The following is a 72,089-nucleotide window of genomic DNA, read 5'->3' on the forward strand; positions in this document are numbered from 1 at the left end:
ATTAATGGCAAGAAATAGCTTTTCTTATTTGGGTAAACCTTTCCTCATTCACCAGTTGTGCATGAACAGACATTGGTAACCTGTAAACTTTGTCAAATCGTTGTTTATCTTTCAAGACAGAAAAGGTTAATCATTTGTTCAAAGTCTCATTTTATATACTTTTTCACTACTTAATATGAACTGGAGCTATAATCACTAGAGACTGGATTTCCACTCCACCCTTAGAACCTCCAAATAGTGCACATTAAAATGTTTTGATCATGCATATTAATATCCACTTAAAATTCCATATCAATATATTATTTTAAAGGTTTGATTTCATTATTTTGCAAGGTGCCCAGTATGAGAGTATTGGTTTTCAATTTTACAAGGTGATTTTTTTCCTACTTTTGGAATATAAAAATGAATGGATTAAAGTGAGATTACTCAAGGAGTTTGAATTATGAGTCTGGAGTAGAGAGAAGATTCAGAATATGCAGGAAGCATATTACCAGAAGCATCACAGATATGAAGAGGAGAAATATGGGAAGAGTGATAGTATCCACAAATTAAAGTGTACTGAAAGAAGTGAGGTAGAAGAAAGAGGTGGAAGAAAAATCAGTATATAATGAGAGATAGATTGGTGAGGTAAGAACTATTTAAAGATGGCTAATTAGGGAATGAGAAGACAGGCTGACCAGACCTCAGAGTAACAGCTCCAACCCCTAGGCCTTGTACCCTGCGGTCTGCTCTATCTTCGTGGCCCAAATACTTTTACAGAGACTCTAGATACATAGATTCATATATACATATAAAAACAAACAATAACAGTAACAAAAAAATCAAACTTAACTCTCAGAGTTTGTAAACAGTTTTCTAAACCAACTCATTGAGTCAGAAGGGCATTTGTTTCATGTCTGTCACTCTTGGTCCACAGGAAATTCCCAGCTTTATTCTGATCTGGATTGCCAGAGTTTGCAATGTCTTTGTGCTTCCTATACCAGTACAGAAGAGAGGGACTATATCACCCAGGGCAGTATCCTTGGGGCAGAGAGCTTCAGACACGTGAAGCACGTTTCTTGCTCCTGAGCTCTGTAGCCAGGTAGAGTATGGAGTATCCCAGAAGCAGGGAAGGAGATTCTGGACTTTTGCCCTTGTAGGGTGATACAACAATATTTTAGTTGAAGGTATCCATTTGCTCACTTGAATGCACAGACAAATTATCACATATACACACAAAGTTCAGTTGATAAGTGGCTTTCTTTTCCCTTCATGCAGATAAAGCCCAATGAGACTATCTAGTGCTGGAAAAGGAAGAAATTTTATGTTCACTTGACAATCTATGAAAACCAATAAAACTTAAGCCAGGATTGTTACAGAGTAGGCAGTGATTCTGGGTTCCTTTCCTTTTTCCCCAAACTTTATCTGTTGATTCCAGTCCTTGCTCCAGGATTATACTTCTGCAGTCCAAATTTAGGACTAACCTCTATCTTTCTCAAATTCTGCCTGTAAATGTAAACCTAGACTCTGCTTTGTATATTTCTAATCCTTACATGGGTCCACATTAATTTTATGGTGGAAAAATGTGCCATTGTGTGGCTGTACCACATTTTGTGTATGCATTGATAGACATTTGGGTTCTTTCCACTTTTTTGGCCGTTGAGAAAAATGCTGCTATGAACATTTTTGTACACATTTTTTGTGAATATATACTTTAATCTCTCTTGGGTATATAACTTGGAGTGAAATTACAGAGTGATGGTAGTTCTATGTATAACTTTTTGAGAAATTTCCAGACTGTTTTCCACAGTGATTGTGCCATTTTTCATGCAACAAGCAATGTATAATTTTTTTTTAAATTTTATTGGGGTATAGTTGATTTATAATGTTGTGTTAGTTTCAGGTGTACAGCGAAGTGAATCTGTTATATGTATACATATATCCACTCTTTTTTAGATTCTTTTCCCATATAAGCCATTACAGAGTACTGAGTAGAGTTCCCTGTGCTATACAGTAGGTCGTTACTAGTTATCTATTTTATATATAAAAGTGTGTACATGTCAATGCCAATCTCCCAATTTATCCCTCCCCTCCTTACCCCCTGGTAACCATAAGTTTATTTTCTACATCTATAACTCTATTTCTTTTTTGTAGATAAGTTCATTTTTGCTCTTTTTTTAGATTCCACATATAAGCGATATCATATGATATTTGTCTTTGTCTCACTTAACTTCACTCAGTATGACAATGTCTAGGTCCATCCATGTTGCTGCAAATGGTATTATTTCGTTCTTTTTTATGGCTGAGTGATATTCCATTGTATATACGTACCATATCTTCTTTATCCATTCCTCTGTTGATGGACATTTAGATTGCTTCCATGTCCTGGCTATTGTAAATAGTGCTGCAATTAACATTGGGGTGCATTTATCTTTTCAAATTATGGCTTTCTCCAGATACATGCCCAGGAGGATCATACGGTAGGTCTATTTTAGTTTTTTAAGGAATCTCCATGTTGTTCTCCATAGTGGCTGTACCAGTTTACATTCCCACCAACGCTGTAGAAGGGTTCCCTTTTCCTCACACCCTCTCCAGAATTTGTTTGTAGAATTTTTGATGATGGCCATTCTGACCAATGTGAGGTGATACATCATTGTAGTTTTGACTTGCATAGCTCTATGAGATTTCTAATTTCTCCACATCCTTTCCAATACTTGTTATTTTCTTTTTTTTTTGCGGGGGTGTAGGGAGGGCATAGGACAGACATTCTAGAGGGTATGTGTGATATTACGTTGTGGTTTACATTTCCCAAATGACTAATTGTGTTGTACATTTTTTCATGTGCTTATTGACCATTTGCACATCTTCTTCAGACGAATGTCTATTCAAATCATTTGTTAATTTAAAAAATTGAATTGCTTTGCTTTTTATTGTTTAACATTAAGAATCTTTATATATTCTTCATACTAAACTCTGATAAATAATTTGTAAATATTTTTTCCCTTTCTATGAGTTGCCTCTTCACTTTTTTGATAGTCTCTTTTTCAAAAATCTATTTATTTTATTTATTTTTGGCTGCATTGGGTCTTTGTTGCTGTGCACAGTCTTTCTCTAGCTGCAGCCAGTTTGGGCTACTCTTTGTTGCGGTGCGCAGGCTTCTCATTGTGGTGGCTTATCTTGTTTCAGAGCACGGGATCTAGGCACGCAGCCTTCAGTAGTTGTAGCACGCGGGCTCAGTAGTTGTGGTGCACAGGCTTAATTGCTCCTCAGCATGTGGGATCCTCTTGGACCAGGGCTTGAACCCGTGTCCCTGGTGTTGGCAGGTGGATTCCTAACCACTGTTCCACCAGGGGAAACCCCTGATAGTATCTTTTCAGACACAAAACTTTAAATAAAGTCAAATTTATTTATTTTTCCTCTGTTTGGTTGTGCTCTTGGTATAATATCTAAGAAGCCAGTGCCTAAGTCAAGATTTACACGTATGCTTACATTTAGATCTTTAATCCATTTTCAGTTGCTGTTCTATATATGATGTGAGATAGAGGGCAACTTTATTCTTTTGCCTGTGGATGTTTATTGTTTCTTCACTATTTATTGAAAAGGCTATTCTTTTCCTATCAAATGGATGAAGTGATTTTTTGATGCTTGTCAAAAATCAGTTGACCATAAAATTATGAGCTTATCCTGGACTCTCAGTAAATTCCATTGACTTATTTGTTTATCCTTATGCCAGAACCACACTGTATTGATCACTGCAGCTTTGTAGTAAGTTTTGAAATGGAGAGATGAGAGTTTTCCAACTTTGTTCTTCATCAAACCATCTTGAGATGGTTTTGGCTTTTCTGGGTCCCTTGAACTTTCATCTGAACTTTATAATCAGATTGTCTATTTCTTCAAAAAATTTGTTTGGCATTTTGACAAAGATTGCATTGAATCTGTAGGTCACTTTGGATAGCATTATCATCTTAAAAATATTAAGTTTTCCAATCCATGCACACAGAATATCTTTCCATTTATCTATGTCTTTGTTAATTTCTTCCAACATATTTTGTAATTTTCAATTTGTAATCTTATACTTCCTTGATTATATTTATTCCTAAGTATTTTATTATTTTGATGCTGCTATAACTAAAACTTTTTCTTAATTTTATCTTTGGATTGTTCATTGCTAGTGCGTAGAAATACAACTGAATTTTGTGTGTTGATCTTAAACTTTGCTGAATTTCTTTATTATCTCTAATAGTATGTGTGAGTGGGGATGTGTGAGTGCATACTGTATGTATTGTCTGTATAAGAGGCTTTGAGTCTATAAATGATGTAGACTTCAGGAAGCTTTTTCATGTGCCAGGAGCTGCTCTGTAGTCCTTCCAGGTGCATCAGGCACAGGTAATATCTGTCACTGTAAAAGGATACTTCTGAATATATTCAGCTTAACAAGATGCATGTTCAATTTCAACTTAAGGAATTTAAAGAATTCTTATATTTAATAAATACATTATCTAGACTCCGCAGTTTTTATGAGGCCTCAATTGATGACCATAGATATTTTCCATATATTTTAAAATGTAACAATGTTTCAACATGTGGTTGTGAGATTGTAAAACTTTAATTCTTGTTCACCTTAATGGGATGCCTTCCTAGCCTCTAGAACTGTGAGAAATAAATTTACACTGTTTACAAACCACTGAGTCTATGGCGGTTTTTGTTATAGCAGTCTGAACAGACTAAGAGTGATTTTTTTTCTTTCTTTCTTTTTTTTTTTTTTTTTTTTTTTTTTTTTTTTTTTTGCTGTGTGGCTTGTAGGATCTTATTCTCACAACCAGAAGTCGAACCTGGGCACCATGCAGTGAGAGCACGGAGTCCTAACCACTGGACCACCAGGGAATTGCCCTAAGAGTGATATTTGGATCTTGAGTTTATAATGATCAAATTTAGAATATACTTTAGACTCTCATTTTCTCAAATCTTTTTTCTGTCCACACACCTCTCTCTTCAAGGTCTCTAATTACTTTTGTTTTAGGCCCTTTAAAGTTTTTCATCAAATCAGTGATACTCTTCATTTTTAAAATTTTTTTTTTGTGTACATTTCATTTTAGATAGTTTGAATTAATGTCTTCAAGTTCACTAACCATTTATTTATGCAATGACTAATCTACCATTAATCATATCCAGTGAAATTTTCATCTCACACATTGTACTTTTCATTTCTAGAAGTTCAATTTGGGTCTTTCTTTTAAATGTATATCTCTAGTGAATTGTTTGAACATATTTTAAACTATTTGGAATACAGTTATAACTTCTGTTTTAACATGTCTATAAATTTGAATACCTGTACCAGTTCCATGTCAATTTTAACGTATTGATTTTCTGTTCATTATATGTTGTATTTTCTTGCTTATTTCCTTGCCTGGTAATTTTTGATTGAATGTCAGACAGTGTGATTTTTTTATCCTGTTGAGCTTTTCTCTGGAAAGAATTTAAGATACTTGTAAACAATTTGGTCCATTAGAATCTTGCTTTTAAATTTGTTCATCAATATTGGATCAATATTTAGTCTAGTGCTAATTATTCCCCATTACTAGGGAAAGATTTTTGTGGGTACTCTACACAGTGTCCACTGCATTTACAAGGTTTTCTAGTCTGGGTGGTAGGATGACATTCCCTTCTCACCCTTGTTTAAGTATTAGTCACTGTTTCCTCTAATCATTTCATTTTAACCCAATAGATAGTTTTGATTGGGGGGAGAGGAAGGGCCTTTCCTTACCTTTGCTGGTGGACATACTTAGAATTCCCCAGAATACAAAGCAGTCATTCTCCTTATTAACATCTTAAGCAAAGCAATCACCTTTCTCTCTCATCATTCAGTAGGATAAATACCTCAATTTGCTCTCAGTTGATTCTGGTTTTCCCAGACCTCCATCATGTTCACATCACCACATTAGTTAGAATTGGATTGTGATTGATATTTATTTTTTTCTTTCTCAAATTATCCTTGCATTTAAGATATAGTTTAGCTTGTTATCAAATTACAGTTTAACTTTTCTACTTCAACATTTGAAAATAGAACTCTTTTGTCATTTTTATTCAGTGTTGAGAAATGTGAGGAAGTGTATCTAATTTTTATTCCTTGAGCAGTGCTACTAAAGTGTGATCCTCAGACCGGTGCATATTTATAAAACCTTTCTTACTAGTTCTTTATGAAACAAATACAGAAATATAGTATTACAAAACTTTAGAGCAAATTAACAGAAAACATTAGTTATATTTTATCTAATAATAAAATTACCACTTGTATGTCTGTTTTTAACTCACTTCATTATTTCCAGTAATTTATTCAGAAAAGTATGTCTGTGATATATAATGCAAGAAACATTTACAACAATAACCAAAAGAAAAAAAAAGATTCTTCTCTGTAGATTGTTTGAGAAACACTGCCTGATGTGGTTAGAAACTATGGTCATGCAGTTTCATGGAGCCTTAAGCCAAGAGGCCTCATAATCAGTGGTCCTAGGGCTTACAGAGAATGGGCTACTATCTTCATGGTTTATAGGTTCTTCTTCTAGGTCACTTAATATTGTACAGATGGGGAGAGCTCCATGGATTTAAGTTTGAAGTAAGGATAGAGTGACTCAGAGAAGTTGGCCTGGGTGAAAGAGAAGATGTGGGTTCTGTCAGTCATGTTATAGAAAGAAATGTCACTATCCTCATAATCCAAGAAAATCACAATCTTTCGTGGACACTTTTCTATCAGGAGAGGCTCTTCCAGGAAAATTTCTGGGGGAGAACAGGTGAGAGCCCTGTATTCACGTCCCTTCTTCTCTAAGACGCTGAACTTCTTCTTTTGTAGATGGCTGAGTAACCCACTCCTCTCTGTGGGCTTCTCATAAATGCCTAGAGTCCACTCATCAGTGTCCTCAATGTCCACCTCCCAGTAATGTCTCCCTGAAGTGAATTCTTTCTGACCAAGTTTGATAAGGTTGCCGTCTCCTTGCTTATTACATAATAATACCCGTGTTTCCTCTCTGATGTTCTCTTCTCTCTCTGGGTCAGAATTGTCCTGATGAAAGTTTTCATGATTTAGAGTCACAAGAGCTGGAAGAAAAAAAAAGGAAAGGAAAAGGCCAACATTGTATATTTCAGAAAACTGTTTCCCCTGTAACTGTTTTGTTACAAGGGAAACCTTAACAAAACAGAGCAAATGTGTAAGGAGTAGGGATAGAATGCATCCCCTCTGAACATGTGTGTTGGGGGAGGTGGTGCTGGGAGGCGGCTGATGTGCTCTCATCTTGAGTTCTAGGCTACTTATCTTATCCTATCTATGCAGTTATATAGGTCAGTGTCTTGGCAGAATGCCAGAGTGAGCAGGTGACTTGAAGTGTTTATTGGAGAATGGTGTTCTTTCCGTGTCCTCTGCAAATTAGACCTATGTTCCTCAATTAGTAACAGGATCCAAGTGAGCTGACCTCTCTACAAAGAACAACTGAATTGCTATTTTGAGCACTTCTTACTTAGTTTGGGGTCTCCTCAGCTGAGGGGCTATCTTAATTTCTGTTTTAGAACCAAGTGGACCCCATAGATGAGGAAGCTGTGCCAATATATTGAAAATGGAATCACGACCAGAGTAGATAAGCCTAGCAGCAATTTTCAGTTCAGGCTAATATTTAATGATTTTGATGTTTCTTCCCTCTCTTTACCAGAACAATAGTGCCCCTGTCTTTTCAGCGAGGAGATGATGTTAGGAAAGAAAAGTGGGGTCTCAGAGGGCAGGTTGGAAGGGAGCCAAAAAGATAAAGAACAACTTACCAGGTTGGAACTGTTCCTTCCTCCAGTCTGAAAAAGAGCAATACAAGTTGAAACTGGGACGGAAGCATACCCAGGGAATGAAAAGGAGGTAAGGTGCTTCCTTCCCTGACTCATCACCTTCTCTTGTCAACATTCTCACCTCCTCTAAACCCCTCAAGCTCTGGTAGTATCCAGAAACTACAGGACAAATAGTATGCTTTCTGCGCTCTGTCTCACACTAGAAACTATCACATATTTCAGCCCGAAGCTGGGGTGTATTCTCCAGTCTGAGCAAGGTTTGGAGACCCCTGGAGCACGGTCTAATGCTCTACATGTCCCTCTACTATGCTCTCAAGACCTTTATGTACCTCCTCACTATGAGAGCTATAAACTGTATTTTTAAATTTAATTTAATTTTATTCTATTCCATTTTATTTATAGTTTTTCTAGCCTGTGATCTCCTCAGAGTAGAGTTTAAGCTTATGACTAAGGCATTTAAATGGGCCATTATTACTTTGACCCAGATTGTAATCAGATTGCTTATATTTTTCTCCAGGGACAGATTCCTCATGAGAAATAGAATTGCTTCTGCCTGTGGCCACTTCTCTTATGACAGGACTTGTGATTTTATTTAAAGATTGGGTATTCTCATAAACTCTTGGGACAATAGGCAGATAAGGACATATCCATAATTCTTGATTGGAGCAGCACTGTGGTCTCTCACTAAACTGCGCTCCTGTCAGAAGTGTAGCACTCAGATGCATAGAATCTATGAATATATGAGTCAAGGAGGACATCTGAGATCATGTATTCCAGTCTTTTTGTCTTAGAGATAAGGACACAGAGCTCAAAAAAGAGAAAAGAACCTGATTTCTCAGCTGTAATTGGTAGAGTTGGAACTAAAAGTCAAAAGTCATTCTTAGTACTTTGTTCACTCCTTTGGAAACACGGGATTATTTTTCAGTATCTCATGAAAGAAAACTCAACAGAAACTGCTTAATCAACTTTAATCCATGGGAGGACCTCCTCTTATCAAAGCACTTATCAGGCTGTGTGTAGTTGCCTGGTTCCTGGCTTACTTCCCCCAATGGACTTTGTTTCACAGGGTTAGAGTATAATAGTTTGTACCACCAACATCTAGCACAATGTCTGGCATATAAAACTTGCACAGATACATATTCAAGAAATGACCTGGTGTGCTTTTGAGGTCCAACTCTATATTACACACACACACACACACACACACACACACACACACACACACACAAGTTATAAACCCACAGAATACATGGACAAATTTTAGAAGGTATAAATATAGCCAATTTCCCCACCACCAGATAAACATATTTTTGCAAATCATATTCAAATATTTTTAAAAGTTGTTTTTCAACTTTTTTACACATAAACCTTCTCCCTATATATTGAATTTTACTTTTTTATTTCAAATAGGTAAAATAAGTGAAATCATAGTTAATATATTTTTCCAAATATAAAATATAATACATTTCCTGCTCTTTTAAACTTTATTTGTAGAATAGAAGTGCTGATATAATATAGTCTTTATTGTTCCCAAATCTCTCTTTATTCATCAAAATCACTCTGAGTTCTGTCCCTTCCTTCTTCATAGTGGATGAGCTAACAATTCTTGCTGAGTCCTACCCTAGCCATGTGGTGGGACTGACCAGGCAGCCATTACTTCTCCTTCATCATTAGCTCTGGAAGACAACTGATTATTTGAGCCTCCAAATACAAAATACTACAGAGTGATACCAAATAAATTTTCACAACTTTCAAGTGTGTGTGTGTGTGTGTGTGTGTGTGTTTATGACTCTGCTTATTATGCTCAGAATACCAGAGGCACTTGGCAAGACTAGGTCCATAGAGTTACGTACCAGGATATAGCAAGGCCTTCTTCCAATCTAAAACAGAAAAAATAGAGGTAAGACAAGATGAGACATTAATCTGGGGACTTGAATTTTTCTTCCTTCCCCTTATTTCTCTTCCACTAATCATCATTCAATCCTTTAGTCTTTTCCTCTAAGGATAGGGAGCTGAGAACCTGTTGGTCATCAGGACATCAATTGACATGACAGAGTCTCTTACCTTCATTGTATAATGCCTTTCGACTTTCTGAAAGAAACAACATTCAATGAGAGACCCAGAACAGGTGTGAAAAGGGGAACAACTTCTACACAGGGCATGAGAAGAAACAAGACTCACCAAGTTCTGCCTTGAGGTTCACTGGAAGAGGAGGAGATATAAAATCCATGAAACTGGGTTTTAGCTGCTCCTAAGTTTGGTGAGTAGCTAAATGAATTCAATTTGACCTTCTCTTAAGGGTCCCATAGTTAAGTAGGTGAGAAAGATTAGCAAACATATTTGTCAAATGTAAAAGGACGGGCACTAAGAAACGTTAACATGGGAAGTATCATGGGGTCACACAGGAAGGAGAGCCCATGCTTCATAGGAGTTTAAGATTTCTTAGGTGTTTCTAAAGCCTATTCTTGAAGGACAAAAAGGAAGAGAAGTTAAGGGAAGACATTTCCACAAAGAGAAACAGGTTGAGGCACAGTGGTGTGAAAAGGCATGGTGTGGGTTGAGCCGCAATTTGGAGGCTTCGTGACCACTGCCCACAGACCTCCTAACTTCCCACATGATTTTCTCCTTTCCATAGGACTCCCAGCTCTGTAGAATTCTTGGTACCCTGCGTTTTCCTTGGGATCCTTCAGTAATCTTTTATTTCCCCATCCACCCTACACAACCTGTATCTGCAGCTTTTCCATGAACCTCTGATTTGACCTGCTGCCCTGATTTACTTTTGACGCTAAGTGCCACTTCTTTTTCTCTCTTCATCTCCTCTGTGTTATGAGATTCTTCCTGCCTTTTCTTTACTTCTCTCTCTTTGGCTTTATGTTCTCTCCAGCCAGTGTAGCTGATCCCGATGAGGAGAAGCACCAGCAAAGGGAGCGTCCCAGCCAGGGCTGTCTTCCACGGAGACGTCCTGGGGAAGAAGGGCTCTGACACAGGCATGTGGAGACACAGTGAGAGACTGACCTGGAGGAAGCCCTGCCCTCTCTTCAAGGCTCCCTTCAGCCTTCCTTCACTCCTACTTGCCCTTAATGCACCCAACTCTGCCTTGGAGTTTGTGCTGTACTGACCTGGGAGGAAGATGGCTGACACTTTCTCCTGGCCAGAGAAGGGGTTCTGGATGGAGCAGGTCACATTGTCCAGAGAGCTGTCCGTGACCACAAGCGATGCCTCCACATAGAACAGCCCATCTCCATCTTGGGTCTGAGACTCAGAGAGGGATGGTAGCTTCACTCCCACCATGTTGCTCCACTGCACCCTGGGTTTTGGGAACCAGCCACCTGAGGAGCACAGAACTCGGATCCCGCGATCCTCAGGCCCCATCATGTAAACGTGAGGGGCAGAGCCCAAGCCTGAGGAGAGAAGACATGTGCCTGAGGGCTGTGGTCCTCGGGATTCAGGAGTCCCTGAGGCTGAAGGCGTAACTGCCTTTCACTAGGCTGATGAGCAAACTGAAGCTCAGAATTCAAAACTGCTCATGGCCAAAGTTAGGCTTACCTGTGATTCAGTTTTTAAATCAACTTAATGCTTTTGCACTTTACTTGGACTGAGAGAGCTTTGAGATCATTCCAAGAAGAAAAAAGAACAGGGACAATGAAAGTTAGAAGAAAGGAGTTTAATTCTACAAGTTGTCTCTCTCTCCTGATTGGGTCAAAAATATTTGAAGGCCTCAGTACCTATCTGAATTAATACTAGTTAATTAATTTTTGTGATCTTTTGGATACTAATATATCTTCAGAAGGATTGCCTCCTTTATTGTTTAAAAGCAGAGTACATAGTCTTATCCTCACTGTACAGTTTAGGAAATTGACATTCTACAAGGCAAAATATTATATAAACATATGGAAGATCATAAGAAATGCCAAGTTAGGAATCCATATGTTCTCACCCTTCCCTTTGTTTTACACCATGACACATACATTCTGTGCTCAGTTAACTTACCTATCACACGCAACTCCACAATGGCTTCTTGGGAGATGTGACCATCCTTAAAATGACACCGATATTGGCCATCATCAGAGGCACGGATGTGTTGGATCAGCAGGGCCACCGCGCCTTTGCCAATGGAGTCCCCCACCAACTCTGTCCTGCCACGGTACTCCAGCATTTGCTCCCCTCCTTGTTCCTGTCCATTCTGGTACACAAGCACTGTGGAGGAGAGCTGGGCTCGGTACCACCGGATCTGCATGTGGGCTGCACTCTGCTCAGGAGACAGCTGGCAGGGCAGACTGGCATCTGCCCCTAGCAGGACCATGATGGGCTGAGCTGGTCCCTTCACGGAAAACCCAGACACTGCATGAAAATTAAAGACAAATTGGGGGAATGAATGGGGGTGGGGGGCAGGATGAGATGGTAGACCCCCCTGCATTCTTTATGTAGGGACCCAAATGTATTTCTCTCTTATTTGTGTTATTTTTTGACCTCAAATTAAAGAGACAATAACAGAAAATGCCATTATCGTGACTTCATAGCTGGTTCTCTTCAAACCTGGAGTCTGAAAACTTCATCTTGAGGGGACCTTTTATTTTATGAAGAAAGGACTTATGTCCCAGAAAGAATAGATGGGTTGTCCAAGATCATAAGCAGATAGAGCTTAGGGATCCTGAGTCCAAATTCTTTGTACTCAGACTTGGGTTTTCTTGACAGTGAAAACATTACAAAGTATGGGAGTTTTATGGTTTTTTGTTTTGTTTTTTGTGGTACGCAGGCCTCTCACAGTTGTGGCCTCTCCCATTGCGGAGCACAGGCTCCGGACACACAGGTTCAGTGGCCATGGCTCACGGGCCCAGCCGCTCCGTGGCATGTGGGATCTTCCCGGACCGGGGCACGAACCCATATCCCCTGCATCGGCAGGCGGACTCTCAACTACTGCGCCACCAGGGAAGCCCTACGAAGTATGTTTTAACAAACAGTTACATCAAATTTAAACAGGCTAAAATCAGTAGTACGCAATAAAGACTTAGATAAATATTATAGCTATGAGTTTTGCGAGGTCTGCTCAAAGGATTAAGATGTGTTGATGTGAAGGAGATCACTCCCACCCTTCACCCGACCCTTCAAGCCTTCTGTTAGCAACAGACACAGCCACAGTTTCCCCCAGAAATAACTCGTTTGAGAAGATGCAGAGTTGGGACTGATGGACCCATTATATGAGAAGAACCACTGAAAACACACCTACAAATAAAAAGTATGAGGGAGAACACTGACCTGGGGAGCACCACGTGGACACCTGGAGAAGGAGAAGAGTGGGGAGAAAGCCAGCAGGAAGGAAGCTGGGAAAACCCGCCATCTTCTTCAGAGCAGAAAGTGGAGCAGGTGGAAGCACAAAATGTTCACTCTGACAATGAGGTACTCTGTTGGAGAAGGTGCTGAGAAGCTAGCCGAGTGGAAGTTCTTGGAAAACAAAAATCCCGTGTTCAAAGACATACTTTTATACACAGGTTTTTGGCTATTTTCCCTCACAGACCTTGAGAAAAACACCACCAATGCCCACCCGTTCCCAATGGGTTTTGTTTTCTTCCCTCCTTCTTCTTCTTCTTTTTTTTTTTCCTGAAAACTGGTTCCCCAGCAGGTGTAGAAAACTGTAAACTGTTCTCTTGTGTCCTGTGGGCTCACTTGCTTATCTACAGATTCATCTGCTCACCGGGGCTCTCTTGAAACCGAAAACCCTGAGTTCAATGTTGAGAGATGAAGTCAGACACAAAATTTGTCCACTCCACTCAGCCAGATTATTTCCCCCCTTCATTCATTCATTCATTCATACATTTATTTATTTATTTTGACTGCAAATACTCTTGTGGCTTAACTTCTGAAAGGGAAGGGAATTTTGTCACCACATGACTCAGAGCTCAAGCCCTTCTTTTTCCAGTACCCACATGTCCCACAGACACACCTGCACATCACCATATGTTTCTCTCTCACCATCCAGATTGAGCCAAGGGGGGCTGCTGGAAGCTCCTGGAACCTACAAGACCTGGCACCTACAAGACCCAGCTCCAGAGACAATTTGCACCTGGTTGTTCTTGAGGTCAGCCTCCAACGGTGTGGCTTCAGGGACTGGAAACAGCCGGTTTCTAACCCATCCCTGGATTAGGAAAATATTCTTAGGAAGGAGGAAAAACAGGGTTGCCAATAGGCACTGGCATTTGAATGCCTCTCCTGGAATAGGTTTAACGAGAGAGTCACAGCCTGCCTGCAGCTCTTTTACTTACTTTGAAAGTGGAAGTAATAAAGGTCACCCCAGGAGACTTTGGACTGGGCTGAGCTATAGAATGATAGGAACTCTAAAGTTGCTTTGGTCAAAAATGCTCAGTGTAGCTCCCCCCCCACCACCTGCAAAGGACTGAAATGACATTATTTGGGGAGAGGGAGTCATCTTCCTGTATACTACTCAGTTCGGCCGGTAATCCAAATGTCCATCTAACAAAGCTAGCTGATTTAGAGGATAAGCCCAGGAGAAGCATGCTTACTCTCACCACACCATGATTGATATTGGAAGCCACGTGCAGAGCTGCACAGGGGGAAATAAGAAGTTGAAAATGGAGGGCTCTCTGCTCCAAGAATAGGTCTGTATTTCCAAAAACCTTAGGGCTCCCCAAAGTAGAATAGATATAACTACACAGTTTTACCGTGCTAGATACAGAATGCTCACATGGCATTTTCTTTCCATTTCACACTCTTTCCAAGTTTGATTCATGTTTCTTCATGTCACACAAGGTTTACAGATAATCAGAGACACAAATAGCAATTGCACAAATATTAGTATGTAAGTCCCTAACTGTCTGGCTAAATGAATACCAAGATCCTAAACAAATATTTTCTAGAGACAATGAGGTACATTTGCCTTTTTAAGAAATCAAATGTCTTGAGATATAATTTGCATGCAATGGAATGCATGGTTTTAAAACATACATTTGAATGAGATTTCACAAACGCTTACACTCATGTAACCACCACCTCCATCAAACTGTGGAACTTTTTTGTCTCTTGAAAATTTTCCTCATGTCCATTGTCCATCAATCCATTCCAGGGGGTGGAAAAACAGTATTCTGATATAAATCATGATAGCTTAATCTTGCCTATTCTAAAACTTCAACAAAAATGGAGTCATACAGTATGTATGCTTTTGTGCTTGGCTTCTTTGGCTAAACAAAATGTATTTTGGGATTCAACCACGTTGTGTGTATCAGTACATTAACATTTTTTATATTGTTGCATAATATTACATTGTTTGAATATAGGACCATATATTCTTCCGCAGTTCTCTTCGGGGCTGTCTCCCCACCTCATGCATGACCTCTCTTTCCACTCAAATTCTTTCCCACCAAGCTGGGCAACCCTCCTCCGTAAGGCCATCCTGTCTCATTTGGGGTCTGACACATACCGTATGGTTAGGGTCTGAAATATTGAGGAATGGGAAGGGAAAACTGAAGGAGAGAAGGAATGGGCTGAAGACATGACTTGCTTTTTTTGTTTACTTTGAAATGTATATATTTGTGTGTGTATTCTATCTCAAACTGTAAATATTCTATTCACAAAATAAATTTGAAAAATTTATATACATACTTATATATTTTTCCCAATAATAGATAATTGTTTGTGTAAAATCAGTTAACCTGTGGAGAATATTTTGAGGAATTTCGTTGAGTACATACCAGTGTTTGTGTGAGAGAGAAAAGTGAAGAGGGAGCAAGAGAGAACTACAAGATATTATTGATTTCAAAGAGCAGTTTTTAAAACAGTGTAAACAGTATGATCTTGTTTGCGAAAAATAGGATAGACATCAAAATCACAGAAAAATAATGATATGGTATTCCTTTTTTTTTGGAAAGTACTTTTTTTAAAAAAATTTAATTATTTATTTGTGGCTGTGTTGGGTCTTCGTTGCTGCACATGGGCGCTACTCTTCATTGCGGTGCACGGGCTTCTCATTGTGGTGGTTTCTTTTGTTGTGAAGCATGGGCTCTAGGCATGAAGGCTACTACTGAGTTGTGGCACGCAGGCTTAGTAGTTGTGGCCTGTGGGCTCTAGAACGTAGGCTTGGTAGTTGTGGCACACGGGCTTAGTTGCTCCGTGGCATGTGGGATCTTCCCGGACCAGGGATCGAACCCGTGTCCCCTGCATTGGCAGGCGGATTCTTAACCACTGTGCCACCAGGGAAGTCCAGGGTATTTATTTCTGAGTGGTGCAAATATGGGTGTTTCCATCTATTATTTTTGCTTATCTCTAATTTTCAGATTTCTCTAACATAAAAAGGTAAAGAATAGTGTGTGTATATGAAGATTTTTAATACAAATATGAAGTATATTAGGAAGGATTCCTTCATAGGAGATACAGGATTGAAGAAATAATCAGCATTCTTGGGAATGAAAAATTGGCTTAAAGTAGAAAACAAATGGAAATGTCAAATATCAGAGTAGACACTCCTGAAGGTCAAAATATTGGGTTAGGAAAATGGAGTTACTACATGGTACTTTAAATCAAAGAGATTTAAAAAATTAGGAAATATAAGTTAAGCAAATAGATCCAGAACTTCAACATTCACCTAGAACACTTTCCAAAATGGAAAGGAGAATAGGGGCAAGAATCAGAAGGAAGGGTACTTCACAAAAAGTTGGAGTATTGCAAAAAAAAAAAGAGTCATATATACATGAATTCTTATAAAGTTTTAGAGCTCCAAACAAACAACTAAACAAAAACCAAAAACCTCAAAGCTTCCAGAGTCCAGAAAAATGTGTTATGTACAAAAGAAAAAAATCAGATTCCATCATACATCTGTCATTCAATATTAATTACTAGAAAACAATTGAAATTAGTCTTTATTTTTGTCGACAAAAATTCAACTAACAATCAAGTTAAGCAAAAAAGGTGGAATTTTATTTGAGCCAAACTAAGGATTATAACTTAGAAGACAGATTCAGAAGCTCTGAGAACTGTTCCACCTGTTAGAAGTTGAAGGCACAGTCACACATATTTTTGAGACAAAGGATCACACATATTTTTGAGACATACTGACATTTTACATAAAAGTTCACCAAAGATACATAGTCCAGGTAAGCATGTACAAAGCAAGCAGAGAGTCTCCATGATCGCCTACAGAGTAGGGAAAGAATGCTATTCTTTTAGGAAGTTACATTGCTGTCATCACAAGAAAGAAAAAAATTGATCTTTACAATCAAGCGGGCATTCCCACCTTTGAGGAGGTTGGGTTAATGTATAATGCAGATACACATTGCATATTACAGGGGGAAGAAGGAGGCCCAAACAGACAGAGAGAGAGAATTTTTGTTTAAATTTTCTTGTCCTGCTTTAAAATATAAATTTTATTTCATCACTTTCCTGAGTAGAAACTAGAATTATCTAAACAACAAAACATTAAGTGTAAGAGCAAAAGAAAGAAAATTCTGGACAAGCAAAGAATCAGAAGTTTTCTCCTCACTAAACTTCTCTTATATGAAGAACGAAGGTTCCAGGTTTTGAACACAGGGGATTGGAGCAGGGAAAAGGTACAAACTTTTGAGATACATCCCACATTCTGTTTATACCCGCCCTCTGTGGGGTACTGTTATTTGATTTGGAGTAAAGTGGAAGATAGGAGATTTCAGATATTGCGTCCTGGCATTAGTCACCTAGGAATGGAGGAATCAAGGACTGACTTATTCTCCTTTTCTGATAGCTCCTTCCAATAGAGTAGTTGCCTACAAGGAGACTGCATGGCTTTCCTGCGGTGGTGATTTACTTCATAAATTTAAATCATTTTCCCAAAGTATGATAGTATTATTCATACTCATGTCAAATCCCTGCCTGTTTAGGAAACACAAATCCAAATCTCTAATGAGATTAGATACTTAAGCAAGTTTCAAAAGGAATACTTAGAATAAGCAGATATTTTGGTATTAATTTTATAGGCAGACCTGGGAGAGGATTGGCATTCTAAGCACAGTGGAGGAAAGGGTTAGGTAAGTATCACACCGACTCACTCTACTAATCCATCTTAATTGCCTGAAGTGGATTTCTGTTAATCAAAAACTAAGAGAAACTGTTAGATCTCACCAAGTCATAAAGTAAAAGATTTTATATAGCATAGTTGTTATATTATTTAAAATCTCTGGTTATACAGCAGAAACTAACACACCATTGTAAAGCAATTATACCCCAATAAAGATGTTAAAAATAAAAACCGAGAGAGACACTACAGTCATTTGAGCGCTTCAGGAGGCCATTTCTTAGAAGCACTGTGAACCACCTTAGCTATAATCTTTTTTACCTTGTGGATCCCATTTTTGTCTTCACTCCAGCTATTTTCAGGACCTCCCTCTGGGTCATACTGTTCTCTGCTCTGGGAAAGATGGTGTGTTCCCTGGACTTCTCTCTGCCAAGAGACCTCTTCTTTATCTTGCTTCTCCAAGTGTCCATATGGGGCTCAGGCGAGAATATTTTATATTTTCTATACCTGGATTCTCTTGCTCTCTGAACAGAAGCATTAAACTACTCCATCATGTCTCCAATATACCTAGGTTAATTCCAAATCTTTTATTTTGATACAATAATGTATTTGTCCATATACAAGGACAAATAAATCATTATATGATTATTTTAGAGGGCAGGACCAGGTAGAATTACTTTACTGATGTCCTGTAATTCATTTAGATCTCAGATTCTGGAGGAATGCATTTTCTGATGCCCAAGACTTGATTAAAAACTCTATAGCTTCTTGATTTTCCAGCACTCTCCCCTCCTCCTTCATTGAATTTACCACCATGGCAATTTAAAAATCTTCTGTTTAATATGAGATCACTCTGTTGATTGTAAGCTCCACAGGGTGGAAATCCTCCTTGTCTTGTTCACTGCCTTCTTCAGTCTGAATGTGTGCTACAAATTATTGCTGTATGAATGAGAGAGAGAATGTCTATGGGGCTTTACTGGACCAATAATGATGCTGTACTCTAAAAGGTCCAGGCAGGGTATTCTGATATTCTTTTCACTTGTGGCTCTATTCCACAGATTCCTTTTTGGTGATTGGTCCCTCGGAGCCCATTGTGGCCATGCTGGGTGCAGACACGGTGCTGCCCTGCCGCGTGTCCCCAGCCATGAGCGTGGAGAATATGGAGATCCGGTGGTTCCACTCCCAGTTCTCAGATGCTGTGTATGTGTATCAGAATGGAATGGAGCAGGCGGGAGAACAACTAGTAGATTTCAAAGGGAGAGCAGAGTTGGTAAAAGACTACATCACTGAGGGAAGAGTAGCTGTGAGAATCTACAGCCTCCGGGTCTCAGACAATGGAATGCACAAGTGTATTTTTTAAAAAGGAAGTGATTTTGAAGAAGCCGTTTTGGAGCTAAAGGTGATAAGTGAATAATATCTGAGAATACATATCACTCTAAGGGAAATCTAAGTGTTCTGTACTTGATTTGGGGGAGGAGGATGGTGAACAGGACAGAAGCAAAAAAGGAGTTATCCTTAGAGCTAGTCAATATCTTAGACAGTGGATTTAACCCCAAATCCTCTTCATCTATTTATACATTTATTGTACTGTACTTTAAAATTAAACTATTTCCATAAATATCTACCATAAAAATTGATCATTTATTTCCCTCTACATTTCTCCTCACATATTTTGAAGGAAGGCACCATGATTAGCAAAAAGTACCATTACTCTAAGAGACCAGAATTCCAGCTGGGTACCATGATGGACAGAAGCTTAACAGGGAGTGTTAGTGGTCCAGAACCAAATCCACTGTTTGGAGGAAGTGACTGTGAGGGTTTGACAGAGTAGATTGAGGTGCTGGTTAGTTTTTATTGTTTTTTAATTTCACATTCATAGGCTCTTTTATGTCTGGCTTTTTTTGTTGTTGTTGTTCAGCATTATGTTTGAGATTTTTCTATGTAGTTAATTGAATGTAGCTGTAGTTCATTTCTATCTCTTTTTTATTGTTTTACTTTTTACATTTAGATCTTTCATCTATAGAAATGTATTTTTGGTATGAAGTTTAATGAAAAGCTCAAAATACTGTTTCATAATGTATATATTCACTTATCTCCATACCAGTAGTGAATAGTGTAGAAAATCTCCACCAGTTTTCAATGCATTGTTTCCCATAAACTTCTCATAGGTACCAGGGTAAATCTAAATTTTCTGTGTGGTTATAATGATTTATCTGTCTATTTCTTTGGTGTTTCCATTTCTAAAGCTATATACTCTCTGCCAAGACAAACACGTTGTTTCTTTTTAGTTGTAATGTTTTTCTCATACTGTGACTATGTGGGGCCTACCTTAAATTAATACTTCTCATTTAACACCATCTGACAAGATATCGATATACTCATTTTATCCATCTTCTTTATGTATAACTTGAATGGAAAAAATCTAATCCATTAGATCTTGAAGGAAAGAGTGACAAACTCTCCTGAGCCATGTTACTGTGATCTCACTTCAGTATCCTCCCAGTAAGAGGTCAAAGATTTCATTGTCATGGAAATAACCTCATGCAGGTGACAGCATTTTTCAGTACCTTTCCCATAACAGTTCTTTCACTTATTGGTGTAAAGACAAGTCCAACCTTTAGAAGCAGTTGTTTGATTATATATCCATGCTTATCTTTCACTCATTTAAACTTTGTCTATTTTACAGCCACTTCTAATGCTCAGAAATGGGTATTCCTTCTCTTTCCTCTTTCTCAACATAGATATAGGTTTCATCTGCTTATGTCAACTTGGAACTTCAATGATTACATTCTTCCAGGAAATGCAAGGTCTATTTGGTTTATTAGTTCTTGCTTCCTAGGCTTTGATCTGTTCCATTTTTCTCAGGAGCAGTTTATTTCCTTTTTTCAAGAGAATTGGCAGTTCCTTCAGGCAATTCTGAGAAGATGGATTGTCTTTCAGACTGCTTTCTGTTTTCCAGAAGTATATTCCCCCAGGAAGATCAGGGATTGATAGTAAAAATTATTAGCTCTATTATAATTTTTAGCCAAAAAAAGATGATGTAGCTGAGGTTCCTAATATATTTCCCACAACTGAGAAACTAGAATAGAACTGAGCTTATGGTGGTTCCATACTTCGTGATATCAAGTTTTAAAAAGACAAAATAATATATAGTCTCAGAAGTTAGAATAGCCATCATTCTTGAATAGACAGTGAATTCATCTAGTATTCTGGTGCTGTTATATTTTGATATGGGTGTTGGTTATGTGAATCTACTAGCTGACCTAGCCTGTGCGGAGTTCAAGAAGAGGAGGGGTAGTGGAAGGAAAAGAAAGGAGTGAGAATGGAAAAGTAAAAAGATCTTGACTCTTTCATGGACTCACTTCACCTTGTTACCTTCATGTTTTAGATAATCTTTACTCAGTGGAAGAAAGAAAATTTGGAAAAATGACAAAAGGAGATTGTTTAAGGAAGTGACTACATGTAGTCTCAATTTAAGCACAGAAGAAGTCTTCCTTGAGACTCCAATAAATGGAATAGACATATGATATAGATACAGAACAGATATAGATATAGTGGCAACATGTCTACATTGGCAAATTTTACTCTGTTCCTTCCCTATTATCCTTCTATGGCCAATTGCAGATATGCTTGTGTAGAGGAAATATGACAGGCATTGGTATAAGTTCCAGTATCAGCTTCAATGTTCTTGTAATTTTTGAACTTCAGATACCCATTTATCTCACGGGAAAAGAAAAGAACCCCCTTCCATCCACAGAGAGCTATGGTGCTTTGTCCATCTTCTCCCACTGGTGTAGCTGTGAAACCCGAGGACAAAAAATGTCCAAGTCTGACTGGACCTTGAAGATGGCGGAAGAGTAAGACGCGGAGATCACCTTCCTCCCCACAGATACACCAGAAATACATCTACACGTGGAACAACTCCTACAGAACACCTACTGAACGCTGGCAGAAGACCTCAGACCTCCCAAAAGGCAAGAAACTCCCCACGTACCTGGGTAGGGCAAAAGAAAAAAAAGAAAAAACAGAGACAAAAGAATAGGGACGGCACCTGCACCAGTGGGAGGGAGCTGTGAAGGAGGAAAAGTTTCCACACACTAGGAAGCCCCTTCGCGGGCGGAGACTGCGGGGGCGGAGGGGGGAGCTTCGGAACGGCGGAGGAGTGCACAGCAACAGGGGTGCGAAGGGCAAAGCGGAGAGATTCCCGCACAGAGGATCGGTGCCGACCGGCACTCACCAGCCCGAGAGGCTTGTCTGCTCACCCGCCGGGGCGGGCGGGGCTGCGAGCTGAGGCTCTGAGGACCGGGTTTCGGTTTCGGACGGAACGCAGGGAGAGGACTAGGGTTGGTGGCTTGAACATAGCCTGAAGGGGTTAGTGCACCACGGCTAGCTGGCAGGGAGTCCGGGGAAAAGTCTGCACCTGCCGAAGAGGCAAGAGACTTTTTCTTCTCCCTTTATTTCCTGGTGCGTGAGGAGAGGGGTTTAAGAGCGCTGCTTAAAGGAGCTCCAGAGACGGCGCGAGCCGCGGCTAAAAGCGCGCACCCCAGAGACGGGCGCGACCCGCGGCTGAAAGCGCGGACCCCAGAGACGGGCGCGAGCCGCGGCTGAAAGCGCGGACCCCAGAGACGGGCGGGAGACGATAAGGCTGCTGCTGCCGCCACCGAGGGGCCTGTGTGCGAGCACAGGTCACTCTCCACACCCCTCTTCCGCGGAGCCTGTGCAGCCCGCCACTGCCAGGTTCCTGGGATCCAGGGACAACTTCCCCGGGAGAACGCACAGCGGGCCTCAGGCTGGTGCAAACTCACGCCGTCCTTTGCCGCCGCAGGCCCGCCCCGCACTCCGTGCCCCTCCCTCCCCGCCGGCCTGAGTGCGCCAGAGCCCCCGAATCAGCGGCTCTTTTAACCCCGCCCTGTCTGAGCAAAAAACAGACGCCCTCCAGCGACCTACACGTAGTGGCAGGGCCAAATCCAAAGCTGAGCCCCTGGGAGCTGTGAGAATAAAGAAGAGAAAGGGAAATCTCTCCCAGCAGCCTCAGAAGCAGCGGATTAAAGCTCCACAATCAACTTGATATACCCTGCATCTGTGGAATACCTGAATAGACAACCAATCATCCCAAATTAAGGAAGTGGACTTTAGGAGCAAGATCTATGATTTTTTCCCCTTTTCCTCTTTTTGTGAATGTATATGTGTATGCTTCTGTGTGAGATCTTGTCTGTATAGTCTTGCTTCCACCATTTGTCCTAGGGTTCTATCCGTCCATGGTTTTTTTAAAAAATTTTTTTTCTTAATAATCAATTTTAATTTTAATAACGTTATTATACTTTACCTTCGTTCTTTCTTTCTTTCTTTCTTTCTTTCTTTCCTTCCTTCCTTCCCTCCTTTAGACAACGAGTCATCCCAAATTGAGGAGGTGGTCTCTGACAGCAAGATTTATGATTTTTTCCCCCTTTACCTCTTTTAGTGAGGGTGTATGTGTATGCTTCTGTGTAAGATTTTGTCTGTATAGCTTTGCTTCCAACATTTGTCCTAAGGTTCTATCCGTCCCTTTTTTTTTTTTCCTAAATAAGAATTTTTTAATTCAATAATTTTATTATACTTTATTTTACTGTATCTTCTTTCTTTCTGTCTTTTTTCCTTCTTTCCCTCCTTCCTTCCTCCCTCCCTCCCTCCCTCCTTTCTTTCCTTCTTGCCTTCTTTCCTTCTTTGCTTCTTTCTTTCTTTCTTCCTCCCTTCCTTCCCTCCTTTCCTTCTTTCTTTCCTCATACTACTACTAATTCCCTCTACTTTTTCTCCCTTTTCTTCTGAGCCGTGTGGATGAAAAGCTCTTGGTGCTCCAGCCAGGAGTCAGGGCTCTGCCTCTGAGGTAGGAGAGCCAACTTCAGGACACTGGCCCACAAGAGACCTCCCAGCTCCACATAATATCAAACGGCGAAAATCTCCCAGAGACCTCCATCTTAACACCAGCACCCAGCTTCACTCAACGACCAGCAAGCCACAGTGCTGGACAACCTATGCCAAACAACTAGCAAGACAGGAACACAACCCCACCCATTAGCAGAGAGGCTGCCTAAAATAATAATAAGGCCACAGACACCCCAAACACACCACCAGACGTGAACCTGCCCACTAGAGAGACAAGATCCAGCCTCATCCACCACAACACAGGCACTAGTCCCCTCCACCAGGAAACCTACACAACCCACTGAACCAATCTTAGCCACTGGGGACAGACATCAAAAACAGCAGGAACTACGAACCTGCAGCCTGCAAAAAGGAGACCCCAAACACAGTAAGATAAGCAAAATGAGAAGACAGAAAAACACACAGCAGATAAAGGAGCAAGATAAAAATGCACCAGACCTAACAAATGAAGAGGAAATAGGCAGCTTACCTGAAAAAGAATTCAGAATAATGATAGTAAGGATGATCTGAAATCTTGGAGATAGAATGGACAATAGAATGGACAAAATGCAAGAATCAGTTAACAAGGACCTAGAAGAACTAAAGATGAAACAAGCAACGATGAACAACACAATAAATGAAATTAAAAGTACTCTAGATGGGATCAATAGCAGAATAACTGAGGCAGAAGAACGGATAAGTGACCTGGAAGATAAAATAGTGGAAATAACTGCTGCAGAGCAGAATAAAGAAAAAAGAATGAAAAGAACTGAGGACAGTCTCAGAGACCTCTGGGACAACATTAAACGCACCAACATTCTAATTATAGGGGTTCCAGAAGAAGAAGAGAAAAAGAAAGGGACTGAGAAGATATTTGAAGAGATTATAGTTGAAAACTTCCCTAATATGGGAAAGGAAATAGTTAATCAAGTCCAGGAAGCACAGAGAGTCCCATACAGGATAAATCCAAGGAGAAATATGGCAAGACACATATTAATCAAACTGTCAAAAATTAAATACAAAGAAAGCATATTAAAAGCAGCAAGGGAAAAACAACAAATAACACATAAGGGAATCCCCATAAGGTTAACAGCTGATCTCTCAGCAGAAACCCTACAAGCCAGAAGGGAGTGGCAGGACATACTGAAAGTGATGAAGGAGAAAAACCTGCAGCCAAGACTACTCTGCCCAGCAAGGATCTCATTCAGATTTGATGGAGAAATTAAAACCTTTACAGACAAGCAAAAGCTGAGAGAGTTCAGCACCACCAAACCAGCTTTACAACAAATGCTAAAGGATCTTCTCTAGGCAAGAAACACAAGAGAAGGAAAAGACCTATAATAACGAACCCAAAACAATTTAGAAAATGGGAATAGGAACATACATATCGATAATTACCTTAAATGTAAATGGACTAAATGCTCCCACCAAAAGACACAGATTAGCTGAATGTATACAAAAACAAGACCCATATATATGCTGTCTACAAGAGACCCACTTCAGACCTAGAGACACATACAGACTGAAAGTAAGGGGATGGAAAAAGATATTTCATGCAAATGGAAACCAAAAGAAAGCTGGAGTAGCAATTCTCATATCAGACAAAATAGACTTCAAAATAAGGACTATTAAAAGAGACAAAGAAGGACACTACATAATGATCAAGGGATCGATCCAAGAAGAAGATATAACAATTGTAAATATTTATGCACCCAACATAGGAGCACCTCAATACATAAGGCAAATACTAACAGCCATAAAAGGGGAAATCGACAGTAACACATTCATAGTAGGGGACTTAAACACTCCACTTTCACCCATGGACAGATCATCCAAAATGAAAATAAATAAGGAAACATAAGCTTTAAATGATACATTAAACAAGATGGACTTAATTGATATTTATAGGACACTCCATCCAAAAACAACAGAATACACATTTTTCTCAGGTGCTCATGAACATTCTCCAGGATAGATCATATCTTGGGTCACAAATCAAGCCTTGGTAAATTTAAGAAAATTGAAATTCTATCAAGTATCTTTTCTGACCACAATGCCATGAGACTAGATGTCAATTACAGGAAAAGATCTGTAAAAAATACAAACACATGGAGGCTAAACAATACACTACTTAATAATGAAGTGATCACTGAAGAAATCAAAGAGGAAATCAAAAAATACCTAGAAACAAATGACAATGGAGACACAACGACCCAAAACTTGTGGGATGCAGCAAAAGCAGTTCTAAGGGGGAAGTTTATAGCAATACAAGCCCACGTTAAGAAGCAGGAAACATCTAGAATAAACAACCTAACCTTGCACCTCAAGCAATTAGAGAAAGAAGAACAAAAAAAACCCCAAAGCTAGCAGAAGGAAAGAAATCATAAAAATCAGATCAGAAATAAATGAAAAAGAAATGAAGGAAACAATAGCAAAGATCAATAAAACTAAAAGCTGGTTCTTTGAGAAGATAAACAAAATAGATAAACCACTAGCCAGACTCATCAAGAAAAAAAGGGAGAAGACTCAAATCAATAGAATTAGAAATGAAAAAGGAGAGGTAACAACTGACACTGCAGAAATAAAAGAGATCATGAGAGATTACTACAAGCAACTCTATGCCAATAAAATGGACAATCTGGAAGAAATGGACAAATTCTTAGAAATGCACAACCTGCCAAGACTGAATCAGGAAGAAATAGAAAATATGAACAGACCAATCACAAGCACTGAAATTGAAACTGTGATTAAAAATCTTACAACAAAGAAAAGCCCAGGACCAGATGGCTTCACAGGCGAATTCTATCAAACATTTAGAGAAGAGCTAACACCTATCCTTCTCAAACTCTTCCAAAATATAGCAGAGAGAGGAACACTCCCAAACTCCTTCTACGAGGCCACCATCACCTTGATACCAAAACCAGACAAGGATGTCACAAAGAAAGAAAACTACAGGCCAATATCACTGATGAACATAGATGCAAAAATCCTCAACAAAATACTAGCAAACAGAATCCAACAGCACATTAAAAGGATCATACACCATGACCAAGTGGGGTTTATTCCAGGAATGCAAGGATTCTTCAATATACGCAAATCTATCAATGTGATAAACCATATTAACAAATTGAAGAAGAAAAACCATATGATCATCTCAATAGATGCAGAGAAAGCTTTTGACAAAATTCAACACCCATTTATGATAAAAATCCTGCAGAAAGTAGGCATAGAGGGAACTTTCCTCAACATAATAAAGGCCATATATGACAAGCCCACAGCAAACATCATCCTCAATGGTGAAAAACTGAAAGCATTTCCACTAAGATCAGGAACAAGACAAGGTTGCCCACTCTCACCACTCTTATTCAACATAGTTTTGGAAGTTTTAGCCACAGCAATCAGAGAAGAAAAGGAAATAAAAGGAATCCAAATCGGAAAAGAATAAGTAAAGCTGTCACTGTTTGCAGATGACATGATCCTATACATAGAGAATCCTAAAGATGCTACCAGAAAACTACTAGAGCTAATCAATGAATTTGGTAAAGTGGCAGGATACAAAATTAATGCACAGAAATCTCTGGCATTCCTATATACTAATGATGAAAAATCTGAAAGTGAAATCAAGAAAACACTCCCATTTACCATTGCAACAAAAAGAATAAAATATCTAGGAATAAACCTACCTAAGGAGACAAAAGACCTGTATGCAGAAAATTATAAGACACTGATGAAAGAAATTAAAGATGATACAAATAGATGGAGAGATATACCATGTTCTTGGATTGGAAGAATCAACATTGTGAAAATGACTCTACTACCCAAAGCAATCTATAGATTCAATGCAATCCCTATCAAACTACCACTGGCATTTTTCACAGAACTAGAACAAAAAATTTTGCAATTTGTATGGAAACACAAAAGACCCCGAATAGCCAAAGCCATCTTGAGAACGAAAAAAGGAACTGGAGGAATCAGGCTCCCTGACTTCAGACTATACTACAAAGCTACAGTTATCAAGACGGTATGGTACTGGCACAAAAACAGAAAGATAGATCAATGGAACAGGATAGAAAGCCCAGAGATAAACCCATGCACATATGGACACCTTATCTTTGATAAAGGTGGCAGGAATGTACAGTGGAGAAAGGACAGCCTCTTCAATAAGTGGTACTGGGAAAACTGGACACGTACATGTAAAAGTATGAGATTAGATCACTCCCTAACACCATACACAAAAATAAGCTCAAAATGGATTAAAGACCTAAATATAAGGCCAGAAACTATCAAACTCTTAGAGGAAAACATAGGCAGAACACTCTATGACATAAATCACAGCAAGATCCTTTCTGACCCACCTCCTAGAATAATGGAAATAAAAACAAAAATAAACAAATGGGACCTAATGAAACTTCAAAGCTTTTGCACAGCAAAGGAAACCATAAACAAGACCAAAAGACAACCCTCAGAATGGGAGAAAATATTTGCAAATGAAGTAACCGACAAAGGATTAATCTCCAAAATTTACAAGCAGCTCATGCAGCTCAATAACAAAAAAACAAACAACCCAATCCAAAAATGGGCGGAAGACCTAAATAGACATTTCTCCAAAGAAGATATACAGACTGCCAACAAACACATGAAAGAATGCTCAACATCATTAATCATTAGAGAAATGCAAATCAAAACTACAATGAGATATCATCTCACACCAGTCAGAATGGCCATCATCAAAAAATCTAGAAACAATAAATGCTGGAGAGGGTGTGGAGAAAAGGGAACACTCTTGCACTGCTGGTGGGAATGTGAATTGGTTCAGCCACTATGGAGAACAGTATGGAGGTTCCTTAAAAAGCTACAAATAGAACTACCATATGACCCAGCAATCCCACTACTGGGCATATACCCTGAGAAAACCGAAATTCAAAAAGAGTCATGTACCAAAATGTTCATTGCAGCTCTATTTACAATAGCCCGGAGATGGAAACAACCTAAGTGCCCATCATTGGATGAATGGATAAAGAAGATGTGGCACATATATACAATGGAATATTACCCAGCCATAAAAAGAAACGAAATTGAGCTATTTGTAATGAGGTGGATAGACCTAGAGTCTGTCATACAGAGTGAAGTAAGTCAGAAAGAAAAAGACAAATACCGTATGCTAACACATATATTTGGAATTTAAGAAAAAAAAATGTCATGAAGAACCTAGGGGTAAGGCAGGAATAAAGACGCAGACCTCCTAGAGAACGGACTTGAGGTTATGGGGAGGGGGAAGAGTGAGCTGTGACAGGGCGAGAGAGAGTCATGGACATATACACACTAACAAACGTAGTAAGGTAGATAGCTAGTTGGAAGCAGCCGCATGGCACAGGGATATTGGCTTGGTGCTTTGTGACCACCTAGAGAGGTGGGATAGGGAGGGTGGGAGGGAGGGAGATGCAAGAGGGAAGAGATATGGGAATATATGTATATGTATAACTGATTCACTTTGTTATAAAGCAGAAACTAACACACCATTGTAAAGCAATTATACCCCAATAAAGATGTTAAAAAAAAATGTCCAAGTCTCAGATGAATGACTTTCCTCTCCAGGTTTGGGTTCTGGTACTCATATTTTCATGGTGGGTCCAGAAGATGAAGGAATAAGGCTGAAGTGCACAGGCAAGGGATGGTTTCCCCAGCCTGAAATACAATGGGAAGATGAAAAGGGAGAGAAGATCCCATCTCTTGCTGAGGACAAGACACAAGATAATGATGGGTTGTTTCGGTTTGAGGCATCCCTTCTTGTGAGAGACAGGTCAAAGACAGAAGTGTCCTGTTCCATGAAGAACCCTTTCTTTGGACAAGAGCAAGTGGAAACCATTTTTATCCCAGGTCAGTGTTGCTCATTTGGGGGGCAGGACAGAAGTAAGGAGGGGATATTTATGACCTGGGTTGGGCTACACTTGCTTGGTGTATGTTTTTAATCAGGTTTGGGGGGCGGGGTCCTGTGTCAGAACACTTCTTCCCTAGGACCTCTCCTTGGAAGGTAGCATTCATTGTGACTTTGGTGATACTTGGGGCTTTCATTGGTGCTGTTGTGTATTTGGCTCAAAATGAATGACAGAAAAAGAAGAAACTATCAGAAGTCAAGAAGGAAAAGGAGAAAGAAAATAAAGCCAAAGGTAAAACTGTGAATCAGACTTGGTGGGGATCTGTGAATTTATGGGTTTGTTAACATGATTGTGCATGTGGATGGCATCTTTTGGGAACAAAGAGATATGTGTAAGGATGAGTTAGAGCGCCAAGACCTCCTATAAAACATGGAGCCCAGGACCTCCATGAGAAAAAAAAAGTATTATAAAGTCCATTGGAGAGAGAAAATATCACTGGTATAAACATAGAGGTTTTTTTTTTAATGGTCATAATAATTCTCAATTAAGGTAATTTTTTTGTTTTAGGTATATGGAAGTAGCACTTAGGATCTGGGCTTAGTAACATAGTCTAGAAAATATTTATTTTCTGTTAAATCCATTTTGTTATTTTCTTTCCTTTTTAGAATCATTTGAGAAAGAGCTTGGTAAGTCTTCCACTTTCTTTGCTCTAATAGAGGAAATAGAGTCATTACTGTATGCTGTATGTCTGGCCTCTCACAGGTTGTTATTCCTTTCAGCCAGAAGGAAGAAACTGTATCAGCAAGGTGAGTTATACTGATGTTATGGTTGGATGAACCATTTTATTGGCCCCTCTGTTCTGGCCACCTCCTATTTACCTTGTTGGTGAGGGAGGGATCCCATACCCTAAACAGTATAAGATGTTCAAACACATGACACCCAACACTGGACAAAAGAGATTGACAGCAGTTTTTTAGTCACATGTACCCACATCCTGGGGAAGAAAGACACCTCACGCCATGCAGGGCCACATGGAGACTGCACCTGGGAGCAGAACGAATTAACATGGTCTGTAGGAGCCAGGCTTTTCAGGAACAAGAGAATGAGGTGGCGCTGTTTTCTGTGGAAGTATGTAATTGGCTTGTTTGATATTTTTTGCAGGCTGACAGGGAGGTAAAGTTCATTAGGTTGAAGACCAGCTGTGGTTCAGCTGTTTTGGCCAACAGGGAAATTAGCTGAGAGGGGGAGCTTTTCCTGCTGGGTGGAGGGCATACCTGGTGAGAGCAGGAGAACTCACAATTAGGCATTTGGAGCCCTGTGACGCTCAAAGGTATCAAGGCAACACATAGAATTTTAGGCTTTCCAATAACTCTCACAATTTAAGCCTACTTTTCCTTTCTTCCCGCAAAAAACCAGACCCTCATATTTTAACATAGATGTAGAATGTGGAAAATGTGAGAAATAAAACAGGAGATGTAAAAGAGGGCAAGTACATCAGAATTGTCATTAAGATAATGAATGCAGAAATATAGTACTATCATAAACCCTCAGATTTCTTGTGGTCACTGCAATTTCACACCCTGAAGTGGCATTCCAATGAATGAGAAAATCTAATTCCTTTGTTCTATTTCAGATTGGAGAAAAGCAGAGTTATATGCCGGTGAGTAACTGATGTTGTCTTGGGGCTTCAGGTACTTCAGGATTTCATGAGGCATTTCCAGAGAATTTTTCAGATAGGCGCCATCATCTGGAGATTTTACTTTGAACCTGGGAGTCCAAAAAAATACAAGAGGTAAAGGGATAAGCATCTCACTAGTTCGGAGGAAACGTCCTTAGCATATTTTCCCATATGATTTTCTTTTTAGACTGGAGAAAGGAATAGTTCAAAGCAGGTGAGTGCCCTTACTATTTTGTCTCACTTAATCTCTTTTATACAAATGAGAAACTACTCTATTTGTATAAACTCCCAGTAATACCTAACTGGTTTTTCATTTCATGGCTTTCATTTCAATCTCATGCAGAAATGTTAACAGATTTCTTACTGTTCTTACACCGTTCATTCATCAGCATAAAATTATACAACTATTTATTCAGTGCCAAATAAATAGAGTGGAGCTGGTCTCTAACTTCACGGGAGAGCGCATGTACAAACTGTGATGAATCTTATGAAGGAATAAAAGATTGCCATGAGAAAAAAAAATCATGGATTAAAGGAATTACCCCGAGGAATTGATATTTAATCTGAGACTTAAGTGATATGGTAGATCTATTCATGTGAATAACATTGAAAGAATAGATCAGTCAGAGGGAAGTCTATTACATACCCAGTCTGATACACAGAAGAGCTTGTTGCATCTCAGTGGAAAAATGGCCCCTGACCATCTTAGGGTCTTTCCAGAATTATGAGTCGACTCTCTATTTCTACTGCTTGCTACTTCACTCTGAATATCCCTGTATCCACACACATTTCCCAGTTAAGTTAATCCTCCAAAAATTAAAATATATTATAATTGCTAACATAAAAATTCTTATGAGAAAACTTTTAATTATTGAAGATGTTTGGTTTGACAAGAAGCAGATTAATTACTACTAGTATTAGCACTATTGTTATTATGAGTACAGGTATTAGTGTTATTACAACCATCAGAAGCTAAAATTTACCAATTGTTCATCATGGACAAGATGTAGTACTAAGTTCTCTACACATTAGCTCGTTGACTTTTCACACTAGTCCTGTATGTACTGAGGTACCAAAATGATGTACATCTTCATGAGATTAAAGTGGGACAGAGAGAGACAAAGTAACTTCAACATCACTGCTACGAAAGACAGAGTGATTATCAAAATTCAGCTCTTTCTGACCACACAGCCTGGAATTTCAACCATTAGAAATATAATAAGAGTGTATGAAAAGTAGATGACTTAGTTTTTACATAAGCCTAGAGAAAAATGACACCAAAGAAGCTTAAATGAAAGTGGGTACACTGTGATTGGAAATAAGGCATGGCTTAACTATTAAGAGCAAGCAGTAGAGCAACCAGCATTTGCAGGAGGTTAGAGAAACACCAACTTGAAATATGTGATCCTGGAGATTTTCAGATGAGACAGACTTCTTGGCTAAATGGTCTCAGCCTGTCTGGAACACATGGTTACCCAAGGTCCTATCCATCCCTGGCCTTCTATGATCTACACATCATGTGTCTCCTATGAATGAACATAGGAGAGAACATGCATTGTTTTACCTAATCTTCCATTTCTCTCCCTCTTATTTTTCTTCATCCTCCTTTCCCAGTAATTTGCATCTTTCCTAAAACTAACCAGGTGGAATGACCTTTATTTTTTTTTCCCCATACCTACAGTGGTTTTTACTCTGGATCCAGCCACAGGTCTTCCCAACCTCATCTTATCTGAGAGCAGAAAACATATTTATTCAAAAGAGAGTGTTTCTCAGAATGGTGATGCCCCAACACGCCAAGACCAAGGGGAGTCTGAAGCCATCTTCAGTGTTCTGGGCAAGATTTTTCTTACTGTGGAGAGACAATACTGGGAGGTAGAAGTAAATATTGGGACAGAAGTTGGATCTAGAGCTAGATGGGCTCTGGGTGTTTGCTCAGACACAGCAAAGAGAGAGGGGTGGTTTTTAGAATGTCCAGAGAAGAATTTCTGGGTGGTGGTATACAAGGCAGGAGAATTCATATTTCCCACCTCCCAGAGAAAGCCTCTGTCACTGAGGCAGCACTCCTGCAAGATAGGAGTTTTCTTGGACTGGGATGCTGGGAATGTGTCCTTTTACAATACGATCGATGGGTCCCACATCTATCCTTTTACTGGAATCACCTTCTGTGGGACCCTTCGTCCTTATTTTAGCCTTCAGGGTGCTGGCACATCTTTGACCATCTGTGCAGCTTCAGATCACACTGAAAATTGTCCTGATTCTTCTCCAAAGACCTCTTTAACTCATTTAAGTAGTTGTGATACAAGCGTCCCCCAAGAAACTCTCTATTACCTCCATAAGTGAAGTGTCAGCACCTCTGCTGCCTCTGCTCAAGCTTCTTATATGTATGTTGTCCAAGAAAGCTCTTCTTCTTGAAGAGTAGGTCATTCTCACTAGGTATAAATCCGACCCCTTTCAAAGAGAGGTAGAGGGAGAAAGAGAAATGGCACAGCTAGAAAATGTCTGGGGGAATTTCCTCCAGTGCTCCCTTTGGGGAAATACTCTTTCTGGGCAGCAACGATTTGTCACGAGAAAGCTCCAAGTTAATTCATGAGCCTTTCTTCAGTTCTGGTACTTACTGTGTTTTGAAGTAAATATGTTTAAAGCTACATTTAAAGAGAAAATCTCTCTTCTTACTATTTTTGTTATCAAATATGGAAGAGGGAGTGATGTTTAAAGGGGAGGGTCTCAGTTGAGCAGTACTGTTGGAGATACACACAGAAATCTGTTCAAGTCTTTTAAAAGTTAATGGCTCAACTTGTTCTTTCTTCAGACTTTGGTGTCCATCAACTTCTAAACTTGGACTTTACCAAAGTGTGTTGAAGAACAAGTTGAAGAACAACTGTAAAACCATTTGAGGAGAACAAGCCTCCTGGGAAGGAAGAGCCTTTTTTTAAAAAAAAAAAAAACAAGTTCTTACTGGTCAGCAAGTCCAGAACTGTATGTGAATAAAAAAGGAATGGATGTTACAATTTATGTTTTCAGAGAAAAAAAATCATCAAATAGGAATGGAGAAACATCCTCAGACTTCATGAAGAAAGAGTCATCATTAACATTGCCTATTTTTTTCTTTCTGACCAAGTTCTTCCCGCTGTTGAGGGTTTTTCCTTTGCCTTTAATGCAGCTAAGCCTTCTCCAGGTGTTTATCACAAAGCTTACGTTTTCAAGAATATAAAATATGAGCTTCCCCTGTTAAATGAACCCTCTCTTTCTGACAGTAGATGAGATCAACTTAGATCCACTTAGATTTTTCTGCACTTCTAGCAGATCTTTAAGTGACAAGTCCCTTTAACAACCTCTCTTGGAAGGTATACTGCCATAGCAAAAGTTCCCTAACACACAGCCACTAAGTGGCAGTCAGTATTTGAACCCAAGAAGAATAAATCCAGAGTCCAGAATATTAACTTTACTGACAATAAAGGAAGGGCTTAAATCACAAGCAAGATATAATAAAAGCAGGAGAGAGGTAAATGAACGGTGGGGAAAATATTAATAGGTATAATCAAATGGACATGTGGATGAGGATATGTGAGGGTAACAACAGAATGGGTACAAATGGTATTGGAAGTATGATATGGAACAGAAAGGACAATGCGTTCAGTTTGGGATATTTTACTTTTGTCATATATATATGTGTGTGTGTGTGTGTGTGTGTGTATATATGTATATATATATCACACAAAATGTGAACCCTGATGTAAACTATGGACTTTAGTTGAAAATAACGTACCAGTATCAGTTCATCAGTTGTAACAAATGTACCACATCAATGCAAGTTATTAATAATAGAAGAAACTAAGGGGTGAGAGGGGAGGGATATGGGAGTGCTCTAGATTTTCCACTCAATTTTGTTGTAAACCTGAAACAACTCTTAAAAAATAAAGTCTTTTAATTTAAAAAAAAAGGATGAAGTACTGGTACATGCCACAACATGGATGAACTTTGAAAACATTACACTAAATTAAAAAAATACAGACACAAAGAAATCCATATATAGTATTTATGATTCCATTTATATGAAATACCCAGTATAGGCAAATTCACAGAAACAAAGTATATTAGGGGCTGGAGGGAGGGAAAAATGGGTGTAACTGCTTAATGGTTATGGAGTTTCCTTTTAGAGTAATCAAAATATTCTGGAGCTGGATACTGATGAAGGTTGCACATATTGTGAAGGTAAAAATACCACAGAATTGGACAGTTATTTTTTTCTTTAAATAAAATTCTAATGGATAAGAAAATTAAATACACTTTGATTACATTCCTTCCTAATTTTGATTGAACTCAGATTTGAGACATCATTTCAGTAATTATATACCTTTCTCATCTTAGTAATAACATCTTTCCCATTTTGCATTCTGCCATTGAGATTTCTCTCTTCAAGAAACTGTAAGATCAGAGTCTAAAAAGGCCTGAAAACTGTTCATGATTTTTGGTTCCCTTTAAGTTAAAACAACAATAAGAATTGGACACTTTAAAATGACTAAAATGATGAATTTTATGTGTATTTTACCACTACTGGAAAAATTTAAAAACTAAATAAAATAAATGTTAAAATACTTGTAAAATAATAATACTACAGTATTACACTACATAGTTTCAAACATAAGTTTATGAGTTTAAAAATAGAGAAAACATATCATGACCCAAAAGAGAAAATTCCAGAATGCCGCAGATGAGTAATCCTCAAAGGACAGCTAAAACCGTGATGTCTGCCTTCCTAGAAAGCAGCAGCCTGTCATTTGCAGGTATTCCTCATTCACACTTCAGAAGATTTTAAGACTTCTTCCAAATCTTTATTTCTTCACATTCTTTCTTCTCCTATGTGTGGCTTCTCTCTTTTAATTCATTGTGACTTTTAAAATATTTTTATTTCCGTTGCATTTTATTACTTGTGTTGCATTAATTGCTTATGTTTATTCTATAATTGTTAATTTTAAACTGTGTGCTTTTTTCACTCTAAAACAGAAATTGATATTTTCATAAACATCACACATAACACATTTTTCTCTTGGACTAAAATTTCTGAAAAATTTCCTTACTCCACATTCTTAATTAACTTTCTGAAAAAGTCTGGTGCAGGAATTACACACTTTATGTGATTTTCAAGATTATGTCTTAGTGATCAGATTTTTCTCCTTATATTCAGCTGTATTTTCTTTACCTCATTTTAACCATATTTTTTGTTTTCTCACCCCCACTTGGATAATTAATTGTCACTTTCCTAGAGAAACCGATCAAATATTTGATCATTCCTTGCACTTCCTCCTCTAGGCTAAATTGCATTTCCCATTGGATTTTCTAAGGGTCTTTTATCACCAGATATCAGATTGTGATCCATAGGCAGGATATCAGAGAGCTTGGGATATGATAGGTCACAGAAGGGATCAGTCTCCAGGTCAGATTTGATGCCAGAGTAAAGTTAAAGCCTCTTGATTAGGTAAATGGGTGATCGTGTGAGACCCCTTCAAGCGGTTGGTGAAAGGGGAAAAGAGCTGGGACTTAGAATATAATCCTGGTTTCCAGAATCCAGGGTTATTGTTTTCCTTGGAGGTGTTTCTGGGGCTCTCTTAGGTGCAGGGAAAATGTCAGGAGAACCTACAGTAGGGGACCAAAGAATGAAGGGGGTCCAGAATTTCAGAGAAGAAAATTAGGGGGGTATAGATAAGGCACTTGTTCATGTTATAGAAGGAGAGACATCCAGAAGTGTAGTCCAGAGAGATTCTAACCTGTCCCAGAGACATCTTCAGAGAGCGGAGGCTTAGAGGAGAGGAAATGGCCCAGTACTCATTTCCATAACAACTCACTGCCCGAACCCATTCTCAGTTGACACAAAGATGACTCCTTCACGACACTGTCCTTGACAACACTCAGGACCCATACTCTCCTGTCCCTAACCTCCGCTTCTTGTAACCACCTTCCTGAGATGAGCCCCTCCTGGCCCATCACAGTGAGGAGGCCGTCAGATCACTGTAGTAAGTCTGGCTGCGTGACCGTCTGTGGGCTACACGCTCATTTCCCTCAGAAAGGATCAGTTCTGAGTGAGCTGTATTTGGATCCAATGTCTCATTCACTGCAAAGAAAGAAAATCCATTCTGATAATAATCAATACAGGAATATTCTAAAATATCAATTTCATGATATTAATATCCAAACAGGAAAACAAAAGTTACAATGACTTAAGAAATTTAAAGTGGAAGAACTTTCTAGGGCACACAAAACAGCCTATCAATACATGAGAAGTCCTTCACTGGCAGAGCAGGAATAGCCAATAAGCAAGTCGCCATATTTGTAATGATCTTAGTGAAATGTTCATGCCAACAAAATCCCAGTTAAGTCTCAACTTCAAAGTGAGGATGGCTTTGCCACTTTTTTTCTTCCTCTCCCTTAACTAAATCACTTGGGAATGTGTACTGGGAGATTAAATTATTGTCTTTTAATTCTTTTGCTTCTATTATCACTGTAAACTGAGCTCTTTCAGCACTGATCCTCAATTACATGAATGTAAGCCATCAACTCTCATGTTTCATCAATTATTGCCTATCCCCTGAATGTCTCTGTGCTTCAGTGCCTGCTGAAAAGAGAGGTTAGGGAAAGTGTACAGTAAGGCTCCCATCACAAAGTGTGCTCCACGCTGTTTCTGTTTTCCTAACTTACCTTTTCTACAGCTCTTCCTCCAGATCAAGCCTACAGCCCCAACAAGAGGAAGCAATCCCAAAATAAGCAGTATCTTCCATGAAAAAGTCATCCCAGGCTCTAAAATGGAAACCCCAGAATCACATTAAATCATGAAACTGGGAAATTTTCAAGATCGTTCTTTTCATCTGAGAGCTCCTAGACTGGAGAGGAAGGTGAGAATTAGTCCTGTCAAGAAGAAAGTGGGTCTGCTTCTCCCTGCTCTGCAGAGGCTGAGGAGAGGCTGGGGGTTTATGCTAGCTTTCTTGTTTGCTCCTCTCAGAAACACACACACACACACACACACACACACACACACACACACACACAGAGTTCTCCCCCTTCTCTTTTCCAATTATACCACCACAATCACTGGAATAATGAGGGCAGCAAAAGGATAAATTTACTGAGTCCACAGCCATGAAGATGGTGTTAAGGAAAATTAATTTCTAATCCAGAAGAAAACCCATCATGAGGGGGAAAAAATGATGTCATTGTTTTCACATTAGAAGAAAAGAGATTATAGATATAGTGATGATAGAGTCAGTTCTTGGAATTCAGTAGATAATAATGTAACCATATAACCTTAGGGCTTTAGTTGGGAATTTCAGGAAGAAACTCTAAAGAGTAGAATCTCTAGGTGTCCTGAAGACCAGCTTTGCAAGAGATAGCAAGAGACTTCATCAGAAAGAAAACATAAAAAACAAAAAATAGAAAAGCAATAAAATGAGTAAGTTTGGGTTGGTCTTCATATTTATTTCCCAAAGCTGAGAGGAGCACATGGAATCACTAACCTGAAGGAGAAAAAGTTGTCATTTTCTCCTCACCAAGAAGGGGGTTGCTGATGGAGCAGGTCACATTCACAACAGAGCTGCTTTTGACCAGTAGAAATGCCTCCACATGGAACAGGCCCTGGCTGCCTTGAGTCAGGTCCTGGGAAACTGATGGTATTGTCTTTCCTTCCATGTCCCTCCATTGCACATGGGGCTGTGGAAACCACCCTTCTGAAGTGCACTTCAGCTTTGTTTCTCCATCCTTCAGTGCCTCCATGGAGATCCGAGGGGAAGAACCCAAACCTGGGAATAGAGATCAAGGAAGGCAATTTAGAGTCTCTGCAAGTGGTTACACAGTCAGTGATTGCACAGAGGGGGAAGAGAAGGGTTCAGAGACTTGGAGAAGAAAGCAAAGCTTAGGGGGGACTTATACTCCACTCAGGAACGAGACTAGCTGGAGCCTTTACTTGTCTCCTTTTGTTTGCAAATTTTTATTTTTATGCTTTGTATTCCTAAAATCATTCTGGGACAGATTAAAGGATACAATACATTTCAAATCCAATTTTTTTTCTTCTATACCTGAAACAAAATAACTTTGACCAGGTAGGTCATGAGTCACATAGCCAGAAAAATAAAAAATAAAAAAGACAGAATATCCTCAAAGAACAAAATCTTATAAATACATGCATCCAATGGCAGAAAATGATGAAGTTCATTAAAAGTTTTAACATGTGCTCTCATGGATGTTTTCTAAACATATTTATTAATTTGAATACACCATCAATGGGAGAAACAAGTAGATTTTCCACAATTTAGGCAATGTCCTCAATGGCATTTGCTAACCTTGGAAAATCAATTCTCACCCACAAACATAGGCAGTGGGAAATCATGATGCAGGGATTGATTTTGTCTTTCCTCCTCCGTCCTGCCAATACTGTCAATATTTATGATTTTTGCTTATATGGTGGATCTAGTTTAGCCTTCAAATCATCATGCTTCCTAATAACTACATATTTCCCAGAATTTTAAAAACACACTGAAATAATGAGTCCTGTGTACTTATGGAGTAAGAATCTCACATTTTACTAGGTGTATGGCCACTTTATGGAGATCCTGGGAAGGATACAAATTTACACACAAAGGATCAAATCTGGTCCTTTAGGGTTTGTGGACTTTATGTATTTATTACAGCTCCTGCACATGGGAGAGTTTACTAAAAATTTGACGAGTGAATGGACATTAAGAAAATTTCAGGTGCCAGAGAAATTTTCCATGAACTAGCAAGTTAAAGCAGTGGGAACAAATGTTGATTTCAAAACATCTATCTAGAATCCTTACCTATGATCTTCAGATCCAAATCAGCCTCCTGGTAGACACCATCTTTTTCAAAAAGGCACTGGTACTTCCCATCATCTGAAGTCCTGGCATTGTTTATCTGCAGGGTCAGCCTCCCCTCATTGATAGCATCACTCACCAATGCAGTCCTCCCTCGATACTCGGCCATCTGCTCTCCAGCCACATCGTCCCCATCCATATAGACATAAACAGCAGGATAACGGTGTGATCGCACCCACCTCACCTCCATGCTCTGTGCATCAGTCTTTGGGGACAGGGAACAGGTTAATTGTATGTCTTCTCCCACTCTGACAAGGATGGGCTGGGAAGGTCCAATCACTTTTAAGGAAGCTGTTAAATACAGCAGACAAAACGCAATGGAAGATCCAAACTGGAGCAAATAGTGTCATCAGTAAGAACACCTTGAGTAGGGTTTAGAACCCAGGGACACCCCAGGGGAACCCTGAGGTTCAAGGTCATCCCTTGGAGAGGTAGAGGTTTGGTGGAATCAGGATAGAGGTTGTCCCTATTCAAGGCAGAACCATCCCATGATGTGTGTCTGTCTGAAAATTATCACTAACAGAACCCACACCTGCAGCCCCTACCTATAATCTTATTCAGTTTATAGCCCAATAAGAAAATAATTTTGCAATTAAAATCAAATTAAAATTTTATCATTTTAAATTTGCACAACCTTAAACTACTTCTTAATCTGTGTATGTCTCAGCTTCTTATACCATAAGACAAATATATCACTATCAAAATCATAAGTGTTTACTGGAGTTAAACAAAATAACCATATAAAGAGTTTGATGACCATGCAGTGTGAGTGGAGCCCTAAGATTATAAGACTTGAGGTCATTGGAGCCAATCCCACTCTAGACCTTGATAATGGGAAGGGAACAAAACTGAGTCAGGTGGCTTTTTAGTAATGAAATGTGAAGAAACCTTCCCTAGTTTGTTTTATAATACCTTATAAGTCAGATCCAGCCACCGTATTTCAGTTTCCCAAGCTCCCACATATGTGGGGCGCTAAACACACAGCAGTCAATGTTCTCAAGTGATCTTGAGAAATGTTATAAGATCAAGAATTGGGGAGATTGGCAAAATACGAAGCACAAAGCAAGAATGAATACATAAAAATGAGTCTAATTCCCCCATTATGAAGAATGGAGATTTTCTCTGAGGGCTTTCCTGGCTTTTCCTGGACCCAACTTTCAGTTCTCATCAGGTCCTGGCCATGTTGATTATGCTCTATACTATATTTAGAGTCATCCTTTTCCATCAAATGGTAGAACGTTTTTACCATTCTAATGCTGAAGTGTAATGATCATTTATAAAGAAATACAAGCATAAATTTGTAAACTGTCTGGACGGGGAGTCAATGATCAAAGGCAAAATGTCCTCATTATGTATTTAGCCAAAATATTCTAGGTACTTCTCTAGAGAGGAAACTCGTTGCCAACATAATTTTAATTTTCAGATCATTTCATTCTATTCTTGCTAAAATTTGACTCTCAGTTATATCCAGCATGTTGTTTGCTTTGTTCTTCAATTTTACCTAAAACATATTATCTCTACTTCATATGTATCTGTTTAAATATAAAGACAAAAGTAGGAATCAGAAGGAAAAAAAAGAACCAGTAGTTAGTTTGCTGCTATTTCTCCATCCATGTATCTTATAGTAATAAAGCAGACTGTTTCCTCATCTCTGTTATCCATATGAGGTTTTTTTTTACTCCTGTCCATGATCTGTGGTACAAATCAACTCTCAAACTGAATTACTCTTCCAGAGATTGGTAATTAAGAGCTAAAATTGACTGTTTCCCAACTGTAAAATGATGATAAATCTATTCACCTTTAAATTATTGTAAGAAAAGAAAATAATTCCTGAAAAGCACTTAGCATCGTCCCAGGCATGTTATTACCATTTCAAAAACTTAGTCATTATCTGTATAACCAACAACATTATTTGCCAGAGAAGGGAACTAGGATTTCAGTCTCAGGACTTCTAAGGAAATCTCGGTTCACCAGCAGCCTCTGAGCTCTAATTCACAAGCTCTAAAAACACGGAGGTAGCTGTGAATCTCCTACTCTACTCTCTATTAGGAGCTCACCCTCAAAGCTCCTGAGGGCACAGCCCTCCTCCTGACAGGGAACCCACGGAAGCTTTGTCTTTTCATATTGTTTCAATGTGGGCCCAGAAGGTGTGCACAACTTAGAAACAACAGGACATCAGATTGTATTTTGTGTGCTAGGTGTCCAATGGGCATGTCAATTTGGTTCAGATAACTTAGAGAAATGAGTCTTCACTTAAATTTTTCTTAAGGGACAGAGACGTGGGTCAACCTGCCCAAACACTGGCTTGGCTTTCTGATCTGTAACTAACAAGCTCTGCCAGCCAAGGTTTCTGTCCTATCACAAGCAGATGTCACCTGGGTGGGAGGGTATCCAACTTGGAAGGTAAGACTCGCAGATGTGCACTCTCTTCAAACTGTGGAGTTACCTTTGACCATCCCAAGGCCCTTTCCTTTATCTTTATGGTCCAAAGGGGTCCAAAGTGTCACACTAGACTCTGACAGAGATTGGGGTGTGTTCGCCACCCTAATTTTCCTCAAAAACTCCTACATGGGCCGAAAAGTGTGCTTAAACTCACCTAACATGTGCACAGGCACGCACCCACATAAGCATATATTCCTGTAACAGGTGACTTGAGGGAAAGCAGAGTACTGATGGAAGGAGAAAACGAGCAGGTAGGGGGCAGGTTGGTTGTCATGGGCTGGGAGAAGAGGTCACAGAAATGAGGAACAGGAGGAAGATGATAAGGCAACAAAGGAGAAACTGAAAGAGGTTCAAAAATCAGTTGGTTACTGTTTAAACCACTTATCTTAGGTACAGTAAAATCATACCTGCAGTCCAACTATTAAGTAAAGAAATAAAAAGGAAAATGATCACCCCAAGCACAGGGTCCCAGGCTGCATCTAAGAAAGTCACAGCTCCCTCCCGACAGTGATGAGGTCAGGCTTACTGGGGTGAAGAGCAGGTACAGAAACCGTAGCAGGGCCAGAGGTTGCAGGCGGTGGGTGAGGACCACCAGTTATCATGACGGCCCTGCTTCCTCGCACTAGAAACTCACACTAGGGCCTCCAGAGCTGGGCCAGCTGTCCTTTGCCTTGCCCTACACACTCCCTTTCCTCCCACCCAGAAGGCCAGAGCTTAGGTCTGCACCCATTTTAGGCATCCATCTGAGGCTCATTGGGGTCCCATGAACACTGAAAGTGGCAGGTTACGAGGTGCAAAGGTGCCTTCAGGAAGCTGCACTTTGCTGGTCCCTCTACTACTAAATGTGAGACTTGGGAAGGTCATGCCTCAGTTCCTCATCTGGATCACGAGGTGTCACCTTCTCTGTGCACGCTTTGTCCAAGGAGCACCACCCTCCCCTGGAGAGGACGGAGGCTCGTGTATACTTGTGAGAGCCACCACCTCTACTTACCCAGCTCTGTCTGGAGTTTTTCTGGAAAAAGAATGAAAATAACATATCAAGGAATTTGGTCTAAGGGAAAGGAGAGAAAATATTTCCCCAAAAAACCCCCCAAAGTTCTACATCTTATGGAAACACTTGATTCATACGAAAAATAAAATGTAAAAAAATAATGATTTTTCCCCATCCACCTCCTGGTGGTCCAGCTGTTTTTCCCTTTCTCTGCACAACAAAAATGCTCTCATTTCTACCACCCCATGATTCTGCTTGTTTCTGCTTATATTTAACATATTGATATTTAACTATTTCATAAAAATAATAATATTCTTTTTACAAATGCATGAAAAGTATAAAAATATATGGACATAGACAATTATCACCCATAATTACAAACTGAGAGATATATAAATATATATGTATATGTTTTGCAATTATGTATATATATGTATTGTTCCTTTTAACATTAACATATAATATTTATTTTAACTTTTTTTCCTGTATCCATTTATATGAATAACTATGTACTTATTTCTTTATATCTAAATGTAGAGGGTGTCCCAAAAGTCTTAGTGAAATTTTAAGTTATTTAAAGTCAATAATCTTTCCATGATTGGAAATATCTATTTATAGATAGATAGATGACAGATAGATAGATAGATGTAATCTTTATCATTTAAGTAGTCCATCAGGGGAATATTTTCAACCATTAAAATTATTTGAAAATACCATTTTTCATCAATGCTATAAGTAACATAAGACACTTAACACTCCACTGCTGTATTGGGTTTTGGGCTGTTGTTTTTGTTGCTATTTATAAATGAGGCTATGATAAAGATGCTGCTATGGAAGCAGCTGTCTCCATCTCTGATTATGTTCAGATGATAAAAGCTCCTAGAAGTAACTGGCACAAATACAGCACAAGAAAACATTTCAGTTGAAAGAATACAGTTGTATTTCCTTTACAAGGTAACACATACTTGTGAGTAAAGAAAATTAATAAAGAAAGAAGAAAAGGCAGAATCTGAAAGAAACTGGAATGCCATTAACAATAGCTATATAGTGTATATATTTCCAGCCATAAATGTTTTATAGTTTTTAATGCATATTACAAAATATTAGATATTCTTCTTGATTAAAAAATATTAAGTGCTATGGAACAGTCCCTGCAACCTTTCCTGCTAATCAGAGCATCTTGGTCCTAGAGGCAGAGCACTGACCTGGGATGGAGATGTCTGAGCCCCTCTCCTCAGTGAGTGTGGGGCTGTGGATAAAGCAGGACACAATCTCTGTAGAGACATTCCTGACCACAAGAGTGCTTTCTACATAGAACAAGCCATCTTCATCTTGGATGCTATGCTTAGAGATAGTCAGCAACTTTTCTCCCCTGATGTCTTGCCAAGAAATCTGAGGTTCTGGGAACCAGCCTTTTGCAGTGCACACAAGCTGGAGTCCGCTTTCCACAGATCCATCCACGTGGATGTAAGGGTCAGACCCCAGACCTGTGGTGGAAAGACACAGCCCTGAGTCCCGAAGCCCATGGAGGCACAAATCACAGAGGCTGGGAGTCCAATGACAGTGCATAGGGAGAGAGCAGAAGTTCAAGGTTCTGGGGAGCAAAAGATGGCCCAAAGTCCTCTTCCCATTCAAACTGGAGTTCACATATACTTTATTTATACCTCAGTCTGGATCCTTAAATTTTAGCACATGAGCAGTATTTTTATTCAGACCCAGACATGAAAATAAGAGAAAGGGACATAATAACATTTTGCTTGTGTCTCTAGCACGGCAAACTAAGATGTGTTAAAATTTACTCACGAACTCCCTCACACCACAGACTCTGCCTGTTTCATCTTAATATTATTGTGTCAGGCACTTTGACTTGTTGGATAATATCTTGACTCCAATTAAATAGAATATTTAATATAAAGTGAGACATCATTTCCAGGGAGAATATTCTTCTCATTTCTTTTGTTGGTGGTTGTGAACTTGGGGTGCAAACAGATAATCTGGGTCATGTAAAATGGGAAGCTTCATGTTGAGTTTCTGTATCTAAATATTCTATTCCATGGGAAAATGTTGTCAAGACATCCCAGTTTTATATAATCATGAAATTCTTTCTCTATTCAACACAACTCTCAAACCCAAATGAAGAGGATTCTATTTTCCATAGATGGTAGTTCTGTCTCTATCATTTGCTGGGGACAGAGACACCTTTTCTTCACCTAGAGGCTTAGAAAATGCATGGTTTCTTTTCAAGTGTCCCTGATAGTGAAATGCCTTAGTACGTGCCCTCCCCACTCCACATCTCAGAAGTATGTGGATTCTTTCATCCATCTTGAATCAACTTGAACATAATAACATTAATAATCATACATAGGTGTTGAGACAAAATGTGTTAGGGAACAGAAAGAGGTCACATCAGCCAGAGATGTTAACATCTCCAGAGAACTATTTCCCTGATAAGGCAAGTGGATTTGCCTGATTTTCTCTTTAGCACATGGAGGAGTTATTCCTGCCAGGGAACCATACGATAGTTTACTTTTCAGATATTTGTTTCTCCACAGAGACATCCTTTCTTCAGTCTTTCCCTTCTTCTGACTCTGTCCTACTTTGCTAACACAAAAACACCATGCAGACCCTTGTCACTCACAATGGGTATGTCCCCAAAGCATCTGTGAACCCCCAATTCACTGAACACTAGTGTACAGTAATCTCCATAAAAGCACCATGTTCTTAACGTCTTAGTCTCATCACTAACTTTCTAACTTGAGGTGGCGTTACACAAAGAAACAATGTGTTCACATCTCAGTGACTGTGTACTTGAGGCTGAGTAGAGAACATGGATGCAGGGCAGTCCGCTAGGGTCGCTCACCCAGCAATTGACTTGCCCTTGTGCACTAGCATATATGGCACAAATTCTTGCCTCAGCAAAACTGCTAGTGACTACATGTCATCAATGTTAAATAATCCTCAAGAATAGTCAAAACTGTGTAAGTTAAATTTGGGGGAATTGTTTGTGAGTTCACTTTAAAGATTTCAGAACCACCTGCCTCCAAATGAATCAGGATAGAGGACTGGACAGGAGCAATTGCCTTGATGATTCAAAGGGAATTCTTCAATTGGAACCAAGCTTAACACAAATTAATATACTTCTTCTGAGCCCCTATGTCTTTTCTGAGATACTCACCCGCTACGTTGAGCAGCAAGCTTGTTTCTCCACAGTAGTTTCCCTCTTGGAAACGGCACCAGTACTGCCCATGATCAGATGGCCGGATGTTGTGTATCTTCAGAGCCACACTTCCCTCAGTAACGTTGTCCTCTATCCACTCTACCCGGCCTCTGTACTCCTCCATCTGCATCTCCGTCACCTCAGCTCCATACCGATACAAAAATACAGGTGTGCTGAGCTCTGAGTGGTACCACCTCACCTCCATGTGCATCGTGGTCCTCTTAGGGAGGAGCTGACAGGTTAGTAGGGCATCTTCCCCGACCATGACCAGGGTAGGATGGGCAGAACCAATCACTCTAAAGTCATCTACAAAAGAGTGACAAAGAGAAACCGGGAAATGCCAACTGGAGGATCAATATGACTGCTTTGGGATGTCTACTCTATGAAAATGGGGGCACCTGGAGGAGGGAAAGTTTTATTTGCAATGTTTTAGAGAAACCCAGCATTATGATTTGCATCTTTGGTTGTACAGAGACAATCTTGTGTACCGAAAATAACATGCAGTTCAAAAATTTTAGTGTGATGGGCTTCCCTGGTGGCACAGTGGTTGAGAGTCCACCTGCCGATGCAGGGGACACGGGTTCGTGCCCCGGTCCGGGAAGATCCCACATGCCGTGGAGCAGCTAGGCCCGTGAGCCATGACCACTGAGCCTGTGTGTCCGGAGCCTGTGCTCCGCAACGGGAGAGGCCACAACAGTGAGAGGCCTGCGTACCGTAAAAAAAAAAAAAAAAAAAAAAAAATTTAGTGTGAGTGCTAAATCTATTACTTACCAGCTGTGTGATTCAGGGGCAAATCCATTATTCTCGATGAGATTTTAAGATTTGCAATCTCAATTTATTCATCTTTAAGATTTTAAAACCACCGTCTCTGGGTTGCTTTTATTCTCAAATAAGTTAATGTGTAAATTGATTTTTTAATTGGGAACTTTATTAGTTAGTGATTTATTTTATATTTTACAGTGATTTATTTTCTAGTTAGTAATTTCACTTTGGTGACTAACATTGTAATCACTTTTCCTAAAATTTAGATAATAGATTTATTCAATAGATTTTTCAGCTTTTCAGAATTGTTTTTGTCTTGTCCTATGTAATAAACTGGGTTTGTTTTGCTTTGTTTTGTTCATTTTGTTTTTGTCTGGACCGGGCAAGACTCCAGTTACTGGGGCTATGTAAAATGCAGTTTTTGCAAGGACATTTTGTGGTGGATTAAGGGTAGTGATTAGTGAAGTAAGTCAGAAAGAGAAAAACAAATATCATATATTAATATATATATGTGGAATCTAGAAAAATGGTACAGATGAACCTATTTGCAGGGAAGGAATAGAGACGCAGATGTAGAGAATGGACATGTGGACACAGGGGGAAGGATAGAGTGGGACAAACTGGAGATTAGGATTGACATATATACACTACCATGTATAAAGTAGATAGCTAGTGGGAGCCTGCTGTATAGTGCAGTGAGCTCAGCTCCATGCTCTGTGATGACCTAGATGGGTGGGATGGAGGGGAGGGGGGGAGGGAGGTCCAAGAGGGAGGGGATATATATACACATATAGCTGATTCACTTCGTTATACAGCATAAACTAACACAACATTGTACAGCAACTATACTCTGTGTAAAAAAAAAAAAAAAGAAAGAAAGAAAGAAAAAAAGGCAGTGATTAGTATAAAGAGTTCAAACCTTCCAATAAAATTTTAAGTCATGTTTGACGTCTTCTTTATCTACAAATTGAAGAGCTGTTTAATAATTCTGTATGTTCCTATGCTTAATAATTTCATATGTCATGTATATTATGTTTTTTCTCATCCTAAAATGCTCCAGGGCCATTTGCACTTTGTGCAGATCCAACCCTCCTAAGAAGGAACTTCATCTCGTTTAGTTGATGCTCAACATCAAGTAGATGGTGCTCAAAAGGTCACTATGGAACATAGATAGACGTCTGCTTGCATTGTGTTGATGGAATCCGAATATAAAGCTAGAACTGAAGTCATACCATTTGCGTGACTTCTTTTACAGGTTAGGAAGGTGCATCCCATAGCAGGGAGGGAAGCCTCACCACATCATATAGTTTCTGACAGTGTCAGTCTGGAGCCTGTGTCTTCTGATGTCCTATCCAATGTTTTTTCCCACCTTGCAATCCTGCATTTTCCTTGGGGCTCTGATATTACCCACTGACATTGAATTTTCACAATCCCTTTTCAAGGTACAATATTTTGACCAACAAAATTCAGCTACTGAGATTTCCAACCCCATTTCTTAGAAGTCTCCTTCTAGTTCCTTTTTTCCAAGTACTTTTATGCTGTTTAATTTATGGTAAGAAGCAGCCACTTTTTTCTCACCCCGGAAGTGTTGTCCTAAATAGAAGCAGGAGAATGGATGACTTACCATGTTCCAGGTACTGATTCAAGTGTTTTCTATGTACAGCCTGATTTAATCTTAAAGGCTGTGCTAAGCTTTGAGATGTAGGTAGGTTGTTATTCTTATCATGAAGATGAGAAAACTAAGGCAGAAGGTATTCAAGTAACTTTCCAAAGGTAACACAGCTGGAGGTGGAGGAGCCCTTTTTATAACACAGGTGCTTTGACCCCTGAATCCCCACTCTTAATATTGTACTAGCCCTTTTGAATTTAGAACTCTGCACCCAGACTGGACCTCTGAGACACTCGAATATGCAGTAAAGGGAAGAAGAGCATCCTACCTGACTGCTTCATGCTGAGCAGTACAAAGAAAAAGGAGGCAACTACACCAGACAGACTGTACCCTGGAAAATCCACCATCTTCCCTGGAACAAACACAAGAGAAAATATGACTGTACCTAAATGAGGCTGTAATACAGCAAGCACTTCTGTGGTTTCCAGTGGTTACGCAGACATAAAGAAAAATCAACATCAACACCTTCCACAATCAAATGATGAAATGGGCTTGGTTCCCTTTCTCTGCATTTATCGATCATTTCCAACCTCTTACTTACTGTGTTGTACTTTAACCTATTTGGGGTTCCCGAGGGAAGATTTCTGATTTAAATGAAAATGTCTTCTGGGCCAAAGGGACAATAATATTTAGATAATTTTTTAAAATCTCCTTAGACCCATTTATTCCGAGCATGCAGAATTTCAGAGACCTCCTTCCAGTCCCTCCTGCAAAGTCCTTCATCTCTACGGTCTCCAAGATGTAAAGGAAAGAGCAGAAAGGCTCTGCATCCTCATGCTATAGCCAGGAAGCCATTACTAGGCCCTCGGGAGGACCCAGGGACAAGGGATGCCTTGGAAAGGAAAGGAAAGAATAGTGGAAATGGTGATACAGAAGAAGACTGGCAAAGAAATGACTTGAATGACCTTTCAGTATCATCTAGAAGACGTATAGAAATGAATTTTTAAAAATAGCCCAACTGGCAGAGATGGGCAAACCCAACATGCCCATTGTACCAGCATTATAAAAATATTTCTACACAGGGCTTCCCTGGTGGCACGGTGGTTGAGAGTCTGCCTGCCGATGCACAGGACACGAGTTCGTGCCCCAATCCAGGAAGATCCCACATGCCACGGAGCGGCCGGGCCCGTGAGCCATGGCCGCTGAGCCTGTGCGTCTGGAGCCTGTGTTCCGCAACAGGAGAGGCCACAACAGTGAGAGGCCTGCGTACCAGAAAAAAAAAAAAAGTTTCTACACAGATTTTAAAAAGATTTAAAAACTTTAAAAAGTTTTAAAACTACCAGGAAAAAAAAATAGAATGCTAACTTTAGTTTTGGAAAATGAAAAATTCAGAGTGAAAGACGTCTAAGACTTATTCTATCTGCTGTGTCAAGTGTTTATGGAAAGAAAAACTTGCTTCACACCAAATAGAAGAACCTGCACAGGAGCAATGATAAGTTACTGCTTCTATCACCCCGTAAACTAATGTCAGTACGATCTTATAGAGTGGGGCGGCGGGGGGAACAACAGTCATCTGAAATGGGGATGATGAACCATGTGGTTCAGGAGATTATTTTTACTCCATTATGACTATTTACTTTCTAAAGTGATGCATACTTTCATCTAAAATATCTCTAGGAAAAGTGATACAAACCCAGTCACAAAGCCACAATACCTGAAAGAGTGCTCAAATATTTACGGAAAATTAGACTGAGCATTAGAAGATGGCACAGAACAGTACTAGTTTGCCACTTGAAATAGATCAGTCATGTCCCCTCAGATGAAAGGAAATTGCCTTCTTGACTCCTTGACTCCTCCTGTGAAAAGCAGAAACATGTTATTCCACCAAGTAAAAGCAAAGAAAACCCACAAAGACCGTGCTAAGCTTCACTGCCCTTCCCTGTGAGATAAGAAGTACTCACACTTGCTACAAACCAGTTTATAGGTTTGTGTTCCTTTAGGCTGCTTATGTGAAAGCCAAGGGGAAACCTACAAATGCCCTCTAGAAAAAAAGCTGTCCAAATAACTGAAGCTTTTGAAGAAATTGTGAAAATGCATCTTAACCTTCAGTGATGCTCAGAAAGAGATTTGTGAGAGAGTATAACCAGGGTGAATAAATGCCTTAGACCAGGGTTCTCAACGGGGATGGAGATGGTTTTGCCCTTGAAGGACATTTGGCCAATGTCTGCAGACATGTTTGGTTGTCACACCTCAGGGGAGGGGACGCCCAATGGGTGTTAGCCAGGGATGTTGCTAAACATCCTACAATGCACAGGAAAGCCCCTACAGCAAAGAATTACACAGCCCAAAATGTCAATAATGCCAAGGAAAAGCATTGCCATAGACCATCAGCTGTCAGCGTGCTGAAAATCTTTGGCACTTTTTTTGGTAAATAAATAACTGGACTCACATTGTAAGCGTTAAATCAAAACATTTTAATCATAAGCTTTTGACATCTCCACGTTACGACTTGAATGTAAGCCAAGAATCTTCTGAAACCGCCATTGATATTAAATATGGTAAACTTTGATATTGTCAAGTGATATGACCTGATATGCATGTGTTTCATCAAATTCTCAATAATCCATGTTTCATTTAGTTTTCTGGGTAAAGTGCAACTGTTAAAATGAGGTGATAAGTGGTGGTATTTAGGCATTGGGTAAATAACAATTCCAGATTTCAAGGTCTATGCATGCTCTATTAAAATTCATGCCAAAGAAAATTACAAGTTTCTACATGTCATGGGTTGTTAGAGGATTTTTTTTCAGTAAAAAACTTCAAAAGTTAAATTCTCAAAATGCCAAGTAACCATAGTAATTAACTGGTGATAATGAATTAAATCAGTTCATGAAGTTTGAAGCTTATTTACCTACATACACTTGAACAACAGATCCCTATTTTATAGAGAGAAAGCAAAGTAACATGAGATTTCTTGGAGCCAAGGTGACTTGGTATTTACTTCCGTGACCTTGAGAATCTCACTCTATTTCCTTGAACCTCTCCTTTCTCTCCTCTCTGAAGGAGACAGTCATTCCTAAAATTTTTCCAGCTGTATCATCACCATGTGACAGGCAAGGAAGCAAGGCTCAGAGGCACAAGCACAACATCCGACATGACAACGGAGTCATGTGATCCTGGTTTTCTGAGGTTTAATCTAGAGCCCTTTCCTCACCCAGCCTGCTTCACAGCAATATTGTGAGGCTCGAATACACTATGGCAGCACTTTGAAAAATGTAAAATGGAGTTGAGTATAAAATAGAAGTAGGGGGACTTCCCTGGTGGTGGAGTGGTTAAGAATCCACCTGCCAATGCAGGGAACACGGGTTCGAGCCCTGGTCCGGGAAGATCCCACATGCCGCAGAGCAACTAAGCCCATGCGCCACAACTACTGAGCCCACGTGCCACAACTACTGAGCCCATGTGCTGCAACTACTGAAGCCTGCACTCTAGAGCCCATGAGCCACAGCTACTGAGTCCACGTGCTGCAACTACTGAAGCCCACGCACCTAGAGTCCATGCTCCACAACAAGAGAAGCCACCGCAGTGAGACGCCCGAGCACCACAACGAAGAGTAGCCCCCGCTTGCCGCTACTAGAGGGAAGCCTGTGCACAGCAACGAAGACCCAACGCAACCAATATTAATTAATTAATTAAAAAAATACAAGTAGGTGATATGACGACAAGGGGCAGAGGGCCCCTGACAGGTGTCTCTATGCCCTGCTTCATCATCTTAGCCAACTTCCCTTTCCTCCCCAAGCCGTCCTCCACCAGAGAGTCTCCAAACCACTCACGTGTCCCCCTCTTTGCTTGGGGGAGAAACCTGGGGCTGCTGGGGCTTCTCCTCACTGCATCTCAGCTGTACCCTGCATCAACAGAGCAGATGTCCAAAGACAGGTCAGAGCTTGAAGTGCTGACTGGAGCAAGAATTGAGGGACAGGCAGATGGGGTGGAGGCAGCCCCCGTCCCCCAGGGCATTGGGTGGAGGAGGATTTAAACCATCTCACCCAAACTGAAGGAAGAGCCCGATCCCTGAAGATGAAATTCTAGTCAGAATCGCATGTTAACCTCCTGGCTGTAATCCTCTGGAAAGTGAAACTGAGATGGTGAGTGAACTTTGGCTGGGTTTAGTTATGTGTTCTTTAGAGCTGCAGACCAAACCGTGACATTTACACTCCTCACCCTTCCCCAGAAAGCCAGGTCCCATCGGACACCCATCTGTGCCATCTCATCAGGTCCTCACACAGCACCTCAGGCTGTCTGTCTGTCTACAGCATCCCCTCTACCTACACACACGTCAAGGATTTCCATCTACTGCCAAGTTTCCACCAGAATACAGTGCGCATGGGACTTAGAGTTGGAAGCACGACTGAACACCAAATATCCTTCCCCTCTTTTATTTATTTTATTTTTTTTTGGTGGTACGCGGACCTCTCACTGTTGTGGCTTCTCCTGTTGCGGAGCCGCTCCGCGGCATGTGGGATCTTCCCGGACTGGGGCACAAACCCGTGTCCCCTGCATCGGCAGGCAGACTCTCAACCACTGCGCCACCAGGGAAGTCCCCTTCCCCCTCTTTTTACTGATGAGAAAACAGAGGCCCAGGGAAAGGAATTACCTTCTCAAGGATCAGAGCACCAGGCCAAGGTCTAGTCCATGCTAGTTTATTGCTCTTTTAACTTTGGTTCTTTATCTTTGCTGGGTAATAAAGAGTTTAATTATTCTCAGACATTAAACCAAAGAAATTTAATAAGCTTCTCAACACAATGTTCAGGAACAAAAATTATAATGATGGAAGTTATCGGTACATTTTGTGTGTGTGTGTCTGTTTTGGTTTAAGTTAGATTTTCCTTTAAAGTCCACTTAAGTCCATTTTCTTGAATCAGAGTGCAAGTACCCCTGGGGGTCTGCAGATACAGGCATACTTCCTTTAATTATGCTTCCCAGATATTGCTTTTTTTTTTTTAAACAAATTGAAGGTTTGTGGCAACTCTAAGTCAAGCAAGTCTATTGGCACCATTTTCCCAACAGCATCTGTTCACTTCATGTCTCATGTCACATTTTGGTAATTCTTGCAATACTTCTAACTTGTTCATTATTATTATTTTTGAATGGTGATCTGTGATCAGTGATCTTTGATGCTACTCCTACAGCTCACTGAAGGCACAGGTGATGACTAGCATTTTTTAGCAATAATGTATTTTTAATTAAGATATGTACTTTTTTAGACATAATGCTACTGTACACTTAATAGACTACAGCACAGTATAAACATAACTTTTATAAGCACTGGGAAGCCAAGAAATTTGTGTGACTTGCTTTATTGCGATACTTGCTTTATTGTGGCGGTCTGGAATCACACCAGCAGTATCTCTGAGGTATGCCTGTATATTCTCAGGAATTCAAGAGTTCTCCAGAACAATTTTTTCTTTTTTAAATTTTTATTTATTTATTTATTTTTGGCTGCATTGGGTCTTCATTGTTGCACGAGGGCTTTCTCTAGTTGCGGCGAGCGGGGGCTACTCTTCGTTGTGGTTTGCGGGCTTCTCATTGTGGCGGCTTCTCTTGCTGCTGAGCATGGGCTCTCCGTGCATGAGCTTCAGTAGTTGTGGCACACGGGCTCAGTAGTTGTGGCTCTCGGGCTGTAGAGTGCAGGCTCAGTAGTTGTGGAGCACGGTCTTAATTGCTCCACAGCGTGTGGGATCTTCCCGGACAAGAGCTCGAACCTGTGTCCCCTGCATTGGCAGGTGGATTCTTAATCACCACGCTACCAGGGAAGTCCCTCTCCAGAACAATTTAAATTTAATTTAGGTGTTCATTTCAATGTAAAATAGAAGCATATGCAACATTATGGTGTGGTAGTGTTTAAGCTGATTTTTTTTCCTGAAGTTTCTTCCTCTCCTCTGGTATGATCAGCCCATATTTGGGCCATCTAACTTGAAACTGCTATTCTTAATAAAGAATTTTTTCCCTCCAATCTTCAGTGTAGATAAAGACCCTTCCCATTGTGGAGGATGAGGGGTTTGAAAAGGAAAAAAAAATAATTAAACATTGGTGAAAGTTCCTTTACCCTGTTTCTTTCTCTCAATGAGGGTAGAAGGGACCGTGCTCCACTTCACCTCTGATTCCCAGAATGGCAGCGGTGCCACAGACGTCTCTCTCCTACAACAGAACCAAAGAGCAGCAGCAAAGGGAAAGCTATCCAAGGCAAGAAGAATTGGGCCCTGGAAGCTTCAACTGTTAGAATGAAAATTTGCTGCCTAAAATGCTGGCATGGGATGATACAGGAAGAGGAGAGCGATGGTATGGATATAACAGTCATCATCACCAACATGGGAAGGGCAGGGACGAGCAGGGGCAGTGTGACCATGACATACAGTGGGAGCCAACGCTGTAAATATGAGGAGAGCCTTCTGCACCAGTCCTGCACCACCTCCTACCTGGGGACTTAGAAATAACCCTGGGCAGAGAGCTGTTTTTAAATTATTAATTGTTGTGAAAGCCACGGAATTTTCTGGAAATTACTAGATTGACCCCTTTGCTCTAAGACATTATAGGGCTTGACATAAAAATTAGGATCACTGGGCTTCCCTGGTGGCGCAGTGGTTGAGAGTCCGCCTGCCGATGCAGGGGACACGGGTTCGTGCCCCGGTCCGGGAGGATCCCACGTGCCACGGAGCGGCTGGGCCCGTGAGCCATGGCCGCTGAGCCTGTGCGTCCGGAGCCTATGCTCCGCAACGGGAGAGGCCTCGGCAGTGAGAGACCCGCGTACCGCAAAAATAAATAAATAAATAAATAAATTAGGATCAGTAATAGGAAAACACAGAAATTTATTTTTTCACACCCAATTTTGTGGTATGAAAATATTCTACTCATGACACATATTCTGTATCATCTTCATGGTATATGCTGTCGGAATTTTCCCAGGACCTTAGGACTTGTCTTTGCGCTTTTTTTATGGTCAGTCACATTAGCACCAACTGACCACTTAAAGAAGCTCTATTTAAGATTTTATGCATCTCTTCACAAAAGGTCCGTACATACACTTTTTCAAGGGGACCCCAGTTTTGAAATAAGAACTGTGTCCTGAATTATGCTGTGGATTATGGATATTCATTTTGTGTAGGGACATGTTGGTATGTGGAAGAGAGAGGCATGAAAACAAGACAAATGCTCCGATCAGTGAGGAAACCAGGGAGAATGAGGATTCCAGAGAAGGCAGGAGGGAGGATGGAGGGAAAGGGTGTCATACATCAATATGGCCACCAGAAGGCAGCAGAGACATGTTCACTGTCTGCCCCTCAAGGGCTTTTGTTCAAAACCTGATTCACTTCAGACCTTTCCTCCTCCAAATGCTACTGTCCTGTATGACACACATTCATGACTCTCTTAGCTAGTAGATGACAAAAGGAGCCCTGAGCTTAGGATGCCTGACGTTTAAATTCTAGTTTTGCTATAAATTTGGGCAAGCTTCTTCTTTGAATAAGTCTGTTCATTTCTGAGGTTTCAATTTCATTAGCTTTAAAATGTGCGCTACTCACATTTAAACATTTCTAAAGGGTATGTGAAAATATAACTGTGACACAAAATCCCTATTTAGGTTTCATTATTGGGAGTAGAGAGTCTTGGAAAGGCCAGAGGCTAAAACAATAGGGGAGATAAATGAAAATAAGAAAAAAAAAGTCTTATTGAGAGAGGACATCAGGACTCTGGCTATGAATTCAGAGAAATTCAGGTGATCACTGTCAACTTCTATTTGGGGGACCTGGTGGAAATCTATTTTGAGAGTTGTCAGGTGGACTCACCATAAAGGTAATAATTATTTCATGGAGTCCCCTAGCAATGGGTCTTAAAGATGTACAGTTCTCTCTGTGCAAAAGAAAGAAAAAGTATCAACTCAACTCTCATATCCTGGTGGCATAGCAGTCTATCATTCTACTGTCTTCTTCGTTTGTTTTCTGACTAGAGGGGAGAAAGCACTGGCAGGGCTCTGAGATGCCCACCCAAATGCTGAGGCACGTGTCTAATGGTCCCCAAAGCACAGAGTGGGGAGGGGGGTTGATGCTCAGAGTTGGACGGTGGCCTTTCTTCATACGTATGACCACAGTGCAGTTGGCACCTCGGGAAGGGTAATCTTCTATGTCTCTCTTCTCCATCACCCTTGACGCTCTGGAACAACTGCAGATAGGAAAGTCTGACCTCACTATTGTTTGGAAGAAGCCCGAAGCTCTCAAATCTTGTTTAAAATAACATTTCTTGGATCTGTTCCTCTCACAAATGTGTTTTTCTGACACAGGATAAAAGATAATTAGCTTTGATAGAGAGGGATGATTCCCTCACTTGAAGGTAATATTTGAGCCTAAAATGAGGAGTTCAAGCTACCCGTAACAGGGACAGTAGGGGGAGGAATTAGACCCACCAGGGGGCTTAGTGTGCAGGAGGAAGCTGACCAAACAGGTGCAAGTCAGCCACCTTGACCTCTGGGAATGTTGCACCCCAAAGGGTGGTGTGTTCCCAGGTATAAACAGCCTGAAGATTAACCCAAGTCCTGAAGGGGTAGAAGTAAGTTACTCTGTGTCTGTGGCCATATTGGAGGCCCTGCTGTGATATCTCAGGTCCATAGAGATGAAGGTGATGTGGTAATAAATGCTCGGGGAAGAGCTCTGAGGACTCCTTGGTGTGTATGCCTCCCTGTCCTACTCTACCTTATCCAGTGTCACCTTGGCCTCAGTAGGGGACACAATGGACATGGAATTGTGCTTCCCTTCCGGAGATCTGCAGGGCTTAGGGCCATGACCATGTTCCTTTAAATCAAAGGGAAGCACGGCATTGCCGTCTGGCCAAAACCCAGGAGGAAAAAGAATCAGTGACAAAGTGAGATCCTACAGACTGAGGAATCATTTAAAGGAGAAGGAAGAATATAGTGATTTCTAAAGTTCCTGCCACAAAAATAGGGTAACTGCAATACTGTGATTGGTCCCAAGGACTCTCATTCAGATCCAGCTTTCTTAATAAAATCTCCTCATCTTACAGATTTTCCACCAGAAGTCAGTATAAAAATAAAAAGCAGTAGAATTTCTGCACAGCGGTGCTTAAAATACCGAAACATTTAGGGTTGGGGGACTGAGATAAATCCTAGCTGAAGAGCTCATTGTACTGTTAGAGCCATCCCAGTCTTAGAATCCAAAAAGTGTCTGACAAACCAGTTCCTTCTCTGAAGTGTTTAAATTTTTTAAAATGTACTTTTAAATTTCAGTTTTTACTCTGAAATTTACTTTTGTGAGAAAGTTACGGAAGTGTAAACACAGTCACTAATTATCATCCATGACTTTTCGAAAGTGATAAAATTATGTAAAATTGATTCCGCTGCAGGTTTAGCCTGTAGGAGTGAAGCTCATGGGAAGAGTTGGTGAAACACACACTAACTCACTAGCAAACTAGCACAGATGCCTCAGTTTGGGAATTAGGAGGACCCCAGGATGTGTCTTAATAACTGCAAAGTCCTCCCAGGACCCCAGAGAATGCACAATCACAGAGATAGCCAAGCATCTCACACCGGAAATAGGAGAACCTTCTGAATGTTGGGGAAAAGAGGGTTAAAAAAAAACACACCAACCTAGCAAGCCTCCTGCCTTTGCACCCTTGTACCCTGCCATACTTCCTTGGTTCAAATACGGCGCTTGGCCCTCTGGCACAGTCCCAAGCAGGCTATTGCAGTTCCTCATGTGACCAGTAGATGGCATGTTTGTCCAAGAACGTGCACCAGGTTTCAAGGAGGCTAGCGACTTTCTGAGCGAGGTGGGGAGGGCTGAGAGCTGGGTCCTAAAATGTCCCAGATCCTAACTTCCAATCTCTGCCTTTCATAAACTTTCCGAAATGGGAGCAGAAATAGGAAAACTGATGCTGCTGAATCTGCTCCAGTCTCCTGGGGCTCCAGAATTCGGTGACTGAACCACCCTGTAGATACTGGTGGGGATGGGAAAAGAAGAGAAGGAGAGAAAGACACGGAAAGAGAGACTGAAGGGGAGGCAAAAGGAAAACGGAAAGGTTTCTTGAGAGAGAGGCTGCTTCCTTATCTTACATTCACTGTTACCGTGTTTCATCATCAGGTACTCTTAAAGAAGCAACGATGAAAAAATTATAAATCCAGTTCTCAAGGGCATTTACAGTTTTAAGAGGAGAGAACATAGGCACTAAATTATAATAGTTCAGTGACGAATGAGGGAGTCAAGAAAATCTTCATGGAGGAGATGCTTCACGGGATGGAACATGAGGCATAGTTCATACTTCACTGAGAGCTGTGAGCCACAGGTGTAGGAGCTGGCGGGTGTGGAGCATCTATCAGGGACACGGAACTTTCAATATCAGAGAAATATCTACTTGTGGACACATGTGAGAATAAAGAGTATTCCAGATATTGGCAGAGAGAAAAGAAATCTACACCCTGAAGGCTATGAAAATTATTTAAACTGGAACATGGAAACAATTTGTGACTAGTTCCATGATCATGTCTAAGACGTTTAATTAACTGTATCTGGTTGTAATTTAACATAAAATTGGGTATGAGAAACAATCTTTAAAATATTCTTTAATGTTTTTGATTAATCAGGCTTTATTTCTCAAAATAATATTACTTTAAAGTTTAATATGAGCCAAGCAGATTTCCCGTTGTTTCAGACTCTTTTTGACAAAGAATGAACATTGCAGCCTGGAAAGCATTTTATATGATTACATAGAAAACCCTAAGAAAGTTATTAAAATGTCTAGAATGTGTGAATTTAACGAGGGCAATATACAACAAAACAATTGTAATCTTATATGCTAGCAGCAGAATACTGCGTATAAAATTAAAAAGCAATTCCAATAGCAATAAAAACATAAAATACTTAGAGATGAATTTAACCAAAATATGTTTGCTCTCTCTACAGTGAAAACTATAAAGCTCTGATGAGAGAGATTAATGAAATCTCAAATATATGGAGAGATAGTATATGGCTGGTTGTGGAAGAATTGATATTGTTGAAACACCAGTTCTCCTCAACATAATCCTGATCAATGTTCCCAACAGGTTTGCTTTGTAGAAATAAACAATTCTAAAACTTATAATATGCAGGGTAAAAAAAAAAAGTGGTAAAGGCAAGAAGAAACATTCTACAGCAAAGATACCTAAATTATATACAAATATGAAAAGTTGTTCAACCTCCTCAGTACTAATCAGAGGATTGCAAACCAAAAACACACTGGAAAAATAATAAAAATGTCAAAACATGTCAGTTGTAAGCAAGGATGTGGAACAGTGTTTCTGCCAGTATACAGCTGATGGGAGTATAAATTGATGCAGTCATTTTGGAAGTCAAAATTACATAGTAACATTGAAAATATGTACATGCTGCATTATGCCTTAAATATACACCTAGAAAAACTGTTGAGAGCTCATAACAACTTTATTCATAAGAGCAAAACATTGAAAACAACTTAAGTATCTGTTAACCATTGAATGGTTAAATAACTTTATATATCTTCATATAAATCATAGCTACATTCACAAACATAACTAAGTTTTTTAGGGCTATTGAAAGTGACCTTCACCTGGATTTTCGGAGTGCTGCATATTCGGCATTGGCTCCCTCCTGCTGGCCACTGTGTAGGGCGTTACAGTCACTCTCGCACGGTAACCAATCACTTTCTGATAGTGTTCCGTGCTGACGGTCCTCTTAAGCAGCACAGTAATCATAATTCCCTTATGGACGTGACCACCCCCTGGAAGAACTCAGCAGTCCCACAATCCTCACTTCTTGCCTAAATAAGATCAACTTAGCTGAAATTAATTCCTGGTACATGATGACTGGCGTGTAGTTGACATAATCAGAAGACATAAAAGCAGGAAACCACCAAGGAGGAGCATGTCCACGTGGGGAGAACACTGTCTGCAGCTGCTCACATGGTCAGATTTTTTTCTCTGGTCTGGAAACCATTCAGAGATTTTTATCATAAAGAAACATTTACATCAGCGGAGGAGAAGAGTGAGGGAAAATCCAGGAACCGTTGGTGAAATTAAGCAGCTCTCCACGATAAGCCCTATGTTTGGCTCCATGGTCCAGTGACGTTATTTCTTCTGGGAACCAGTTCCAGCTTCTGCCTTCAGTTGTAGCTTCTGCTGCTCCAATTACCGATACCTGCAAAGCCCAGGCCAAAAGTCCCTTATTCTAGGGCTTCTCTGCTTGTCCTCTCCTCCCTCATGATTACTTTTAACAGCTTCATTGCACTGTTGTATGTCTGTACTTTATTCGTTCAACCTGTCACTTGAAATGGACATCTGAGCTGTTTCCAGTCTTTTCCTACTGCACATAATTTTGCAGTAACTAGACTCATATGCCCCTTGGGCAATTTTTCTTGGGGAGCAATAAGACTGGCAGGACCGAGGAGAAATAAATCTAAACAGAGAAGAGGAATGGCAAAAAAATTTTGTCAGGAAAGTACCAAAGCCCCCTACAACCCTGGCCTGCACCCTAGCACATCAGAGCCAATCTGAGAGACAAACTTTATAGGCTTATGGACCCTGACCTCCTGCACCAAACTTGCTCCAACTTTCCAGAGCCATCACCTTGAAGCATGCTGAACACATAGGCAGATTGTCAAGGGTGAGAGATGCCTCCAGAACAGGAATATAATCCAAAGAACCTGCTTCTCTCTCAGGGCAACTCACAATAATATATCAGATCCTTCACAAAAGAAAAAAATATGTATATCTCTAGGGCTCCTACCTTTTCTCCAGGGTCTTCTGTGTTGTGTACTGGACCTCTGGTGAGACCCATCCTTGTGATTTCAGATTTGGGGTCTGAACAGGCTGAGTGGGTATGGGGGCCATTGGCAGCCCTATCACCTCCCCTCCACCCTTATCTCACTGCCCAGCACCACACAGCCATCCCTACTTGAAACTTTACCCTTATACCTTCTCCAGGTGGGAGCCAGCAAAAAGCAGAAATTGATTCTTTGTGCAGGGTAAGTGCCTGATCGTCACTCCTGGCTTTCCCTCTTGGTCTCCAGACATGCCCACAAGGCTCTGCATAAGCAAGTATGGGTCTCTAGCTGCTGACCATTATCAGCAGTTGCTCTGCTGTCTCGTCCAGGGCCAAACAGCCCATGCCGCAGCTGAATATGTTGAGTTATTTCCCCACATGTGACATCAGTTTCACAGAAGCCTGACAGGAAGTCTACCCAATTGCAACAGGAGTGCCACTGAAACCAGCCTGATGAGGGGACACGTGGGAACAGTGTCATCCAGTGCCTGGTTGTTTAATGATGCCCAGTGAGTACACTGGTGCATGATCCAGGTGTGACATGGTGCAAGCAATATGAATGGAACATACCTCCACCATTCATGTGGGGTCACCATCAGGGACACATCCTAAGTGTCATAAAAGCTCCTACCCAAGCCTAGGTTTTCCAGATCATGGACTTTACATGCCTAAAGGTTTAATGATGGTAACTCTTATCTCATTTTTTCACAGGAGACTTCCTGTTCACTGTATGCCCCACCCCTTTCCCCAGAATCCCAGGGATATCTGCAGAGTCCAGGTGAGCAACAATCCATGTGAGGGATGGAGGACCCTTTGCCCACACCTTCCTTTGGGGGCTCTAGAGAGCTTTTTAAGGGAAGTCCCAGCTTTGTACTAGGGAGGAGGCTACAGCGGTGGTACATCTCCCCGGCATTGAGCATCAAGACGATCCCAGACAGGGTAATGCCAGAGGAAGGGGTGCTCTCCTGTGCTGTGAGTGCTTTCAGAGTAGACAGAAACATGTTTCCTGCAATCCACATATACTGAAAACCTAAATTATCCATGCAGGTAGGAGCAAAGCAATTCACAAAGAGAAATGGTAGAATTTCTTGATTCCCAAAGCAGCGTTGATAGACAGCAAGAGTGACGTCATGCAAAAAAAATTTATGAGTCTAAAGATAGAAATAGCATCTTAAGGATATTCAAGTACCGATTCCAAAAGTATTATTAAAAAAAAAATTTTAGTGTTTTCACGTGATGTACATTGGGACAAATCAGAAGAAATACAAATATTAAATGTCATATGGAAGTTAAACCCACTGGTTATTAGACTTAATCATGAACATATAGGGAAACTACCTGCCTCAAACTTTCTGCCACTTTGATAAATCACAAAGTGGTGGTGATAAGGAGACTTGTTTGGGGCTATGGTCCTACTACAGGAAAATGGGGGAAGAGTGATCAAAGCAAGATGGGACATTAGTAACCCCTTTATCTGTGTAAATGTAGAAGTGGACACTTCTTAGAGGGGGATCTCTAATAACACTGAGGATGTCTCATATACACATATTTGTGCAAAAACTAAATAAAACGAAAACGGTCCATGTATGAAGGCCCAGGGAATCTTCTTAGGTTTAAACAAATACTCAGGCTTACTTAGCTCTCAGATTCACTCAGAAGGATAGCAGACAGAATCAAAGCATTTCAAGGGAGCAGCATCTGATCATTCTCTTCAGTGGGAGAAGTTCTTGAAACAGTCCATAATGCAGACCAGGTGCTGGTCTCTGCCCACCTCGTCCCTAAGTGACAGCTCAGGTGCAAGATGAATTTATACCTGTGAAAGTAGCAGCTACCCTGTGGTAGAATCCTCATCACTTTGGAGTCAATGCCTTTTGCATCAAGTTCATGTGCATAGCTTCCAGACCCCTGGTAAGTGCATGCCCAATTACAAGGGTCACTGCATTCAGAGATGCCCAAGCTATGTATGGGTTCCCACACTTGTTATAATTCATCAGGTATTCCTCCTAGCCAAATACATCTTACCAAGCAAAAGCCATTTTTACAATAGATAATTTTGTCTAGAACGTTAGCTGACATTCTTCCTTTCTTAGGTCTCCTAAAAAGAGCTAGAGATTTAGTCTAAGATTAAATTTGTCCTGGAGAAATAGAAAGGGTATTAAACTTTTACCCGCAAGAATGAAAGTGATTTACAGTTACTTGTTTTCTTTATCAAGCATCATTTTATTTTTCAAATTACTTAAAAGAAACACATTCCATGTTTTGTTTGTGTGCTTATCCAAAAAAAAACATTGTGATGCTTACCGTAAAAAGATTTTAAAGGTTTTTAAATTGTAAACCATTTAAGCAACCTAATTAGATCAAACACATCTGGGAATTTCTGAGTATGTACACGAGGAAAACATTAGTTAAAGCATCCTGACTTTTAAAATCTTGGATCATTCACTAGCTTTCTGAACGCTAGACATAATGTCAAAAAAACTGATATGAAGAATTAAATACTATTGACCACAAGAGGGAAGCCTAGTCCCGCTTTCACTACTCTTTAGGGAAAAAAAAAAAAAAAAAAAAAAAAACCTCAAAGGAAAGCCATGTTTATTAAGAACCTTTAAAATATTCACCAATAAACACAGTTTACAAGACAAAACAACTGTCATCCCCACCTGAGGCTGCATTTGTGATGGGACTGGTTTTAGTGTTTTGAATGGACTCGTTCTTGGACTCCACATATTACTGGCTATAGAGTTAGAGACGTGATTTACAAAACTACCTTCCCACTTCCTAAGTGAGGCATTGACCAAAGGTCTAGACTTCTGTAAATCTTGGTTTCCTCAGAATAAATTGGAAATATAATGGTAGAAAATATAATGGTAATATTTAAGATGATATTTACTATTTTATTAGTAATATTTTAATTGGTAAGGGAGAAAGACCGCACCAAAAAAAAAAGACTTTCAGTAAAACCAGTGACAGTTCTCTGGCCGATTTCTCACCTTTCTTTCTACCATAAAACTTCAAAGTTCAAAAGTAACCTTATATCAAAAACAGGTAATTCTCTCTCATCACAGTTAGATAAAAACTTTGATTTTGCCAAAGCATTTTATGGCATTGGTCATTTCTCATGTATTATCCTATCTAAGTCTTGAAATGCCCTGCGTGTTAGATGACATTCATCCACTCATGTTCTCCCGTGTTCTACTGTGATCATCTAACAAACTTCCCTCTTACACTGTACGCTTGACCTGTGCTATGTCAATGCGAACGAGAGCCACCTTCTCATCATGACCTCTATTTTTTGAAAATTTCTTTCATTTGTCATAACATTCAGACTTGAAACCTAACTACAAGGTACTTTTTGATCATTTTCTACCACCTTCCTTATCCTAATCCACCCAGTAAGCAGTCCTAGGGATTCAGTCCTCCCGTTTAACTTTGCCACGGGGTGGCAAAGATGATAGATGGAGCTGGAAATGGCTCTGAAAATAATTTGCCAAAACGTGGAAGGAACAGAAAGTTGAAGGAGTGAATCAGCCATTGTCCAGGCGCAAGGAGGCAGCTGGTGAAGGCAGCCACTCTCAGGTTTCACTGGTGATTTTTCGAATGAAACTTTTCCTTCACAGTCTCTCAACTACCAAGTTCAGCCTATTAGAAGAGACAAGAAAATTGGGAATTATACAACAATCTGACTCTAGATGCTCAAATCATAACAATGGGGCCTGTGGAAATATTCTGAGATGTGGATTTGAAGTTTCCAACCCCTCTCCCCACGTGTGTGTGTGTGTGTGTGTGTGTGTGTGTGTGTGTCTGTAATTCCTTATTTACAAAAGCTACACAAAGAAAAGTGATTTCGCACCCCTGAGAGCCTGTACAAACTCAGGCCTTTGAAACATCAGATTTCAAGTGGAGGTAAAGAAAAAAATGAATCAAACTCTCAAACTCTCATCCTCCCAGGGTAGAGATGAGCCCAAACACCACGGACCCCTTTATTCACACAGGACATCTTAGGAAGGTCCATTAACCCATCATCCCAGCACATTTGTTGATGTCATCAGTTGGCAGTTTTCAGTCTGACACAGGTTTTTTTCAGCAGATTAGCCTTTGCCCCCTCTCAGGATAGAGAGGAGACATGATAGAGAACAAGGAGAGTTTTTTACATGGGGACTTGGGGAGGAAATGCCTAGATCAATATCCTCAAATATCCTCTGGTAGGAAGTCCTCAGCAGGAGAAATACCATGAAGACTCTGAGTGCTAGAGGGAAAAGGAGGGAAAGGCAGATAAGGAAGGGGCTGGAGGCTCTCAGAGCTCAAACCACACAAACATGAAGCAAAGAGGTCCCAGACTTGACCTGGGTCCAAGGAGAAAGCGATCTCATTTCCAAGCCCTCGCCTTTTACTCCAAAATAACATTTTCTCTGGTTCTAAGTTTGGACTGTGGGGAGAACCCGAGTGAACTATGGGGGAAATAGAGATACAGAGCTAGAGGTAGAGAGATATATTTGCATTTAGTAGTTTTTTTTTAATTCCTATTTGCTTCTATGGTCTTGTCTGTATAGTAGGGAATAAAACCAAGAATATTACATTTCCCAGGCTCTCCCTACCCCCGGTTTCTGAATGTGGTCTACATTCTGCCAGTGAAACTTAGGAGTGTGAGATTCGGGAAGCAGAGACAGGCTGAAGGTTTCTCAGGTCGTGGATACAAGGGTTCACAGACAGGGATCTTGTGTTGGCAGCATCCTTGTGTTCCCAAGACATTCCTTCCCCCTGAGCTCTAAAGGAGCCATGATGTCAGCAGTGGCTCCTACAGGTCCCTCCCTCTCAAAGTTAGGGGTCTGTACTGACTTGTGCTCCTGCAGGCTTCCAAAAGTTTTGAGGTGTAATTCCCTATAATAGAGTAGAATTGTAATAAATAATCCCATTTAGGGTGTCCTCAGGGATTTCTACTTCCTGAATGAACTCTGACTAGTACAGAGGCTCCTCGCCTTTTAACGTTACCGCGACAACCTCATTCAGGTGCCCTCAGAAATTCCCTCAAACACACAGGAAGTTAGGGGTCAGGAGGAAACAGGGAACCATGATTAATGTCCAAATAGAAACTTCTTTCTCATCACAGAGAAAGGGAACTCAAAGTCTATTCTAAAGACTCCCCAGTTTAGTAATCTCATGAGGAGAACCAATCAGTGTTTTAGGACTAAACGACATCATAAGTTGCTGAGCAACATCTTGGGTTGAAGGTGCTATTACAACATGTAGAACACAGAGACATATATAGTCTCTGAGTTTACTGTACATATATTGAGCATCTTGTAAGAACAAGGCATTATGGCAGCCAGCAAAGGGCAAGCACAGAAAAATTATATTGGTTAGGTGTGATTAGAGGAGGTTAGGATAGAGGAGATGACAAACCTAAATTATAGGATCAGACTCTCAGCAGAGACTGATACTGTAAGTCTCCTCTGGCCCATTCCAGTGCCTCCAGGACACACAGTCCTCAACAATTTTAGGGCAGAACTGTGTGTGCGTCCTCCCAGGCACCCAGAAGTCAGGATCAGAGGATGTTCAAAGCCCTTAGATACCGGCTTCCCTGGTGGCACAGTGGTTGAGAGTCCGCCTGCTGATGCAGGGGACACGGGTTTGTGCCCCGGTCCGGGAAGATCCCACATGCCACGGAGCGGCTGGGCCTGTGAGCCGTGGTCGCTGGGCCTGCGCGTCCGGAGCCTGTGCTCCGCAATGGGAGAGGCCACAACAGTGAGAGGCCAGCATACCGCAAAAAAAAAAAAAAAAAAAAGCCCTTAGATACAATCCAAAAATCAGCCATGTGTAGAGTCTTGGCTCTTCTGAACTGGGAGGGGAGTAGTAGGGCAGGATGAGACCTCAGCAGTGTAGAAAACACTGTGGAAAACCCACCCTAAGTATATGTGTCATGACTGATCTTCAAGAGTAAACTCACCATCTCATGAGCCGCCGCACTGCCAGGTCTCTCCTCCTTGGAAGTATTTGGATTCCAGCCCTTTCTAGGGTTGGTTTAACACTTTCCTTTCTGTTTTGCTATATTTTCAAAAAATGAGGGTCAGTCAACATGTGCTAACTTTCAGTATTCTCAACAATGAACATCAAGATAAATTCTTTGAATCAGAATTTTCATCATGAGGAAGTAATGGTAAAGCCCTCCTACCGGTTGTTTTCTCTAGTCTTCCAGGTAAAATAAGCTCTGCCCCATTTACTCTCTTTATTCATCTATCTGATTCTTCAGGAAAGGTATGTGCCCAAAAGTCTTTTCCAATCTCAGGACATATTTAAGGTAATGGGAGTTAGGAATAGGTTTCCCCCTTTCTGGTCTACTATCTCCAGTAACCACTACCTACGTTCCAAGGTGTAGCTTTCCATACATCTCCAGCTTTGGGAGTGTTGGAACTCAGAGTTTCTCTTCTGATGTTCTCCTGAACTGTCAGGGATCCCAAACTCTTGGGTAGAGTTGGCCACCTTGGAGTCTAGGACACTGGAGGGAGCCTGAAGCAGTAAGAGGCGCCTTAAGGGCAGCTCTATCACCCAACACTGCCAAGATTCAGGCATTCCTCATAGCCTGACCATTTACCTTCCTTTTAGATGAACTACTGTCCCTTAAATAAATTCCCCGGCTGTCACAGCACAGAGACATGATCTGCCACTAACTCTTATCTTAGGATATTTCCATTGATTCTATTCTCACTTATGTGCTTCAGGCAGATCCATTTCTGGCACTTGGATTGGGATGGAAGAGTCTCTGAGTGATTGCCCATCATTCTTGAAAACTCGATTCTTTTGTTCTTTTTGTTTGGTTGTGAGTTTGTTTGATTGATTAAGAAGTTCCTTTTCATCTAATGAACAAAGCATCACCTTTCCTGGACCCTTTGCAAAAGTCCATCCCTTAGCAACAGCAGTGTCATATCAAATGATTTTTCTGATTGGCTGCAGCTCAACTGATTTTAAATTTTAATCAGTCAGGCTCTGAAACCCTACATTCTCTTTACTTGTATTCCAGTCTGTTGTGACCCACCTTGAGCTCTACTGACCCTCATCGAGACACCTAAAAAGAAAATGGCCATAATTGGAGTCCCAATACCAGGATTTTTCATCACTGTCCTGATAAGCCTTCAGGAATCATGGGCTATCACAGGTAAGTGCTGAAAGAATCAAAAGTAGGGATAAATAAGTTCTGAGAGCATCGGAGAAGTGAACTGTGGACATTTGAAAGACAATCTTTGGAGTGAAAAAGAAGAGTGACAGGTATTTTCTCGCTCTAACTCTAATGTTATAATAAATTGTAGTTAGAAGAGTTCTCTGCTCACCAGCAATTGAAGTAAAATTTAGATTAGAGAAGCAAAACTCAATTGTATACTGATTAATACTATTGACTTTGATATAAGCCAAACTTTCAGGGAAATATTTTCTGACAGGCATTAACAAGATACCTTTCTGCTCTTTAACTTTTCATTCCTGGAAAATTAGTAAAAATTAAAAACCTCATGTAATTTCATGAGGATTAAATCAGAAAAAAGTATGAGATTTCTTGGCACCTGTTCTTAACTATTTTTGCCACGGTAGCTATCTTTTGGCCTGTCAATTCTGTCAGTCTATTTGGAGCATAGACATTATACTAAAGATCACTAGAAAGGAAAATCACCAAAAAGCAACCATTCACCCAAGGGAGGGGGAAGGGCAGCCATGCTGATATGAATTGCATTTAATTTACTGTCTCTTGGGACGGTGATAACCCCAGTTACAGTGGATCTTAAAAGGATCTTTGGTCGCTGTAACTTAGTAATATTCTTAAGAGAGTAGAAAAATTGAGTAAGGAAGTGAAGTGTCTGATATTACTCTCTACCATCTCCAGAGCAAATATTGTGCCGTTGTGAAGGTGTATTGTGAAAAAACATTCTTCGCCCAGAGTGACCCCCAAAGAAGGTGGCAGGTAGACTGGAAATAAGTAAAGTAATAACCTAGCTCCAAGACCCATGATGACAGTGTAGGTTTCTATTGCCCAGAAAGAGCCACATACAAGGATGCCTTCCAGGAAAGATAGCTTCCCTTGGAGCTAAAAGAGGAAGTTAGAATGTATGTGTGTGTGTGTGTGTGTGTGTGTGTGTGTGTGTGTGTGTAGCTGCAAATGCTAAATAAATCCCTAGGTTTATCAATATACAGTCAGATTTTAAAACCCACCACTCATTTACATGCACCACAGAGGCAGCATACTCTTCAATTGTAGCTTTCTTATTTCAAGTCCATTATTCCCTTGGTGTAGATTATTCTGACTATCAACCATAATAGAATATGTCCCTCAATGACAGTCTCAATCTAAAGATCTTTAAGGTGCAAGGGAATGTTGGTGAGGTCAATCCAAATATAGTACTTCCCTCAGAGGGATGCAGGGTGTGGGTGTGGATACAGGAAAGTGAGTGCTCCACAATGCTACAAGGTCTCAAACTTAATTATTTGGGTACCACAATCTCCAGTCATATAGTCCATGGGTCTGGCCCTTAAACATAAAGCAGTTTCTGATGCTAAAGTACTTGTTGTAATCCCGATGATATACTAAGAAATTACTTAAAACTAGTCTCATTTCATCTTAAAAACAAACCCAACATGGAAGCAAAACCACAGTAGAATATAATGGGAAAACTACATATAAATAGATAAAGTAATCTACTCAAGACCACTAGGTAGCTGAATGAGAATTCGAGATTTAATTTGATTCCAGAGTTCAAACCCAACCTTTTAAACATTGTTTCTCTCTTCTTAGAGTTATGGTGCTCTGAGACATGCCCTGGGATTCTGGCTTAAATTATTTAATTCCTAGGTCAAGAGAGTGAGAGAACATTTCTCTCTTAGGGGCTACTGCTGAAATTCTAAAGAGGGAATCATTTCTCAGGCAGTAACATAGAGACAAACAAAAGCTTCATGAGACTCTAGTTTTTCAGCCCTCATTTCCTCAATCCACACTCTCTACATTGAACCTTTGCTTGTCCACTCCCAGCTCTGTTGTACACGAATGTCCTTCACCCAGGCCTCATCTTCCCACTCATCCCTACTCTCCATCACTCCTCCTTTCCACTTGGCCCTCTCTTTCCACTACCCCTGCCCACATGTGTGTGTCTCACATCCTGGATCCTTCTTCAACTCTCTCTCCTGGTTCCCACCCTAATTCCCTTTCTTGTCTTTTCAGAGGATCACGTGATCATCCAGGCTGAGTTCTCTCTGTCCCCTTATCAATCAAACGAGTTTATGTTTGACTTTGATGGTGATGAGATTTTCCACGTGGATATGGAAAAGAAGGAGACAGTGTGGCGGCTTAAAGAATTTGGAAATTTTGCCAGTTTTCAGGCTCAGGGTGCATTGGCCAATATGGCTGTGGGAAGAGCCAACCTGGACATCTTGATAAAGCGCTCCAACCACACCCCAAACACCAATGGTAACTCTCTCTGCTGCACTCCTAGGCTTGGGAATTGTAGCTTTAAATAGATACTTCAGCTCTTTGTGTTATGTTACTGTGACTGCCTTTCCCTCCCAGGGACCTGTTCTTGCCATATACAAGCTCCAAATTCTCATGCCACCAGCCCAAGAACTTTATGAGTTTGTTTCTTTCTTGATGTGCTCACATCTCGTCTCTAGCATCTACAGTCTCTCATAAAGTCATTGCCCTGAATCCATGCCGGGGGAGCCAGGAATGAGGTCCTTGGGTATCTTACACCTCAATGTTGGTTCCCGTTCATGGGGGAGGGTATCAGAGCTGGGTATCTGAGACCATGACACAGATTCTCAGGGCACAATTTCAATTGCTTTTTCAGCCTTGGTGGGAGGGAGAAGGGCAGGGTTAAGCAGGGAAGGCTAATTTCTGTCACCTGTCCCCCAGTACCTCCAGAAGTGACTGTGCTCTCAAACACCCCTGTGGAACTGGGAGAGCCCAACGTCCTCATCTGTTTCATCAACAAGTTTTCTCCACCAGTGATCAATGTCACGTGGCTTCAAAATGGCAAACCTGTCACCACAGGAGTGTCAGAGACAGTCTTCCTGCCCAGGAATGACCACCTTTTCCGCAAGTTTCACTACCTCCCCTTCGTGCCCTCAGCCGAGGAT

At 40.4% G+C, this 72,089-nt stretch overlaps 4 protein-coding genes across 5 annotated transcripts in view; 2 read left to right on the plus strand and 2 right to left on the minus strand.

The window, feature by feature from the left end:
* Positions 1–6,547: 6,547 nt before the first annotated feature.
* On the minus strand, positions 6,548–13,138 carry LOC132431868 (butyrophilin-like protein 1). The gene is made up of 9 exons (XM_060021618.1): positions 13,057–13,138; positions 11,791–12,141; positions 10,920–11,201; positions 10,578–10,778; positions 9,982–10,002; positions 9,865–9,891; positions 9,654–9,680; positions 7,783–7,809; positions 6,548–7,071 (listed from the first exon to the last, which is right to left on the minus strand). The coding sequence occupies exons 1-9, from the start codon at positions 13,136–13,138 to the stop codon at positions 6,548–6,550; spliced, it is 1,542 nt and encodes a 513-aa protein (XP_059877601.1).
* Positions 13,139–18,196: 5,058 nt separating this feature from the next.
* Positions 18,197–33,589, plus strand: LOC132431869 (butyrophilin subfamily 1 member A1-like). The gene is given in 9 exon segments (XM_060021619.1): positions 18,197–18,275; positions 18,853–19,200; positions 29,291–29,572; positions 29,695–29,862; positions 30,237–30,257; positions 30,351–30,377; positions 31,205–31,231; positions 31,437–31,463; positions 32,931–33,589. Coding segments are annotated over 9 exon segments (1,638 nt in total).
* A 2,455-nt stretch (positions 33,590–36,044) lies between these two features.
* On the minus strand, positions 36,045–49,556 carry BTNL2 (butyrophilin like 2). The gene is made up of 9 exons (XM_069541071.1): positions 49,478–49,556; positions 46,737–47,084; positions 44,767–45,048; positions 43,562–43,582; positions 40,072–40,419; positions 38,755–39,036; positions 37,943–38,041; positions 36,826–36,852; positions 36,045–36,085 (listed from the first exon to the last, which is right to left on the minus strand). The coding sequence occupies exons 1-9, from the start codon at positions 49,554–49,556 to the stop codon at positions 36,045–36,047; spliced, it is 1,527 nt and encodes a 508-aa protein (XP_069397172.1).
* A 19,437-nt stretch (positions 49,557–68,993) lies between these two features.
* LOC132431920 (HLA class II histocompatibility antigen, DR alpha chain) overlaps positions 68,994–72,089 on the plus strand; it is a 4,700-nt gene continuing 1,604 nt past the window's right edge. The window contains exons 1-3 of one of the 2 annotated variants that reach the window (XM_060021648.1): positions 68,994–69,132; positions 71,179–71,424; positions 71,866–72,089. The exon at positions 71,866–72,089 is cut by the window's right edge and continues 58 nt beyond it. In XM_060021648.1, coding sequence (XP_059877631.1) covers positions 69,054–69,132; positions 71,179–71,424; positions 71,866–72,089 — 549 coding nt within the window. In that variant the 5' untranslated portion in view covers positions 68,994–69,053. The remainder of the gene's footprint in view (positions 69,133–71,178; positions 71,425–71,865) is intronic. The other variant, XM_060021649.2, reaches the window with a different exon arrangement.

This window comes from Delphinus delphis, chromosome 10, assembly GCF_949987515.2.
Source record: "Delphinus delphis chromosome 10, mDelDel1.2, whole genome shotgun sequence".
Taxonomy (NCBI): Eukaryota; Metazoa; Chordata; class Mammalia; order Artiodactyla; family Delphinidae; genus Delphinus; species Delphinus delphis.

Coding starts and splice junctions, on each gene's coding strand:
- BTNL2 (XM_069541071.1), bottom strand. CDS start 49,556: ATGGTGGATTTTCCAGGGTACAGTCTGTCTGGTGTAGTTGCCTCCTTT. Junction 45,049..46,736: donor CTTGCTGCTCAACGTAGCGG/GTGAGTATCTCA, acceptor TTTCCACCACAG/GTCTGGGGTCTGACCCTTAC. Junction 38,042..38,754: donor GACAACTTTTTCTCCTTCAG/GTTAGTGATTCC, acceptor TTTCCATTTTAG/AGCCTGGGATGACTTTTTCA.
- LOC132431868 (XM_060021618.1), bottom strand. CDS start 13,138: ATGGCGGGTTTTCCCAGCTTCCTTCCTGCTGGCTTTCTCCCCACTCTT. Junction 9,892..9,981: donor GAACCTCAAGGCAGAACTTG/GTGAGTCTTGTT, acceptor TGTTTCTTTCAG/AAAGTCGAAAGGCATTATAC. Junction 9,681..9,864: donor AAAGGCATTATACAATGAAG/GTAAGAGACTCT, acceptor TTTCTGTTTTAG/ATTGGAAGAAGGCCTTGCTA.